This window comes from Pagrus pagrus, assembly GCF_965226575.1.
Source record: "Pagrus pagrus genome assembly, chromosome: 19".
Classification (NCBI taxonomy): Eukaryota; Metazoa; Chordata; class Actinopteri; order Spariformes; family Sparidae; genus Pagrus; species Pagrus pagrus.
In genome coordinates this window covers 10,190,006-10,259,104 of record NC_140203.1, presented here as the reverse complement: position 1 = coordinate 10,259,104, position 69,099 = coordinate 10,190,006, and the positions used below count along the sequence as shown (strand labels likewise).

Genomic DNA, 69,099 nt, shown 5'->3' with positions numbered 1-69,099 from the left:
ACAAACCAGGTATTGTGCTGCTCAGGTTTCTGTCTGTTTCTCTGTGTCACTTCCCCATTACCACAGGAGGCCCCATAAAAGATATCCTGTCACGACACCAAAAGGTCTTTGTTTGCATTTGGCCTGCATGTGAAGGATACTCTTTAGTCAGCCACTGGAGAACATTACACTTCCCATTTGAAACTCAATGCCTCTCTCCGACTCAGAAATAAGAAAGAGAAAGAGACGCTCGACTTAAAGTTCACGTGAAATTTGAACATTTCCAACAGGTGCTGGACGTGAAAGATGAAAGACGGGGTGAACTTGTGTTTGCAGACGGTCTGTTTACTGCTTGTCGGAAACACTACAAAGAGCGAGAGGGGCTGAATGTACACCGGCTCCCTCAGGACTCACTTTCTTCTCCGCAGGTCGTCCCTCTTAAAACCTCAACATTCAAAGGTAACCCCCTCGTGTAACTGTATGCCTCTGAGAGCCAGGCACCAGGAATTAATTGTGTGTGTGTGTGTGTGTGTGTGTGTGTGTGTGTGTGTGTGTGTGTGTGTGTGTGTGTGTGTGTGTGTCAAAGGGAGAGGTGGGTGTCAGATTCAGTGCCTTTTCCCTTCTGGGTTGCCATGGCAGTCATGTAGAGGAGTTGTTGTAGTCAGGAATGCAAAGATAACGCAAGGCAGAGCTGCACCTCACACACTCACACACACACACACACCACACACCAAGTCAAACAATACACAAACCCACCCTGTATACTTTCTATCACCTACACAGTCTGCGATGACGATATTTTCTCCGCTGCCGCCGTCGTTGCATACCTGTACCTGCCCTCACAGGTTCACCCCGTGATTATGACACACACACACATTACACGGAGAATTTTGATTTCGACATCAGTAGGACACATCGTTTGTTTACAGAGATTGAGGGAATTTTCTTACGTGAGCTCGCCTTAATTTACCCAAATTACTGTATAGTATCAGATATTGTATGTCTGTATTGTACTTATAATGCTAAACTGATAATGAGGTAGAGCAGTGCATCATCTCTAATAAAAACAGTCTTTAAATCATCATCCATCTTAGCCAACATAGTTAGCTTCAGAGTTAACTGGCATTAGTGTTGTTGCTATGGTTACCTGCCATTCAATAGAGCATATTTCAATAGGAGGGGGCCTGTTTATTTTCTGCAGAGGTCACCGCAGAGAATGTAATGTGATGGTTGAAGCACTTCAAGTCTTTGAAACGACATGAAAGATGAACAACTGCAGTAGAAAATAACTGGTCTGTTGATGTGAAGTCAAAGGTTGAGGAGGGAAGTCAAGTGTGACTCCAAAGCAGCAACAAACCACGAAGAACATTGAAGCATATGTTCGGAAATTTGCTTATTCGCTTCCCCTTCGAGTTAGATGAGAAGATTGATCGGCTACCGTCATGTCAGCGTGTTAAGCAGGAAGCTAGAGCCAGGATGTGATTAGCTGAGCTTGGCTGATAGCTTCCTGTTTGCTAGGAAGTGGTTAGCCTATACCAACCCAATTGCCAGAAGAAATGTAAGCCCAGTTTCTGTAAAACTAAGTTAAAACTGAACCTTCCTTTACAGTAGCAACTCTCTGTTTGTTTAGGTTGAATTTTCTATTTCTCTCTTGTCACAACGCTGTGCTTATGCTCTGGTTAGGTTTAGGCACAAAAAAACACTTGGTTAGGTTTAGGAAAACATAGTTTGTGGTCCGACTTCCCGTGGAAACACTGCTGGAAATGTCCACAGCCATCATTAAATAACACTCAGTTTAGGTGCGACTGAAAAGGGTGGAAATGTCCCCAGATGTCCTTAAAAATATCCAGTGGTCTGACTGGAGCTGTGGTCACCCGTTTGGCAGTCTTGTTGGATGTAATGCCACCACTGTTCCCTCTACATCCTCGGCAGGTGGCTAATAGGCATATAATGTGCTCATGCAGAAATGAGATGAGATGTGTTTACTAGCATTCTTTAGAGGTTGTTGTAGGCATATTTTTGAGCCGTGGGCAGAACTAGGCTTTGCTAGTTGTTCTCCTCTGCTATCAGCCTTCATGCTAACCTAGATAATCACCCCTGGCTTCAGCTCTATGTTTAAAACAGACAGATAAGGTAAATATGTGTATTATCTCAAAAGTCAAGGTCTTCCTTGTTTGAATCACTGGCTTTGTAGAAACCTGATTATACATTCAGTAGTTTGGTTTAAATCATTTTAGTTCTGACTGACCTTCCTCTGCATAACAATGGAGGAACAGGGCTCATGGGTTTGGTAGCGTTTACAGAAAAAACAAAGTTTAAATTAATAATAAGATTGACTGCCAAAACATAAACCTCTTGTATTTTTTTTAATATTGAGGTATTCAGTTGATATTCCTCGAATCTGCACCATCTCAAAGTGTTTGCACTTGGCCAGGATTCCCTTGTGAAAGAGGTTTTGATTCATTCAGTTTCGTTCAAACTTTAAATTGTTGATTTACAGCCAAAACACTCTTTTTTGTACTTCTATATAGGCTGCCTCTCATATGGATTCAAAACAGTGCGATCCTGTGAGTCCAACCTGCTGACCGACCAGAACAGAGCTTCCTGCAGCCACACTAAAGCACTTAATGTTTTTTTTTTAGAGGATAATAACTAAAAGTGTCCAGTCAGAAGGTAAAATCTCATCACAGTCTGCAGGCGAAAGCTGATAGATTTTTGCTATCAGGCACACATGTCTGTCAGGCAGTGATACAGAGTCCTACCAGCTGGTCAGCTCGTGATTGGCTCTTCATCTGGCACACACACAAACTGCTAATACTAATACCTATTGCACACCACTGACCTGTTTGTCCTGGGATTGGGCTGCGGCTCTGCTCGAACACTTAAACACAAACATGAATGTTGGCTTGTTAGTTTTCACAGATGCACACACACACACACACACACACACACATACAGAGCCATCTGCCAGATGCATTAGCTGTGTGCAGATGCCCAGGTCAGGCCGGGCCTCAGCTATCATAGCAGGGCACAGGGAGTGTGTGAGTTCATGAGTTCATGGGGGGGGCTCAGATGATTTTAACAAGTTAGCCAAAGACTTTCTTTCTCAGATGAGAGTCTCCCTCTCTTTCTGCTGCTGTATGTGTAAAATTCAGTATGTGGTTAGTTTTAAAAAACCTGCAGAAGAAAAGCGTGAGACATGTTTGACCTTGTAGCAGAGCTGCTCTTCAGAATTATGCCGTCTCGTCCATCCTTCTATTAGTTTATTATCTGTAACCCTTAATCCCGTGCAGGGTCACAGGCAGCTGGACCCGATCCCAGCTGACACTGGGCAAGTGGGCGAGGTACGCCATGGACAGGTAGCCGGTTTTATGCCTCTCAGTAACATGGAATAAGGCTGACAAGATTTGTTTTGATGCCTCACTGGTGCAGTAGAGGGAAAATCAGAAGGAAAATATAAAAGTAGACATTATACACCGTAAAATCTGACAAAGTGACTTAAAAAGTAGATGATTAAATTCAAGTTTGGTAAGTTTGAGGTTTTCAAGTTTTTTTCAAAGTAAAGTCAACTTTTAAAATTCAGTGGTGGTTTAATGATAGTGAACACAGATATATTCCAAGGTAATACTTAATAACGATTAAAGGTTGACAGAGCACAGAAATTTCTCTCTAATCTTTGTGTAGCCACAAACAGCATATTTCATTCATTTGTTTCATCCGCTTTTTCTTGTCAGAGGTGCTGGAGGCTTTCCCAGAATGCATCAGCAGAAGACAAGGCCAAACCAAACAGTGGTGAAACGAGGCCCAAGAAATAAACACGAGGAAAAACAAACATTCTGTCTTTTAATGAAAATGAAACCATGTTGACTGATTTGTGCTTGAAATCTGCATCCCCACGAAGACAAAAATACAGCGGGTGGTGCCCGTGCACGTCAAAATGCAAATGACACTTAATAACTTGAAGACTACTGTTCAAATTCTTAGAAAACACACTGGTTTGTCCCATTTTTGTGTTTTGTCTCAAATAACCAAAAGGTACAAACCATCAAATACTTCCCTCTTGTACCGAGTAAAGTGACAGGAATGCAAACAGACTTTTTGGCTGTGTTCCTTATTTTTTTCTTTATGCATACAAGTGACTCAAACACTGTATCATGGTTAGACTTGTTGCTACCCCTTTTCTGTCTCCCTCAGCGAAGGCCAAGTCATCAAACCCTTCATTAGTAGTGAGGATCCGACCACCTGCAGCCTCTGAAAATTCTTTATAAGTTGAGTCAGCTTGATTTCGACATCTTTCTTTCTAAATCGTGACAAATAATTGACAGAAACAGCAAGCTGACCTTAATCATTATGCCAGTGAAAATATTGTGATGCAATATACTGAAAACAGAATACAGAAGGAAACCAGAAAGAAACAAAGAGGAACCAGAAGTCACAAGGTTGTCGGGCCATTTACTGTCCCATGAGCTGGAAATGGACTAACATTAACGACAGTGTGAAGAAACAACAGTGTTGATGGTATATCTATGATGGGAATGTACTGTGTTTCAGAGATGTCTACTAAACTTAGCATGCTAATACCACTTTGTAACTCAAGAGGTGATAATCCAAGGAGTCCAAGCCCAAGCTCAGCAAGTGGCGAGTTCGCTAGTCTATTAATAAAACAAAATAAACTCACAAAATGTCATGAAAGAAACCATTTTCCCAACTTTTTTCCTTACTAAAAACAAAAATACAGCTGTACGTCGTCTGAATTCAAGTTTCTCTATTTTATCAAAACAGTCTTGGTTTGTCTTTCCACAATTCACTAAAAATTATCTGGCTCCAGACAAAATCTTCGCTTGCTGATTGCCTCTCCTGTCCCAGCCTACCTTTGTCTTCTCATTACCAGAGTCATGGTCGCTATCAGAGCCGCTGTAAATCGCCTCCATACTGTATCCCCTGTTGTCAAACTAGCCTCTGTCAGTCTCAGAGGCTGTGCTCAGTTACAGTCTGGTGTCTCGCTGTGTTCACTGAGAGGCAGCTGAGCCTGGTTAAGGCAGACTCCAGCTGGCTAATAAAGCACTAGCTCCATGGCCAACTAAGATAATTAACAAACAGCAGCTAGCTACAGGCAAAGATAGCTACAGCAAAGAGTGTCAGCAGTTAGTGGTCATGGTGCCCTCTGTATATTTGGAGCCATATCTTACAAATTCCACCTTTAAAATGAGAAACAACTCCAGTAAAAGAAAAACAACCCATAATTATTAAATAAAACCATTTTCCATATGGGCAGTTCCATACAATACACAACTGCAATACTCCAAAGTATTCACTGTTAGCAGCAGGTATGTGTGAGGAATGTGCCACTGGACTTCAAGTCATTTTGAAATATCACAAATATGGCAGCAAGGTGTGACCCTGCAGTCTCCTCCCGTCTGCCTCACAGGCTCTCCAGAAGATTGATCACCCTCGCTGCTGTGATAACAGTTAGCTGACGTTTCCTCCCACTCAACGTGACTGACTTTGACTAACTGGATGTGCACTCTTCTATCTCTCTCTCACACACACACTGATCCATTAAGCGGCCTATTATTTAAAGCCTGGGTAATGATACCAAGGCTTAAATCTTTGTGTGACTCATCTAAAACAGTGATTCTCAATCTGGGACGGAGCCACTGACCCTTTGACCGAGGCACCGGACTCAGAACTGGAGCTGGTCCACTGCAAAGGGTACAATTTTCACACAGATTAGGATTAAAACAAGCACAATTTTTCTGTTTCCTTTCTTTATAAAATGCTAACTCAGGATCTTAAAAGAATTATGCACGAGCTAGCTGTTGTTGAAAAGGCCTGATAGTGTGAATAATGCAGTTGGCGTGCAGTTGCGAGCTTTGCGACCACTCTGTTGTCACTTTCAGGTCCTCGACAAAGACACTGTGGCGCAGCGCTCTAATTAGCTCGTTTGTGGATAATAACAACCCTCTTCAGCATGTTACTTATCCACTTACTGCCACGTGTACAGCGAAACATCACAGAGTGAACAACTTTCTAATTGTGCTCCGGCTGTGAAACTGAACTCCTGATCTGCAGGGGAAGCTGAAATCATGCAGCATTGTCTCGTTCTGATTGACTTGTTTCTTTCTGCAGGGTGTTTTCAGTCTGAAGAACAAAAGACTAAATGAATGAACCCCTGATTACTCGGGAGACAAACGAAATGTACAGTTGTTGATTCATGGGAGGTCTTTCTAACTCTCACTCGCTAACACTCGGAGGACTGCAACACAAAGCCTCCTCTCAGTGAAGTGCCCGAGGCTCTGTGTGGAACAGAGCTGCATGGTGATGAGTAGCGTGTGAATCACACTTGGTTCCCAGACGCACGTTCGCTCCAGACTTCACCTCCCCCTCCCGCTTGCGTCGACTCCCTACCCTCTGATGACCTCCTGGAGGTCAGCACGTCTTTATATCATGTCAGACACTGAAGACTTGAGCGCCGTTCGTGAAAAGAGTTATAGTTGCCAACCATCTTGATCTTCACGTGTGCGGTACATGCAGTGGATTCCTTTGGTGCTATCTTGTGAGTGAATGCTCATTTTTGGGTTTGTTTGTGCACACTGGTGCATTTTTAGCAATTTATTAAAGCCTCCCTCTCAGTGTATTTTTTACTGCTTATTATCCGCCCCCATGGAAGCTGGTTCCTGGCAAAATCCTTCTTTCATTGCCAGAATGAATGTTGGCAATGTAAGTTTCTGTAAACCACAGATTTGTTGAAACTTTACATTTCTTAATAGTAACTAGGAGGAAGTCTTAAATGTTTATGAAACAGTCTCGTGATTCCTCTGATGATCATAAATGACCTGTAACAGCAAATGAGACCATCAGCGAAAATACTGCCTCTTCAATATAGTTATTATTAATGCCTGTGCTCGGGTCCGATCACATATATCACATATAAAATCACATATCACAAATAATAACAAATACATTACCTCATCGAGATCCATCCTGCGGCCTCTCTGTCACTCACATCCAAAACAAATGCGCACACTGCTGGAAAATATTCAAGAGTTCACACATTCTGCAGTTTTCATGTGATTGTTATTTCCTTACAGGTGCAGAAGCAGTTTGTGCACCTGTGCCATCAGGGAGGCGGGGGAGGGGACACATCTGTGTGAAAATGATCATCCTGATGATTCTCACGAAGATAAAATCCACTTCCATCTGTGTGGTTTCATTTTCCCTTTTGTTCATTTGTTTGTGAAGATGGAAGGATGTTAACAACACACTGAGCAGACTCCAATCAAATTAGGAAAACGGTGAAGAGATTAAAGCGTAGAAGCAAATTCAGTTTTTTTTAGCCTGTGAAATAAATTTTGCATAAAACTGATTCAAAGAGAGCTAATATAACTTGTTGTGCTCGCTCCTTGGCTCTTCCCTGGTGGATTAGATGGTTGCCAAATTTAGCAGAAGTCCAATTCCAGCAGATACATGCACGTACATGAACATACTCCTCTGACAGAAAAGATTAAATATTAAACTGAATGATTCTTTAATGCAGCGCATCGGTGCGGCAAACTCTCCCAACTTTAAGAACAGAGATGCAGACGAGAAAAAACGAACTGGGCGTTTAACACAAAGAAAGATTAAAACTGAAGGGCAATGAGAAAATAAGAGAACAGTAAGTGGGAGTAGAGGCAGAATGCTGTGTAATTATAACAGCAGATGTGGAAAAAAAGACACGTCTTGTAAAGTCAGAGACTGGGTGTGATTCAGCTTCAGTCTTAATCTTTGCTTGTTAAATCTGCGGTGCACAGACTTGAGTGGGATAGAGAAGTAGAACAAGAGAGGAGGGTGTGCTGTGAAGTGGGACGGAGAATCAGTAAACAAGACAGTGATATTTTCAGCATGTAAAAATAGCCAGTCATGTTTTCAGAAATAACTTTCGTCTGTCTGGGGAGCAGAGATGAAAAAGGCAGATTTGGACGGCTTTACTTCTCAGTTTTATTTCGAGGCTGCTGTGTTTATATCAGCAGCTTTGTGTCTGTATCAGAGGGCAGCGAGTTGGGTGGTGGTTGTTCTAAGTTTGGCAGGGTTTTCTTTTCGCCCTGTAATGACCTGTTTTGCTAAAATAACTTGCTGCGTGAATTCAACGCTTGGTCACAAATACATCCTATCTGCGCGGATGAACCACTGTCATATAATCCTAAAATGATTATCAAAATTATTACCGTTAACACTCAAATACCACTTCAGCTGTTCAATCAAACATGCACAACTGTGGCTCCTCTACACTCTCCCTCTGAGATCAGTTTGAGGGAACGTGCACCATTTCATATCTTGTCAGCCTCTCAAATGCAACTCGATCACTAAAACCTTGACATACCGCACAGGTTAGCTAAAGCCAGGTCGAGTTGCAGGGAACCTGTCAGTCAAGTGTTTCCTCATTCATTTACATTTGTGTGATGAACCAGAACCAGAGACAGCATGCACGTGGCTTTGTTTACAAGACTCCTTCTTGAGAACAAAAAGATGTGGGTGTTGAAACAAGGAAACCAGGTAGAGGTGAGTGTATGGGAAACATTTAGCAAGAGAAAACATTGTTCTGTCATCACTGGTCAGTTATTATTAATAAAAGTTAAAGTTAAACGCTGTGCTTATGCCCCGGAAAGGTTAAGGCACCAAAGCACTTACTTAGGGTTTGGAAAATGTCATGGTTTGGCTTAAAACACCTGTTTTTGTTGCCACGAACACGGCTGGAAATTGTCCCGAGCTCTCCTTAAAAATATCTCGTAGTTTCACACTGCAGACTCAAACTGCGTCTCCCATTTGGCAGCCTTGTTGGCTGGAGAAAAGAAAGTCATAATCATCTTCATGTAGGAAATCAACCTGGGTGGTTTTATGGTAGTATCTTTGAGGTAGAAGTTTGAAAAACTTACATTTACTAAACAATAATACATATACTCAGAAAAACACATAAAAGTAAAGCAGGACCTTTGCAACATTAGCTGAAAGGAAATGGTCTGCGGCATCCAAGCCCTAAAATCTGCCTCTTTGCAAAACCACACTGCTTTCTTAAAATACTTCCTTGAGAGAGAACAACAGCCTCAGTAGCATAAATATTAACTGAGTTCAAAGGATATCATTATGTGAGGGTTATTACAGTGCAGGAGCATGTTGCAATAATATATTTTTGGGATCAAATCCAAACAAGTTTGCAGAGTAAACCAGAGCAGACTGTTAATGAAGCGTCTGAGGAAAAGAATCTGCACACTAGTTGTTGTGTTTCCTTCTGGCAACCGTGTCACGAATCACGATTGGTAAACCTGTTTTACATTTCCAAGTTTCACACAGAGAGAAGCGTCGACGAGCGTTCCCTCTCTCAGCAGGTTGTCTCATCTGCATTCAAATCAGCCGTCGCATCTTCTTGCATCTCGCTTATGAGCAGCTGCGGCAGTAATACGAAGATTGCTGTAATGATCGTCATTATAATGACGATTATCACGGTTGTTTTAATCACCATCGTCAACATTGTACGTGCACTGTTCTAAAAATGTATTTTTTGAATTAAACACACGTACAAAAACTGTACATTTACATCTCAGATTCATCTCTTCCTCTTCTCTATAATCAAACAATGAGTCAGAGATCTCAAATATAATCAGCGTTTTTCATTTAATAACCCGGGGAAGCTCTAAAACCACACGAACAACCACTTCAGTCACTACAGGCCGACAACATCCAGGAAGTAATCATCCCGTCAAATATTTACATTTACCAAAGGAGCAGCTTCGCTCTATTTCAAATGTTAATAAGAAGTGAATGATTAGCTTTGTGCAACTTCACTCGAGCAAAGCTAAATGTGGGTGTCAGTGTTGTGTTTGTTGAGAACAATTAACAAAATGAGGAATAAGACGAGGAAGATCTTTGGAAACGTAATGTAAAATACAATTGGTTTAACAAAAGAGATTAAACTTACAGTAAATGTTATCAGTGAAAGAGATCATATTCAATTCTGTGAGGGGATATTCCTCCGTAGTTTAATTAAATGGACACGATGAGGTATTACTGTTTGTGTGTGTGTGTGAGAGAGAGTGTGTGTGCATTAATCACAATTACTTTTTAATGGCATGAAACAGGGCTGTGGACACAGGTCTCAGAGGAGTTGGACGATTGATGCATTAACCTCGGCTGCACCCGAACACCTGCCCCACCAATTTAGACAGAGAGAGGATGGGAGACAGGATCTTTTTAATTCTGTCTGGTGGCACCGCACACATATCTGCTCCGTTATCACCTATCCTGAGGAAAAAACAAAAAACAAACCAGATACAGCAAGGAAGATATTTATATTTTATATCTTTTTATTTCATAAAAGCGCCTCCTATTATTGCATAAATTGATCAGAACACATTAAGTTCAGAAATTGCCTCCATACAGCCAATGAAATTGTGTAACTTTAAACCCTTTTACATAACGCAGTAATATAACCATCGTTAGTCACACTGACAGCCAGACAGCAGACCACAAGAGCCACAACTCAAATAAGCTTCCCTGCTAAAATCTCCATCTTACGTAACTTATAAACATGAACACGTGTCTTGTCCGTCACCTTGTTGAATGAGTTACCAAACAAACATTCACCAGTGACAAGTCTACGGCTAACATCAGTTTGCAGGATAGTTAGCTAATTAGATGAATAGGATATAAAATTACCTGCAAATATCACTTTAGTTGTTAATATATCGCCGTGGTCTTCAGTCTTCATTTTCACTGCGAACAACATTTTTCTTCCTGTGACTTGTAGGTTTGTTCATGGACCCCTGCTGGGGCTCAGCCTGCCAGCTGCTGTCAATTAAACAACAACACACCCCTCCAACAAAAACATTATTTATGAAGACTATTGGTGACCGCTGACAGCTCTGACAGCAAAAATGTAATTTTTCTTCAGTGGACAGATATTTTAAAGCCATTTTTAACAGTTGAATTTGGGGGTATCATGTCTCAAACACCAAGTAGCAAACCCCAAAAGCCTTGTCCACGATTCTATTGTGATTATTATCCTTGTATCTCTTTGATATTTTGATCTTTGACATAAATACATAATGGCAGAGGGGAGACAAGATGCACCTAGCATGTGCAAACAAACCATTTAAAGCACAAAAATGAAGGACCAAAATTGGGAAGGTAAGATGCTCTGCTTCTTAAAACCCTCCCGGTGGGTTATGACATGCGAACAAAACCACATCGCTGCTGGAATGCGACGCAGCTTTGCCCGGTGCAATTTTGTAAAGCGCATCCACACATATTCAAACCAGATTTGACTTAATCATGCTTTTGGGATCTTCAAAACCAGCTCCCAGACAGCAAAGGCTGCCTCTCGACAAGCCAAATTACACTGCCGCCGTCTTAAAATGCAAATTGTTTGCGGAACACATTCTTGGATAAATCCCCCACGGAGAAGAAAGAGGAGAGAACAAAGATCAAGGTCAGTTAAGTCAGTGAGGGGAACATATGATTGTAAAAGAAAATTTAAAATGATGACTCAAATCAATGCCGTGTCGCACAACTTAAGGGTCTGATTGAAACAACAATTCTTCCTGAAAGTTGTAAGACAGAAACTACAAAGCATCAATAAATGAACATATGAAACAGCCACTAAGAAGAAGCAGATCTTAGAGACGGACAAAGAAAGGGATATTGATGTGGAAACCCCATGCAGACCTTATGTTTGCCACTATCATCTATAATGTAACAGGGGCACATCTGGCACTCAGCGCCATTATACTGCTGATGGTTGACCACACACATGCACGGATAATCTCGTACACTTGGACACAAGTTGTTTGTTATTTCCTTCAGCACATGAGAGGCATTCTTTTTCACCTCTGCCATGTTGTGTTTCAGCTCAACTGGAACGCAGGAGGTGGTTTGTGGTTTTATGCAGCAGCAGTTAGTCATTTCGGACATGTGGAAGATGCATTATGTGGAGGAACGTTTCGTCTAACAACCGTAGGACAAGCTTGAGAAATATGACAAACAGGTAATCCGAGGTTGAAACGAAAAAAGAAGTGATGATAAATCCTTCAGACTTGCGTTCCATTTCAATAATTCAGACGAGCGTAATTTTTGGCCCGTGGGATTCGAAGAGATGACGGGGGAAACCGCTCGCTTACAACCCGTCCACCCAGGAGATCGCATTACCAGCCGGTGCATTAGGATGATGAGAGCACCTGCTCTCCCTCTCATGGTTATTATCAGACACAGAAAGCAGGCCAGAGTTTATGGTGCCAAATTAAAATGTGGTGATTAATAATTTTGTCTGTCGAGGGAGAGAGATGAGGAGAGAGATTAAGCCCTAATGGGAGGAAACTCCGATTGGAATGGGGAATTAAAAAAATTACATTTTATATACTGTGAATAATGACAACAACCACAACTACCACCAGTGCCATTATAGCTTCTAATAATAACAGCTATGATTAATATGAGTAGCAAATCCATGGTATAAAGACAATGGTACACAGTATTTTGTTCTGTTTTATGTATTTTTTCACCTGGAAGGTATTAACTGAAAGAGTTTTTTCTATTTAAAGGAGTAGTTTGTCATTTTCAGACATCTTGTTGTGGATTTCTTGAGTTTTTGATGGGAGTTAAACAAGAAGATCAATATCACACAGGGCCAGGTCGAAGCAGGGGTGAAAAGGTGCCGATTATAGAGAGGAACATGAGGCAATCATTTTCTAAATTGGGTCATACCGCTACACAGTCTCTCCTGCTAGACATTCTTGGTGTTGTACTTGGTAGTAGAACAGGAAACTTGTGTAATGAATTATACAAGAGAGCTTGAGAAAGACACCGAGCAGCTGATTAATCACAGTGTTGTAATGACGGATTGTCCAGTCCGGAAAGTGACAGACCCTTCTCGCACAGAGAGTACACAATACTGCTGCAATGGAGACCCTTCTTTACGCAAGCTTTGTTTTTTATCAGTGTGTGGATTTTGGGATTGCATGCCGCTGTTCAGCAAGCAGGAGATGCGCAGCCTGCAACACCACAGCATCGGTTTCTAATGGGATATTTTACTTCAATTATTTACATTCACCTTTCAATGAGGGCGGATCTCGTTCTCTGCTTGGTGTGAGAGGAGACCGGACCCTCGTTGTCTCTCCAATTTGAAGACATTTTTCAGTTGCTGCTCCTCGTCATTGAGTCAGCTGCCAACTGGTCTTTAAAGGTCTAGTGCCTAAGATTTAGTAGCATTGCAGACAGGTTGCAGATTGCAACCAACTGAATATACCTCATCTCACCCTTCCCTATGATCCGTTGTAGATATAAAAGGTTCAAAACCCAACGATCCTTAGTTTCAGGTGATTATACACTAATGGAAATGAAAAATTATATATATTATAGTCCTTTTCATCTCAAAGATCCTCCCTAAATCCCCCTGAATCCAACACACCGCACCTTTAAATCTCTCGTTTCTGGGTCACGCACATTGACGGCGTCGAAACGACACCCGCCTTTCCCATCCCTCCACCTCGCCAGTTCACTCATTTACCACAGAAATCCATTCAGCTCTGTTACTACCTCAGAACATTATCACCTTAAACCGGCTGTGTGACAGGGGCGAGAAATATGTTGGACGTAGTTTCTGAAGCTACAGTCAGTCTCTTCTAACTTCTCTAACTCGCGACAAGAAAGTAAATAATTGTAATTCTCAAAAAATCTAACTTTTCCTTTAAACGCCACACTATAACTGCGCAAAATATGATCTACCTTCTGTCGCTGTTCATCTCCTCAGTTGGCGACAAGTAAATCATATTCCTCTATGGCTGCGCTGGTTTTCTGGGTGCATACACACGCGCTGGGCCATGCCAAACTAGGATTTAATGAGTTACAGTAACCATTCAACCAAGCCTAATGAGCGCTGTAAAGTGCTGCAGAGTACAGTAACAAAGACACACCGCCTCTCCTCTGAAGCATGCAAATCATCAAACGGTGCTCATACACATACACAATATGCGATGTGATGAAACACATATGTAAAACATTTTATTTGGCTGCTGTCATGTCAGATCAATCATAACCCAAATGTCATGCTGCTTGCGTACAGAGAATAAAAAGAAACGGACCAGAAACATCCCATCTAACCGCAAGAGGAAGTGCTGTCCTTGCTCCCACACAATCTTACTGATCCTCGATTCATAAAGAACATACCATTCTCCATCAATAACCGCCGCAAGAAACCCCAGAGCGCTTTTGGCTTCACATATCAAACAGCTTCCAGACTAACAACAGGGCGAGGGGAAGCCACAACAATAGCAGGAATATTAAAAGCAGAGGTTGCTTCAGACTGCTGCGCCCAGCAGAACGGAGGCGTTATTATCACCGAGAGCGGGAGACGGATCGCTTTGGTCGTGAAGCCTAATAGTGGAGAAACTTAAAAAGGATTTATCGAGTATAACGCAGCTACCTCATCTGAAAGAAACAAAACATTTTTAGCTCCTCTAAGCTGTTTTCAAAGCCTCTATGATTTATAAGGATTTCCTTCCTTCTGTTTGGGAATTCCAAACCGGCTTCCCAGGAAGCTTCAAATCTCAACAAAGCTCCTGTTGTATCTTCGTTCGGCTCCTAAATAGAAAACTACATTCATTGCTTATTTATCCCAAACACAGTTGAACGGAGTTTGCAGTACAAACAGTCGGCCAACTGGCGAGATCGAGGGAGAATTTGAAGACTTGTCCCACTTTTTGTAAGAGAGAAGAAGAGGAAAAGGAGACCCTGAGAATGGTGGTGGGTGGTCTGCAAAAAAAATCTTCATCTCTCTCTTTCTGTATCTTGCTTTTTCTCTCATATTGAGTCTCTTGACCTCAGCCGAGTAGAGCACAAGAAGAGGAAGAAAAGAAGGGCTTTGCTGTCTTAATAAGCACCTGTCTGGGGAGAGACCAGAAATTCCTGTCTGGTTTCTGTGTGTGTGTGTGTGTGTGTGTGTATGTTGTGTGTGTTTGTGTGTCTCGTAAGCCCCATCGCAACGAAGATCACCCATCTCTTGTCAATTGTTGACAGGAAAGCCACAGGTGCTAGTTTTTCCTGCTCCGTTACTCCTTTTCGTTCTCGGTTTGGAGTTTCGGCCGTGGTCCATTCAGAGGCAAATGTCTGGCTACAGTTGAGTCTTTGTGTTCCCTCTCAAACGTCTTCAATGCTTCTGTTTCCTCTCCTCAGACTCAGTTGGGGAGTTATTCAAAAATTAGACACGGGAACAAATGACAGTTTAAGTTGGAGGCGGTGTATTTTGGCCTGACTACAGGAAGGAAAGAATGTTTTTGGGTTGCTGTGTGGAAGATGCCAAAAACATGATGAAGTCATGAGTGAGACAATATAGATAAACAGGCCGAGCAGAAGATGACGGACACGAAACAGAACGATCACAGGATCTTTAGGGAATGTAGCACAAGAGAGTCCGAAATGGAGGAAGCTGCTGTATCAAGCTTAGTAGTTGCACCAGACACTTTATATAAGTGTGCCACAAAAAAGGAGTCAATAGCAGACAGACAATTGTGTCTGACCAGTGCTGTTAGGCTAGCTAGCATGTAAGTGATTAGCTCACTAACTAGCCCTGAGAGGAACTGACAACTTCCAGGGCAAAGCTTTTGAGCTCAAACATCCAAATCAATTCACTCTCTGCTTTTTGGTGCTTTTTGTCTTTCACTTTCTGGCCTGCGTGCTGATGTGCCTGCAGGCCTCGTGTCCACCTGGGTCAGATATTAATAGAAGCACTTTAAATCAATCTGTTTGCTTTGGTTTTGAGTTAATATAGACAAATAGGTCAGATTTGTATTTATGGAGCTGGATTTGCGCTCTGGCGCTCCAGACGTAATCAATAAAAAGAGCCAACTGTGCCAGACATGCCCAATAAATCTCACAAATGTGATGGAAGACATTTCTAATGGCGATTTAATGAATGCAATATTGATATTTTCACACTATAACAAATTAGTTCTATTTAGTAACAGGTCTCTACGAGTTGGACCTGTTTTGCGGCTTCTCTTACTTAATTTAGAAAGTTTATAGACGGCAGAGCAAAGAGAAGAAGGAAGAGAGCAGGGAAGAGTCGTGAGGAGGAGGGAAGAAGACAAGAAAATCCCGAATGACGAGACAATAGACTAGATCTTCCTGTTGTGCGAACCTAAGCAGCGAGGATGTCCCCTCCAAATGGAGCATTTAATCACACAAACGCACACAAACACACACAATGACTCAACAAGATGGAGAAAAACTTCCCTCCCCGATTAGGCCTGAGAGCGTAGCTGAACATTGTTCTGTGTTTCACTTCACATCATCCGAAATAAGACGGAGCGAGCGGAGCAATAAAGCGGATCGCCGTGGGACAATCCTGATTGCTTTTCTAACACGGTGGAAGTGCTGAATCAGAAAATGGGCTCTGTGCAATTACACCGTCCTCCAGCAATAACAGATGATCCAAAGACAAAGAGTCTGACTCTGCTGTTTGGAAGAGGGGGAAAAACTCTCTTCCTAATTGCCTTAACAACTCATGGATGAGGAAACATATTGACATTTCCATTATTTCTTAGCCAGGCTTAGAAATAAATTCATTTGTCTGTGACCCTGTAAACGGCAGGACAGATCTTGGCTTAGGGTCCCAAATTTACAATCTCCAATAAGGTCAGCCAGGCTTGTAAAACAGCAACAGAAAAGTGTTAATTGATGTCTATAAATTTCAACATTTGATTCTAAACGAACACTCAAGGATTTTGCTGCCTGTTACGCTTTTGGAAAGCAACAGCCGTCCAATAACCCTTTATTCCTGCATAATTAGCTGCTGTAAACAGTGTTGGCAGGAGCGCTGGCATGTATCTGAGACAGTAGTTATTATTTCTTACCTTCTATAAGTTGTATTCTCCAAGTCTCATCCTCATACAGCAATTGATGAAGTGTGGAGTAACAGTTTGCAGACCTTACAGTGCAGCCAAATACAGCATCTAATGCATATGCAGCTGAGTGTGTTTTTATTGCTCAGACATTCGGTCTCAGAGCCGCTTTATAAGCTGTCATAAACATTTTGCTGTATTACAAAGCGATAAAGCTGATTAATGCTCAGAAACCTTGGCTGCGAACTACGTAACAGATGCAGAATGGTAAGTTTGTTAAGCACCGTCCCCCCGTGTTGCTACTTCACACCTCCCAAACTTTATGTTCTCACAGCAGTTCTTATAACGTCTAAAGTGATATGGAACAAGGGTCCTTCAAAAAAGCAGGCCTCCCATTCCTAATCAGCAACTATCCAATTTTGTCACCTGAAATAGCAGCTGTCAGTAGCGGACAGTATCAGCTGTAGCTGGCTAATTAAGCCAACGTCAATCATGTAAAGACCCGGATACATACGACATGAAGCCGAAAGGCAAAAAGTTAGCGTCCTCACCTGGCCCGATGTTAGCCACTTATAGGAAACAAGCTAGTTAGCCTGATATGCTAACCTTCCTGTACATGTTTCCTCTTGTATTTTTGTTTTTGGGCGAGGTGAAACAAATAAACCACCTTCTAAATGGCTTTTATTACAGACACATGCACAAACATTGAAAGGAAGCTAGACAGGCATGTCATGCTGGTTGCTAAACAAATGCTAACCCCCGAAAAGAGTTTCAACTTGATGGCTACATGTATGATATGAAGCTAAAAGACTGAGGCTGCTGCATGTACTGGACAAAAAGTCAGCATTGAGGTCTTGTTTTTATTGTAAACTGTAACCCCATGAAAGAAAAACCCCCTGACCCAACACAAGGTCACAAGCTAGTTAGCTGGACATGCTAATGTAGTAGTCTTCTTGTGTTTTTGGACAAGGGTAAAGAAGAAACCACCTTCCAAATGGCTTTTTATTGCAGGCCAGTCATGCTGGTTGCTAACAAATGTAAATCCTGAAGAGTCTTGACTAAATGGCTACATACCGTATGAGATATAAAGCTGAAGGACTAAGGCTGCTGGATCTCCAACACAAAAAGTTATCCTCACCATGTAAAGAACGCCTATGTAACCTGTAACCCCACTAAAGAAAAGCCCCAAGCCCAACGATAGTTACTTACAGGTCACAAGCTAGGTAGCTGGACATGCTAAAGTTAGAGCTTGTTCCCTTTTGTATTTTTGTTTTTGGACTGGGTAAACAAAGCACCTACATCCAAATTGCTTCTGACTTTGTGTGTGATGCTCTATTAAGATAGGATTGTCCAATTATCACTATCAGATGTGAGAAAAATAGAAACAGAACTGTGTGTGTGAGAGAACAGGATGAATATTTTTGTGTTTTTAAGCAGACGAACACTGCACCACAGTGATCAGTGGATTGAGATGACCATGAATATCAAATGAATTCATGCAGCGTTTTTTATTCATCTTCCAGAGTCAAGCAGCAAAGGAAACTACTCACAAATCATTTTGATATTTGATTAAATAACTGCAACATTAAAGGAGAGCTCATAAAGGGTTTATATCTAGAAATAATTCATCAGTATTCTGTACCAAAGATCAATTTTTACTTGCAAATCCAAAGTTGTTAACAATCAGTGTTTAAAAATAGATAAAACCTTTCATTCTTTATGAATGGTGTAATTCCCACCAGTATTTACACTATACAAGGTTTGTTCAGTGGCCGTATTTACAGCGGCGAGTAAAACTACAATTATAAAATGGGAGCGAGGCCAAAGCAATATGCTCTGTCAAAAGGAATCGTACCAAAACACAAACAAATACAGGTGTGTTGTGCAGAAGCACTCACTTAAGCAGAATAAAGAAAAATGACTTAAATACATCGACAAACATGGGAATACAAATTGTACTCAACGGCCACTGACAGGTTTTGCTCTATGGGACTGTTCATGAGAATTATATTCTATAATAGAAACGGTTATACTGACGGGAGGAGAGCTCAGAGATTACTTTTTTTTAACTTTGGGATTAAAAAGTAGATTTATCTTCACTCCCATTTATCAACCTGACTCCAGCAGCAGATGACCTCCCTTGCTGGGTTTTTACGTACGTAATGTTGACAGTCGACTGGATTTACTTTGCGGACATAAAGTTACAGAGAGGAGACGGGGAAAAGAAGACAGAGTCTAGTCTCTGGTGAGTGCTGAGTTGAGTCAGAGGTTGACCTGAATCCAAACACACAGAAAGACACACAAGTGGTGCTCGCTAGCTTATGGCTAATGTACACAAAATAAACACTGGCACAAGTGACACAAATAAACACAAATCTAACAACCACAATTGCTGATGAAAATCCATCTGAAGACTCGGGCACAAAAGTTCACGGACAAGGTGATGTTCGAGGAAGCCGACTTCCACCCTCTAGCGACAGGCGATCAAATGAAAAGCACTGTTACCTTGAGTAAACTTGTGGATTTCACTGGGTTTGAACACTGTTGGAAACATTAGGGATAATGTATGTACATAACTCAAGTTGTTTTGGACATTTGAATTCAGAAATGTCACATAATACAGCTTTAAATCTGTGGTTCCCTGGATAAGCAGCCCACACATGAGACCATAAACTATAAGACCTTTGAACTAATATGGCAGAGCAGCATTTTACTAATGAGTAAATTATTAAAGGGAACATTGATATCTTGGTCGTCTATTGCTTGATCCATGGACTCCGCTGTGGACTAACGTCTCTTTCCAATCCTCAGTTCATAAGAGAACAAAACACCTGCTACACACACACACACACACACACACTCTCACTGCGTGGAAACTATCTCCAGCGAGGGAAAGTGGAAAGTCTAATGACAGCTTTGTCCTGAACTGTTTCTTCCAACGGTGATGATTAGAGCTGCATTCCTGGCTGACGCTGTCACCATCAAAGAAGAGAGAGGGAACAAAACCACCGATCCTCGAGGTTACGTCCCTGTTTCCTTTTATTCTCGTCTGAACAGGGAAGGAACTCGAAAAATGCGATGGCACTCAAAATTCTCTCTCGGGGGCGCAGATGGAACGTTTCCCTGTAAATGTCACATAAATGTCACAGAGGGGATATGAGCACACATCTCCAGCTATGTTTTCTTGAACTTGAAGACTGATTCGTGTTTCACATGGCCTCATATCAGCAACATATGCAGTAATACATGTTCCTGTGGCATGGCGTGTATTGTTGTGTGTCTATGTTAAACACACATCTACCCTGGTGTATCTGGCATGTAATGTTCTGGTATATAATTAATAATTTCTAAGTTAAAGACCAAGGGAATCAATGTGCCATTACTACTCAAGATTAAAAATGCACAAGATGTTTTTTGTGTGTTTGTGTGGGAGAGAGAAAGAATCTATAAACTATCGATTGCAAATGAATGTCAGATGTGTGTTTTATACAGCGTGTGAATTGAAAAAAGACATTTTGGGAAATACTCAGGCCTATCTGCCTTATTTCAGTGAGTTAGATAAGAAAATAAATACCACACTGTCTATTAAATATGAAGCTACAGCCAGGATTTGGCGCGCTAAGCCTAGCACAGGGCTAGAAACAGGGGCTAGCCTCGGCATCAACAACGGTGATAGCGTGATGGCAAATAATGCGGTCCACGATGCTTTGGAAAACTGCCAGGAAGCGACAGCTAGGGTAGCTTTAATTTTTTAGCGCAATATAAGTGCATATTTCAGGATTGTTTCATAGAGTCCTTATTTTCGAGTTATCTAGGAGCATGACATGTCAGTCAGAGTCTGTGTTTTCAACCAATTTGTGGAGCTAATGTCAGGAGAGGCCTGCTTTTGTGAGTTACCTCCGTCTGAAATCAAGGGCACACCGTTTAAAAGATAAATGAGAGTTTGGAGGGCTAAATCTCCCACCATTATCTCTGGAAACTGCATGTGCTGTGCAAATAAACAGAAAGCTCGACTAGTTTTCCCACAACACCAGGCCGAGGAGAATGTGTGCGCAAGAATATGTGTGTTTGCACAAAAGTAATTCCCCTTCTTGTCAACACCCAAATGAAGTGCACCTCAAAGTTGGAGGATTTTCAAAGTGGGCCAAATATTTCTGCAGCCCCGACCAGCATTCTGCATCGGTGACAAGTTTAATGACTAATCCAGTGGTCATCCCGCTCCTGAAACACTCTCTCTCTCTCTCTCTCTCTCTCTCTCTCTCTCTCTCTCTCTCTCACACACACACACACACACACACACACACACACACACACACACACACACACACACACACACACACACACACACACACACACCCCTCAATACCACAAACAGAGCATAGCCAATTAAGTAAGATGAGCAGCAAAGCTTGGGGTTACTGGAAGCACACAAAAGGCTTTTGTCGAGCTGCCCAAACTGACACATACTGGTTGAATGTATGGGAAAAGATTAACCATGCATACATTACTATGTGACCAGCAACCATTATGAGCGAGTGTGATTCACACAGATTGTGCCTCCTTTCTATATTTTTCGCACTGCATTACTGTAAAGTCTCCCAGACCAATTATTTTAAGAACTGAAGCCTCAAACCCCCTCGAGGACGGAGGTTTGTGCTCACATGGCTGAGTTTGACAAACTTTTCACTGTTTCTTTCCTTTATTAGAAAGAAGTACAGAGAAATAATTGAAGATAAAACCACATATTTGAAATAGATTTTTTCACTTTAGTGCACAATACCCAGAGAGGAGAGAACAGACGGGAGAGATTAAGTAGCGCGGGTGGAAGTATAGGGAGAGAGGGCTGGACAAAGACTGACCCTCACACTGCAAAAAAAAGAGAAAAAAAGAGAAAATCATTGTTCGAGCAGAAAAGAATCATTATTAAATGAGACAAAGGAGAGGAAAAGAAAAGCAAAACAGAAAGAAAAGAGAGACAGGACAGAGGAGTGGGCATGTCTTGACTCATCCAGGCAGACAATAGTTGAATGATACAGTGTCTAACCTGCTAATAATTCATCATATTGTGCATTTGTTGGTAAAGAAAACCAGAAAAAACTGTGAAGCGAAGATAGCATTGTGTAAAGTGTAGCCATTGTCATAGCGTAGTAAATAATTAACAGAAAATAACAGTTGTGTTGCCTTTACTATTAATCATAAGCTCCTCACACCTTCAGGTTAAGATTTGGTTGTATTTTATTTAGTATCCACCCTCTTTGTTCTTTATTGTCTCTTATCCTCGATACCTCCCAGCTCATATACATGTATGCAAGCATGCATGCAAACACAAACAGATGCCGACACGCATACAAATGAAGACATGTTTTGATCCGGTATCATGCTCCAACCTGCACAGGGCTGTATGAAATTGAATAATTCAGCAGCGAGGAGAGTTGCTATCCTCCATCTTTTCGAACACACACACACACACACACACACACAAACACACACTTAAAGTAAAGTATGTACTCAGTGCCTTCACGCAGTCTTCAAGGGCAACTATATCTCCATTTGATGAAGACTTCAAGAGGTTTAAAATCAAAAGACTGAACTATATGAGAGCTGCAAGATGGTTTCTGCTGACCTCCCAGGAAAAAAACAAATCTCTATTTTTTGTATGAGCATGAACTGATTGACTAACAGGAACAGTTCACACACATGGCTGTACGCTGAATGAAGACACAGCCAACAACTGGTTAGCTTAGCTTAGCATAAAGGTTGGAACCTCCGTCCAAAAGGTAACAAGATACATCTGCCAACACCTGGAGAGGTTATGTCTTGTTCTGTGGGCAGTTACGTAGAAAGAAGAAAGAAATTGATCGTAGGTTTTCATGCACAGTTGAAACAGAAGACATAGAAATAAAGCAGTATTGATCTTGTATTGCATCGTAACTCTACAGTCCTAGTATTATAAGTATGATAAGGAAATATATAAAATCAGACTGTTGTAACTGTTCGACCTAAATTAACATTTTCAGAGTATATTTTCACCTTTCATGTTCCAAAATGAGACTTTTAGAATAAAAATACCAGATTTCATTCTTAAATTTAATGCTGTCCCTTCATTTTCTCTTTCTTTCAGAACCCACAACCCAACAAACTAATGTAGTCAGTTAATGATGATTGGGTTGATTGCTATGATTGGGTAATTCCATCGCTACCCTAGCACTGGGTTACTACTATGGGTAGTAAGGTAAGTTAGCTGGACATGCTACGGATCACAGCTTGTGTTAGCGCAACAGACTATCAAAAGACACCACCTTCCAGACTGCAGATGCCGATAATCCCCCTTGCACAGTCCTGCTCACACCTCTTCAACTGCTGGAGAAATTCAAAGCTTGACAGGCCTGCCATGTCAAAATGAGGCTATAAAGCTAAGACTGGACAATTCAGGGGAGTGTCAGGTTTACATGCAGGCAGGTTCAACAGCAAAAAGTGGGGAACACAGGGAGCACAGGAGGACTTGGGGAAAGGCAAAGGAACACATTAGACACATGACAAACACAAGATGACAAACCATCAAAGAGAGAGTGAAGGACCCAGGCTTTAATACAAACCGAACTAACGAGGGGATGAGGTGCAGCTGGAGAGACACTGGGAACAGGGCAGTGCTGACGAGGCTGTGGGAGACAGGTGTGCACAGGAACACAGGTTAGCAGGAAGTGGAAAGTCACAATAAGACACAAGAGGATGTAACTACAAAATCAAACAAGAAATAACTAACCAAAACCCCAAAACCATGACCGTGGGAGGGTTTATCGAATGGTCAGTTTCATTCAGAGTTGCACCCGAAACTGCTCACAAACACATCGAAAGACACACCGCACACCGACTTCCCTTCTCCGGTGCTCAAAAAACATACCGTCACATGCTGACCTTTCATCTCCCTTCCTCAAGGAAGGATCGCTGCCAGCAGGACATCCTGACCGGTGTCATGCAGACCCTCTGGGAAGAGGAACCCACAGCTCTGGAATGCAACATAAAAACAGCAAGAGTTTCCCTCTATTTAAAAATACCCAACGGCCAGGCTGCTGCATTAGATTACAGCAGGCTACTTACTTATTTCAGCCAATTACTGTTTCATCTTTTTTTTTTTTGCAAAGTCACCCATTGACATGCAGAACTCTAATTAGGTCACTGAGTTTTGTATTGTAGCAGCACTTCCTGCCGCTTCCTTTCGATTAATCCTGGAGTTATTCAAATGTGTGCCAGTTTGCAAACGGCGACGTTGCAGTTCAGCCGAGTGTCTTCCAGCTGGAGGCGAAGAATATGGTCCTTTGTTTCCATCAAGTTTGTTTTGGTTTTTTTTTGATGAGAAAACATTTTGTGGGAAATGTGATGAATGTCGGTCACAATGGGGAATCTGCAGAGTGTGTTTCTTTTTCTGCAGATAGTAAAACAATAAGCTCATTTAGGGAACGGCGCACAAAAGAAAACTGTGCAAGCACTTCTCTAGTCATGTTTCATAATCACGCACACTGTCCCAAGCTAGTCATGCGGTGTGTATGAGTCTGTGTACATGCATGAGTGTGTCAGTATGTCCTCTTTACTGATATATTCTACAGTTGCTCATTGTCTGGGGCCACTCTTGCTTATCAGCCCCGACTTCCTGCTTTTGAAGCTCCCAGGGGAACTGAAACGAGATCAGTGAGTGATCTGCTTCCTGTGTGTGTGTGTGATGCCAGCAGGTGACAGTTACTTCTCTTCCAGGACCAGTCAGATCATGCCCACAGGAACCTATAGTCTGTCTAAACCCTATTGTTTTCTGCACACGCACACACTTCCCTGTTTGTTCAAGTGTTTGCTCATCGTCTGCTCTTTACCAGAATGTGATGATGACGACAAAAAATGCAAATAAATGAAACGGCAAACTCAACAGCGGGTAGGATGTAACTCACAGGCACTTTTTGGTTTTATGAGCTGTGGCTGAAATGAGTCACATGGGCACCGACTCAGGGTTTTTGCTCATGGGTTAAATGCATGATGAATTAAAGTTAGATGTCTTGCACTTCAGAGACAAAAAAGAGTTATCGTCGCTGATACATTAATGCCAATGGGAAATAGCTGTACGTCAACATGAGTTATGACTCAAGTGGACATATGTGATTATCTTATTTGTCACATTAAAAGAGTTATTGTTCTGGATCATTTGATCATAGGTGATCAGGAATTACAGGGGAACTCCACCAACTTCGCATATTAATCACCAACGCTCCAGAGATGTAGTCAGAGAAATACGCCTCGGGGTTGAAGTCGACAAGTTTGAAAATGAAAAAAAATCTGGGGATGAGGAATTAGAAAGAAAGGAGCTTACAAGACCTCCGGAGCCAGCTCCTCGCCTCTGCTTGGGGCCGGCAGCATTAGCCGCTACTGGCATTACCATAACACATCCAAATCTTTTCAATCGAGTGAATCGAATGGAGTTGCACTCTCGGTATAATGTCAGTACCTGGTTTTGACAAGAAGAAGAATGCAAGGAATGAAAAAAGGCAGTATCTCTGACTCTGCTGCATCATTTCAGATCTATTCTGATATTGAACTGTCCATGAAGAGAGTCTGACCGTGTCCCAGGTGGCACGCTGAGTTGGTGGAGCGCTCTTTTAATGCATACATCTGCCAAATAACTGCAGCCAGAGCAAAGACTGAAAAACAGCAAAATGATGCTAAGATGGACAGTTTTAAGTGCGCATTTTAAAGTGGCGACAGATTTCCTCAAAGCCACAAATAACACAAACGCAGGACAGAACATGAGTTCATTCAATCATTTAGTCTATAACAGAAATGGCCAGTTAACCTTAACGGTGACTGCGTGCCAGATGGCAGACGAAATAGTAGTGATAGCGAGGTTGATGGGGAACAACTGCAAACACAGATGGTTTAATTTTTCGATATCCATTACATTGTGCAATCAACATTCACTTCATAATGATGCGTTACGGCAGAACACTTGTCTATTGCCAGTTCATTTAGCATTGTTTCCATGTTGTGAGTTTTGGGATGAAGTCAGGTGACCTTCGTCGTCACGGTAGGAATAGTAAACGCAAAGTTTTATTGTTGTGACACTTTCTGCTGTATTTCAAGACGTTAGCGTGTCATTCAACGCTGTCTGCCTTTTTACGCCTCTCTCTTTGGACAAGCAGTAAAGGATGAAGTCAGGTGACAGTCATCGTCATTGTCACAATAAAAACTGTAACACACGTAGTTAATGTTGTGTTGTTCATTTGTTCATACTAAGGTTCATTTACTCGTTATTTTACAACAGCGGGATTGTAAAACAAAACTGAGATTACGTCCATTCATTAGAGAGCGTCTCTCTCTAATTGCAACACTGATTTGCTAATATGTTATTTTGAGTTTGTCAGACAAACTTTGGTCTCAGTGGGACCTCCTGAATAAATACACAGTAAGTAAATGATCCCTCTCTTTTGTTTAATCATGGCGTTGTCTGGCTTTTCGGTATGAGAAGAATGCACACGTGAGAGCGGCTTCAGCTTAAAGAATATTCTCCTTGCCTCCCTCCATGCCAGCTGCTTTGAAGCGCAGCGTGAGATTAACTGCGAACACTCGCTTTGACGAAGGCATGACATGACACGTACACTAGCGCACTGGCACCGAATGGAGGAAAAAAAACACACTCTCATGCCCTCAGACAGACACACATCCAGACAAACACACACTGACAGAAAAATGCCCACTGTGCCTCCCTCAGCGAAGCCCAGGAGGCAACACCTGGGAAGGCCTACGTCAAACAAGTATGACAGCCACAGCTGTCTTACACACACACACACACACACACACACACACTCGTACATCCTGCCATCTGTCTCCTCGTATCAGCGGTTTGATTAATAACTGCGGTGGTTTTGTTAGCTGTCTCTTTTTGTCCTGTGGCGGTGTGTTGATACAGTATATGTCTGTGAGTGTCGGTCCGCCTGTTAACACAGTAACACAGGGAATTCAATTGACTCACGTAGCTGCGCTGCACTCGGACGCTGCCGTGAGAAATCAAGGGAGAACAAATGCTTCTGATGGCATTAGGCAATATGTAGATGAGTGAAGGAGATAAATGGGGCACCTGGAGCTACAGCGCTTTGACACGAGTGAGACACCTTCAGAATAAGTGCAAAAATGTATGTTTTATTTCAGTGAGGAGGGGGCAATAATGAAGGACGAGCATTTTGAAAACCCAATTTAAAAATGTTAATTTCCCAATCCTGGAATTTAATTGTTCTCCTTCCCCTCGTCTCCTTTGTACCTCGGCTTTCACTTGAGACGTACAAGAGAAAGTAATACCCTATGCGAGATGAATATGAAACGCGCAATAAATCATTCATGGCCTCTTTATGTACAAGATGGTAGCTCTCTCTCCCTCCTCGTCGGGTCAGGGAACCTTGTAAGGAAAGCCTTTACCTGTTGTTTCCATATAAGGACGCAGAGCGAGAGCGAGGAAGACAGGTGAGGCATACAATGAGAGGAAGAGAAAGGAGATTTGAAGAGGAGATAGGAGGGAAAGCACAGGGATAAAGGGAAAGTGCGAGAGAAAGAAAGCTGAGGTGGAGTGCTGACTTAGACAGCCTGGATGAATGTGTTTCTGATAAATGGATTAAGAAAATACAGCCTAGGAGAAGAGCATTACTTGTTCTTATGTACCAGGGCTGACTATAGAAAAGCCGGATGCATCATTTCTACGACATTTTTGTGAATTAACGCCATCCAACATGTAGCTGAGCTAGCTGCCGATTAAAGGGGTAAAACTTTAAATGTAGAGAAACATTAGTGTTTGATCGTTTGCAAAACAAGCACATGTTGCACACATGACAGCTCTGTGTCAGGTGTGTGGACCAGCACCATTATGAGTCTGAAATGTAACACTCCTGTTATGGAGAAATAAAGCACATGGCTGGAATCAGAGCAAAGTATTTTGTGGTTTGACTTGTTTTAAGGCCATTTCTATTTGATTCAGTGAATTTAACAGCGAAAAAATATGTTGTTATTAGTCATGTCAATATTAGCGTCTGACAGTGAAGTTTCTCAGTCACGTTAGCTTTCTAGCTTTCCCCCGTCTGTATGCTAACGGTTAATTAGCTTCTCTCCATTGATGTTTATAGTTTTTGTGCGCTTTTAAAGATTTATTTGATGGCATTTATCCATCTTTTAGCTATGCAAATAAAGAAAATTGGTGTTGAAATATTGTGGAAGGCTGAATATAAAGAAAGGCTACGGAGCAGCTTCTTTCCTCAGGCTGAGAGACTCCTCAGTTCACTCTCAGCACTCTGCCAATAAAAAAAATGTTTTAACTTTTGGTATCCAACCATATAGAGACATCAGTGAATTGAGACTGTTCCCTAGTGAGTTAAAAACTTCTTGTAGTAGGTGTAATGCTATACATCTATATCGGATTACAAATACCACGAACAAAGGATTTATCCCCGTCACTCGCCTGTATATCAGATTATAGATATAGAGATCCAACAGAATGGAGTAATTAACTGATCAAGTGAGTCTCAGATACACATCAGCACATCATGACTTCACACACACACACACACACACACACACACACACTCTGTGGAGTGACCTCCCCAAAGGGCAGGGCATACTTTGCAGTCACGAGCAGATAAAGGTCTCTCAGTGATTAAACTCAATCAGGGTTGCTAGGCAACAGCAGCCACACTTGGGCAGATCCAGGAAATTTTTTTCACGATCCGTGCGGCTACCGACCAAGGCCGCTGCAGCCGCTGAGGTCTTTTCAATGAACCTCACTTCCTGGTATTCATCCGCTTCCTTCCAGTCAGCCAATGAGAAACGGTCGGCGTATCAGATTCTTGGTGCTTTGGTCAGCTCAGCTTTTCTTTTAAGTGATATCTGTGACAGCCTTGACCTACTCCAGGTTTCTCTCCATTGTTTGAAGGTCGAGATGAGTGGGCTGAATGTGGGGCGACGTGAGGAAGAGGACAAGAAGCAGAACCGTTTGGACAGATGTGGAAAGACATTATACTTGAGCGTATACGTTCACCATGTCCCTCTGGGTGGAAAAAACAGCTTTTATATTTTATATGGCCTGAACTTTGAGTTTTCTTATCCTTTGACTCATTGTTACACACATGAGCAGTTATATGAAGCCTCTCCACCGCGTATTGCTCCATCCCAGTAATGTGATCCCTGTCACTAAGTGCTGTCTGTCCTATGAATGTTCCCGTTATATAGAGCGTGGAGCCTTGAGAGCATAACTGCTCCCTGGGGAAACTCGGGAATAGATCGTGTGATGGGTGTTTGGAAGAGCTGATTCAGCACTCTGCACTGACCTGAGCCCCCCACCCCCACCCCAACACACACACACACACACACACATACACACACCATATTGCCAACCCCTCTGCCTTTCTTTCTTATCACCCCATCACTTTCCCCTCCATCGTTTCTAATAGTGTTCCCTTTATTAAGAGTATCCGCCTGGGAACATGAAAGGAGAGACGGACTCTGAGGTGGTGTTAGTTTGAGGGAGGGAGGGGCTGCTTCAGGCAGAGACGAGACATCAAGACAAAGAGAAAGCTACAGACACAATCAATGAATCCTTTCTTAGATTTATACCAGTACAAAAGTTCCCTTTCTTTTTTCTTTCTTTCCGTCCTCTCTGAATCTGATCCTCACGATCTTGTCAGCACCTTTCAAAGAAAAGACTTTTTGTTTACATTTCTGTGTATTCACGTGTGTGTGCAGGTGTCAACAGACCCACAGCACACAATCTGTTCTTCCTGTGAGCTGCACGGACATGCAGACAAACAGGTACTTTGCACCATCGTTGCCTGTGTCTCTGCGGCAGACAGGACTCGTGCAGCAGTTTTGTTTTGAGTGTTTACACACCGGCTGAAAAGCCTGTTCATCAATGCCGTAGTGATTTGGCAAAAATGAACACAAGAAAATGGCAAAAATCAGAATGTAGCATAATTAGATCACACAAATTCAGTGTACTCAATATGCTTTTCTTACATTACTTCCCTTCATGTTTATAACTTATTTTACTTTTTGAGTGTTTATAACACTCATTGGATTAATGTGCTATTAATGTACATATCTAAATTGCATATCGACATCATTTGCACTGAAATGTCATATTTTTTCAAGTCAAATATTTCTTTATGAATAAAAATGAATGTCCATTACTAATATTACCAACGCTGGTTACGCAGCCACCCACCACCGGGGCTCCAGTGGTATCTGAAATACTAAAACTTGTCCCGCTGTGCAACAATGCGGCCCCTCAATGTGTTTACTTGTTGCCTGAATCAATTCATTGTTTCTTTTGGTCTTTTCATAGAAACTCCTGACAAGGTGAGAAAACAAAATTAACACTTAATAGAGAATATTCTTGGACATGAAACAATCTGCAAATGTACATGAACACTGATGTGTACTGGGTGCACTGGAGAACAGTTGTTCCCTGTATCCCTTCGGTGTGTGAAGGGAGATAGATGGTCCTATATTGTGATCTAAGAATAAATGGCTACAGTTTTATTGGGGGTCCACTGTCGTCGGCAACGCAAACAAAAACTCAGCGGCTCTGCTGTTTATTTATACCTTTTTTACAAGAATATTTTACAAAGCACTTAATTCTGATGAATAACCAGTTGATGTCCATTCATGTAAAGAAATGTATAATGGTGCTTTGTGGCGTGGCTATAAAGCGTATACTACATTTAATTAGCATTTTATACCAGAAAGAGCTTCTCAGATCTTTACAGAGCAGAATTAATGGAGCGGGCTGAAAGTGTGAAGCCTCTCAGTGTTTCACTTTACTGCCTGGACTAAATAGAAAAACACACTGAGGGGGCCGATTTGTTCTGACATTACACGTGCATGGACTTATGCATGCATGCACATGAACATGCCAGACACCTGCAGGGTATAAATCAGACGCCCGGGTCTTACAGGGCACAGAGCTGCCCCTCCCTGGCAGCTGGGGGTGAGAAAGAAAGAGGAGGAGGAGGAGGAGGGTTCTTCTTCTCTGCTTTTGCTTCTATAGCTCCTCTGATGTCCGGGGAGTCTGGTTTCACCCAAAACGCAGCTCATATATGTTGACAAAGGAGGCTTTGGGGATGCTGCGACGAACTGTGTGTGTGTGCTCACGCATGTCTGTGCATAAATAGACGGTGGAGCGTTTTCTTTCGTCAGTCCTCTTGTCTGGCAACAGGAGCCTGGCTGATAAGATCTATTTTGGAGCCACGGCTCCACACTTGTGTTTTTCTTTTCTGTTTTAACCGTGACTCTAATGATAGCCGGATTATCCAGCAGCGTGACTGTTGCTGCCCTGTTTTCAAACTCGGCAAAAGCTGCATCCAGCATCTGTGTTTAGATGCAGTGTGCTGATTTGAGACACAACGGTAAAAAAAACAACAGTAATCCTCCATCATTAAACCCCCCTGCACACACACACACACACACACACACGCGTGTCCCCTCAGTGAGAAAGTGTGTGTCCTTGCATGGTCTTTTCTAACATGTCTGGACATGTCTCGGAGGAATGTGTGTTATGTACTGCGGCGGACACACGGGAGGTTTTCGGCCCTTCATGCACCTATCAACACGAAGTCCGAGAGATTGCCCCAAGCCTCTCCACCACCACCACCACCACCACCACCCTCACCAGCCACCAGTACTACCCTCAGCGTGGGAAAACCACACTGGAATGTCTTTAAGAGACACAGCAGCTCACGTAAACAAGCTTCCTCCTCTACAGGTATGTGCTGCTGGAGGAGATAATGGGGGGATGGATGTATCCGCACGCAGAAGGCTTTTGTTTCTTTTGGAGACAACAAAGTGTGTCTATGTGTTTGCGAGCATCTGTGTGTTTTGAGCCATTCCTCATCAGTGAGCAGTGAGTACACACAGTGAGAGGCGGTAATCAGTACCAATTATCCTCAAGCACGAAGGGAGTCAAGAGGAGCATTCCTCCTCAGCACGACAACAGCTCAAGTCAGGCCTGATTAATCTAAATGTCTGTCTGAAGCAGCACGGGGAAATTAGTGAAAAAAGGAGTGAATTCGGTTATTTTTTAAAGGCATATGTTTGAATGATGTTGATGTGAGAGCGATGATTCAATCACCTCGGAAAAAATAATGGAACAAGTTGTTTATTAGAGAAGTATTGCAATTAAAGTCCAATCATAAGCACGTTCTTGTCACTCAGGATTAAGGAGGCATAATTAATTCAGAGTGTCCTTGACAGAAAGCTTTGCAACGTGCTTATTGTGCTTAGGACATGGCCTTGATTGTAACACAAGACAGCCCGTATCTTTTCACAAAGTGCCAAACATCGCCAGGGTTCCCACCGCGGATGCTTACACGCACCGACACACAAGGACTTTCTTTTTCCTCGCCAGTTAAAAGCCGAAAGAGAGCAGGCAGAGCCTCTGGCAGTCTCTCAGTGGATTTAGCTGTTTTAATTGACCCGCTGTCTCACACCGTGTTGATGGTGATTTTAAGAGAAGGAGGAGAGATTGATCACAGGACAGTGGACCAGATGAGTAGAACAGATTTTCTCTAAACTGAGAGAAAGAGGTAAAAGCACCTGAGGAAAACTCAGCGGTCTAACAGCCAAGCTAGGCCGAGTCTGATGTTCTTAGCCTCACTGTTTTCATAATTAAGTGTTCAAGCTATCCAGAGAGATGTTTTCAAATGGCTTCTTTTGTCAAACCAGCTCTCCAAAACCCAAAGAGACCCGTCACTTATCGTCATAAATCACAAAGAAAAGCAGCAAATCGTCACATTTAAGAAGCTGAAAACAGCAAATCTCTGACATTTCTTGGAACTTTTAATCGATTAGCAAAATAGTTGGAGATTGGTTTTCTTTCGATCAATTAATCAACTTATTGTTGCAGATTTTATAACAGTAAATTGACCAAAAAGTGCCAATTGGTTTGGCTTTTTCTGTGTGGCAACTTTAGGAAGGATCACACAGAAATATGGCATCTACATCTAAACTACACCCACAGAGACGTTTAATTCTCCGAACATAATTTTGAGCCGAGAGCTGAGTGTCAGTCTTTTGTGATCACTGATAAAAACAGCCGATTTCATGATTTAATTGTTGTCATTTACATATTTTTCTGCTTGTGCTCTTTTGTTAGACAAGTATGAAATTGTGATTAAATCACATCTCATAAATATGTATCTGTTAGCCAGCAGTCATTCCAAAGCTGCTGCACCACAGTGATAAAACTGTTGTTTTATGATTTTATCATCGTCTAACGCGGCTTGTTGATATCAGCTGTGCTGTGCAGTTGCTTTTATTAATGTTAAAAAACGAAGGTTAAAAGTGAGTGACGGTCCTAACTTGGTTTTCGTCCGAATTTTGCAAATGCTATAAACAAGTTTTCCCTGTAAACGCTGACTGATTTATACACTGTTTTTGGGGAAAGCTCTATTTTTGGGTGAGCGAAGCAACGGCTTAATGAGGCTAAAGGGATGGAAGTGAGAGAAAAAGATGTGTTTTTGAAATTTAATTGGCTTAAAGTTGACATACTTGTATAATTCTTTTGATGTCTTTTAGAAAGTTTCAGGAAAACAATTTTAAATACTAAAATTGTCTCTCTCGAAGAAGTTTCAAGAGGAATGTGCAGTCCAAAAACTGATCGTCATGCACACTTTGCTTCTCCAAACTACGTTCCAGGCTAGTTCTTATAATCTGTGTCAAGACTTTGTCATCTTCAGACTACAGAATAGGTCATTTACATCACTAAGTATGAAAAGTCAAGTGTTATTTTGGATCATTTCCGTTCTATCATGGGAACAACATGGCCTACAAACCCAGGGTGCAATGCTGTGAGTCATCTTCTCTCACTGATGGTCGACACGTCAAAGGTCAGCTTGAGAGGTCAACACCGCCTTGACCTCCGTAGCACCCCGATGAGCGTGTTTTATGTTTGCTTTCGTTCTCACTCTTACACGTGTCCTCTGCTCAAACCTCCAGTGTTTTTGTTACCCTGTGATCCACAAGCCCCTCATTTGCAACGAGTAGAGGTGAACGCACACACAAACACACTCTGGAGGGTATAAATCATGTCCTATTTTGGTGATGCCAGATTTGGGTGAAGCAGTTTTTTTTCCTTCCCTTTCCACTCATCTCTCTCTGACTAACATAAACAATCATAGTTTCTATTAAGGTATTGCCTCAGCCATCTCTGTAACCAGCTCTGTGCCGTGGTTTCACCAGACGCAGACGACGCCCACATTTGGCTCTCCCGAAATGATACGGTGCAGCCTGGTAGCGCAGAGAAAACGTGCGCACGTGTGTTTATGAGAGAGAGGAGGTTAGTGAGTGAGGTTTGTAAAGAGGGCGTATGTCACCCTCCACCCTTTCCCCCCTCTGTGTCTGAGTACATGATGCACTAAAAAGTGTTTTCATTTGTTTAATTAACTGGAGGCGATCCAACAGAAAAACTGAGCCGGTACATGTGTAATCCTTAGTGATATCCTGGTGGGACACACAGAAGCATTTGACACTCCTCATTTCCTGCTTGTATGCGGAAACAGCGGCTGCGTCCGGAGAAAAATGGGCGAGGAAATGAAAAAGGAAATCTTGAGCAATCACAAATCCATTATGACTACTTAAAATATATCTTACATCAGTGCTGGAAGGAGCACTCAGACTCAACAATAATGTCTGAAAAGTAAAAGTACTCATTATGTAAACAAATGGCCCCTTGACAGATATATTGTTAGATTTTTAACACACTGATCGATGTGTAAGAGGCTTTTTTACTGAAGTAGCGAGCTGAGGTGGAGCCACTTTTAACCACTTTATATGAAGCATAAATTTGTATTAACTTTTTGGACTTTGGACTGAATCTTTGGAGCTTCCAGGTCTGAAAAGTGAATCCATTGAGGAGGTGTCTTAAACCTGCCGTCTGTATGATGGCCAGCAGACTCTACTGGTGTCAAAAACAAGTCTGATTGTATGTAAGCTTATGAAAAAAACAGTTTCCTAATGAGTTTTTTGGTCTCAGTCGCTTGTTTCAACACAGCATGATGTTCATTTTATAAATTATGGTCCCATTCAGAGTAAAATGATGATCAAGCAGGATATGGTTTAGGGAGTGACAGCTGTTTTTTGCATTGGATGGTAGCCAGGCTGTTAGCATGTTGCTAACGCTGTCTGTGCAAAAGTGGCACCGACAGTAATACCAGAGGGAAACACCAGGAGGGAGGGAAAGTGTAAAAGTTGTCTGTTCCCACTTTAAGCCCAAATACCTTTAACTTTAAGTACATTATTTTGTATTTGTAAGTAGAAGTTAGGCTTTTTCAGATCCTGTCCATCAAAAGAAACTGTAATATTCCCCCTTGAGCCTTCTAAGAAACGTCTCTGCTGCGCCAGTCCTGATACCTTTATCCTCATTGGTATTCATTCTGTGCAACTTTCTTTAGTATAATAATTATCATCAAACCTCTCCTGTGTAATCAAAGCGGGGACACTCGGGCAGAGTCACTGGTGTTTAGGCTAAGCCATCATTTGGTACGCACGTAATCAGAGACTAAAATAATCTGTTTATAACATGACTACTAATTTACCACAGAATGACGCCAGCCACACGACTGCCTGCATCGGCGTGTGGTCAGGCTGACACACACACACACGTGGTTGAGGATGCTGTAGATAGCATTCAGTGCATTTGTGAGTCTCCGGTTTGTGTGTGTGTGTGTGTGTGTGTGTGTTAGGAGCACTGTGGAAATGTCTCGAGGGTGAGAGGTTTTTCCAGCCAGACCCAGAGGCAGCCAATGTCCCACATACATCCAGTTTCCTGGGGCGGAAAACAACAAGCTGACTCACTGACTGACCTTCTACGTACATCTGATGTGCCCAACACCACATCGCCCCGTGCGTCACAGTCCGGAATTGTTGTTCGTTGTTTTATTTCAAGCACTTTCTGGTAAAAAAACAAGTATTACCACCTGTATCTGCACAGCAATGAAACAGGGCATGGTACACTTCTGGCTTTTGTCACTTGATACATATTGCTATAAAGTAAACGTCCAACCTTGCAACCTTAAATTTATGTAGGTTAACCTTTGAAAAGTCCTGTTATTCGACACTGTGTGATGGTATCATGTACTGCGTTATTACATTATATTGTTTATCATCTTGTTCGAGATCCTTATCCAAAGCAAACACTCACACACATTTTTTTTTTATGGCTGCACCATTGCATCAAAAGGAAATATGCTACATGTGCTGTACATCATTTTATACACATTTACAGTAAAATAAAATAAACAAATGTACGGGTTCAAATGAAGTTTAGCTTTATATTAATAAGTTCAGCGAATTATTAAAGTCTTGCTTTAAAGCCACTATGTGAAATACTTGCTCTGTTTTGGTCTCCACCACCTCCTTAGGAAATACTTGTCTTGTTAACTGCTAAAATGCTGCAGTATGTTCACTAGATTCTCACTAATGTTGTCAACTGTTTGGTGCCAGCAGACAGTGGATCTTTCGACGGTGTTTCACTGAAAGTGAAGCTAATGAGAGCGGTGCTGTTGAACCAAAATAGTAAAGTTAAGGGTCCACAGTCGGGAGATACTTATTTTGGGATTTTTGTGGATCATGTGATTCATTTTTAAGATAAAAATTTTGATTAAAGCACCAAAACAAACTGATCTGGTTCACTGTAGTGCCTCTCACCAAAAGGATGATGGATTAATTACGATAACAGAGACAAAATAAAGAAAAATCTCAATGAACTGCCAATCCAGTCTGACAGTTAGTTGATCTCCAATGCAGCACTATTGTGTCTGCACGTGCGATTTGTTGGTGATGACAAAACCATTCCGGTTTATCCTGCTTGTTTAAAACCACACACACCTCTTCCTCAGGAAGGTATGTGTGCTATTTCCATGTATATTTACAGGCACTGTCTACATTACACACTGGATTTTCTCACACACATATATACATAATGCATAGTCAGGCCTTCTGTTCATACATTCTGCCCGGAGTGGCTGTTCTTCTTCTTTGTCAATACTGCCAGAGATAAGCTTCAGTCGAGGCAATGGCTGTGATAAGACTGAAAGACAGCACTGTCGTATTGTCACATTGTTATAATCTAGAGCGCTCATCGAAAATAATTATGAAGGAAGTTTGCAATGCAAATGAGCAATGCAGAGATTCATCATAAAAACACTAATACACTGAATAATTTCTAATATTAACATTTTATTTTGGAAAAATCCAGTGCTGGCGTGTGCTTAGTGTGGGTGAAAGAATTAACTCCAGCTTGATGTGGCCGGAGACGGGGGAGGAGGGACGGGATAACTTGAAGGAACTGATCCTGAACCCCTTTTGACCTTTCTAGTCATTATGAAGCCAGCGCTCCTGTTTTCATATAAACACAGAGCTAAGGATAAAGACAAGTGAGTCTTTGTGTAACCGACTTCTTTGTGTCTGCTGAGGAAGCTCGATCATGAGACTCATGGGAGCGAGAGGGAGCTCAGGAGTTTGTCACACTGCTCGGACGAATAAAGCATCATCAGACTGTGTTGGAGCTGATGTTTTTGTTGCTGCTGCTGCTGTTTTATTATAGTTCTTGGAAGTTGATACCGACAGGCATTGCTCAAGTGTTTGTGTAAAGAAAGTTCAGTGGAAACAAACACAACTAGGTAAAGGTCCAATATAATCGCCGCACCCATGTTCTTTAAACAGCCGCAACCTTATACGTCTGGGTTCACGTCCCTATCGCTTGACATATAAAGCCAACCACAAAAATGCCAGAGCTTGTTCCAAGGAACTTTGGGGTTAGTTTCTGTTTTAAGCGGTGTTGCTGGGGATTAACGTTTCAAGGTGACGTGTCACAGCGTCTGAGTCACCGGGTCTGGGATAGATGCGGATGTAAACAAATCTCTCTGACATTCACCTTGATATGGCTTTCAGATCAGACAGGCAGGGTCAGAGCAAATTTGTAATAGTACTGACATATCTTACTTTAAAGTATCACTATATTTCTTGAAATTCTGTGTGTGACAATTTGTGTTTGGTTCTCTTATTATTGTTGCTTGTTATTTAAAGATGCAATATCTGAGAATTAGCCATTAACTTTGTCGTTAGTGAGGGGTTAGTTAATTTGTCCTCAGTGGGGAACTATGCTTTTTGTCTGATCCACATGTTTTCAAGCACTGTAAATGCTTTTACTGAAAGTCTTGCTCTCATGCACAACTCATCTGTCGTTGACAATGGGGTTCAACTTTGAAGAATAATTGTTTGCAGAAACATACGCAGGCATTTTGGGACGACCAACGTTTCAACCTATAATTAAAGGCCATTTAAGTGAATGATTCACTGGAGTCCGAGAAGACATGGAGGAGAAATCGGCCACAGTTGTGACGCAATCTCAGAATGAAATATCAGATGGGTGCTCGGTTATGAATAAAAAAGACTTAGCTGGACATATTTTCATTTGTCTTGAGCACATAACATCTGTGAGCTATCAATGAAACTCTCATCTCAAACAAGCTTTCATTGCTCAAATAACTGTGAAACCACGACTCTGACCATGACCTTCTTATGAGTTTTCTGTCTGTGTCGATGGGAAAAAAATCCCGTCTGCACAAGTTTATATTACTTGGAAAGTAATTTACTGCAGAGTACAGAGAGAGTCACACACGTACACACAAATAATGGATCCGCTCAGTGGTTCAGTTTGATTAATGGGCTGGCACACAGCTCCCTACCGAGGAATTCACTCTGTTGCTACACTTATACACAACATGCGGGCCAGTTATGCTGTTTACAGCAGAGAGCTAAATGAGCCATTTTCCTCTGTTATAAAAATATCCTGTGTTTTCTGTCCGTGGTCCAGTTTTTTGTCATAGGTTACATTTTAAGAAGAATTTCACATGAACTTTGGCACTTGAACAACCCTCGAACGATGGTATAATGAGATATGATGCATGGCACATTCACGATTACACAATCTGTCTGGTGTGGCTTGTGTCCTCTGACAGCTATAGTCTGTTAAATGATGATACAAAGATTTATTTTACACGATTACATGCTCCTCTGTGTTACATGCATACTCAAAAATCAAACATAGTTATAGTAGTTATCACCTGACTACTTTTATGACCAACAGCTTTTCTGTTTTGATCGACTCTTTCAGCTATCATTAGCATCTTTGCTTCGAGATGTAGCAGGCATCTTTTTCTCAAACTCAAAACCTGCAGTAATCTACCTTTTGGACAGCCCCAAACGGCAGACGGACAAAGTTATCGCTACCTGGTGAACATAAATAAGCAATCAGCAGCTAAAGAGCCAGATATTTCCCTTGGTAGCTGGTGGAGACCAAAAACAGAGCTAAAAGAAGAGGGAATATTGGACTTAAATTCAACAGGCAGGAAAAAAACTGCTACTAATGAATTCTTACAGTGGTCTGTGTCTGCTGGATGTTTCAAAGGCATCTGTTTGCTAACACATTTGCAATAACAACTATATAAAGTGACATGTTACTAATGTGTTGCCCTGCTTTCTTTTTTTGGGGGGGGCTTCAAAATGGTTGAGTTGTGTGAAAAACTTATTTTGTTTAATCAAGAAAATAACCTGTATAAAAACAAAGGATGGATGCAGGTGATGTTGCCCTGATTACCTTGTGTTTTCCTATCCATGGTCGGTCACATGGTCTTAATCTTTTCCCAGAATTAAAATGGATAGAAGGCTGGAAATTTCCCTGCCCTTTGTGTCTTTGGACTGTGTGAGTTAACGTGATTACCGAGTGTAAACACAGTTGGGGTGAAAATGCAAACAAGCGAACTCCACACGATCAAAACGAACAAACAAATAAATAAATAACGAGCTCATCCAGCTATATCGCCATCTATTTGTGCATATTAGATTAACGATTCAAAGAAAACAAGTGTGGATACGCAGAAGCCATGTCAGCAATTCATGATGAAAGTGAGATGATTTACTATTTTACTGTTTAAAAGTGGAAGAATGTTGACCAGAAAATCTAATTTTCCAAACACGCAAGCCAAACAATTTGTGGTTTATTCCTCAGCTGCCAGCACTTCTTCTTCACTCATGTGCAAAGTCTTTTTATTTTCAGTTCGTTGAATAGTTTTACCTGACCTTCAATTGTTTGACGTGAGCTATTCGGAGACCAGCAAACTCCCCGCGTACGTTTTTTATTAGAACCACCAGCCTCATTTGGCTTCACCCCTGCCTGACTTCCCCTGAGAGGCGGCAGCACCGTGGGGTTTGAACTAGGGGGTAACATACTGGTGACAGGCTCGGCGGCCACAGACATAATTGAATAAAGATTCCAGTTGTTCTGAAACCCCCAGTTTCCGCCTCTGGGTCTTTGAGTTGGGCCCCAGAAATCTGAGGAATGAAAGGCCGTCCCTTTGCTGTCGGCGCTGCGGACACAGTTTAATCCTGCACTGCTGGGAGAATACTGATGAGAAGTGCTCGGACGACGGAGGGGGTGGAGTGTGTGAGTGCGTGTGAGTGTGTGTTGAAAGCATTGACAAGCACTGAGCTCCTGACGAGCCTTGAACCTGAAAGACCCGTGGTCCTATAATATATTTATGGGAGGTGTCACACAGTATAGCTGGGCGATATCTATAAATGCAGGCCCTAGAAATAATGTACAGCCTCCAGTGACGTCATGATGTAAGAGTCAGAGGCTCCAACAAGCTGATACACATCTCAGCGCTCTGCGACCAACACAAACACAGGAGTGGTCTCGGGTGGAGTTTCACTGTGGTGTTGGCTTTAAATACGTGGTTACATCAGCAGCTTGCCATGCTGGGTATTGTGTGTTAGATAGTTATCACTCCGTCTGCATCATTTCTGTGGATTCACAGCACCTCCAGAAGGGGCTCTGATTGTAACCAGTGGTGGAAAGTAGCTAAGTACATTAGATTAATTACTGTACTAAGGACAATTTTGAGGTACTTTACTTGAGTGTTTCCATTTCCACTATGTATTTTCTCGTTAAAATACTCAGTGATGAGATGTAACTAATTACATATACTCAAGTACTGTACTTAAGTACAATTTTGAGGTACTTGTAGGCTACTTTACTTGAGTATTTCCATTTTCTGCTATTTTATACTTCCATTCCACTACATTGATTTCATAACTTTAGTTACAAGTTACTTTTCAGATTACATGCTGCATTAGAGCAGGTAACTTACTTTATTGACAATCAGATAAAAAAAACTGATTCCAATAATCAGAAAAAACGACCCATAGTATGGAGTATATGCACACATGTACTGTAAATAAATGTATAGTTCACTTCTACCTGTACTTTTGAAAAGTACATTTGATATCAGATACTTTAACAGTTTTACTCAAGTACTATTTATATGGGTAACTTTATCTTTCACCAAAGTAATATTTTAACATGATATCTTTTACTTAAGTATGACTTTTGGGTACTTTATATGACACTGAAAATACTACAGATTTTAACAATAACAAAAAAATATAATCAACAATTAAATTATGATGTGATATCACAGATAAAGAGAAAACTTCATTGATCATGTGGGGGAAATTTACAAGCTACCCGGCAGCTAAAGTGTATAAAGTAGTTAAAGGGATGCTTACACATTCATAATTATAATCCAATAATATAATATACATTATTCTGAAAAGTACCACTTTGCGTAATGAGTGCTTTTACTTTTTATCCTTTAGTATATAACGTTCTTCCACATCTGATTGTCACAAATGACACCATTGCTCATGAAGTATAAGAAAACCCAACCAGTCACTCACTGATTTGTCTTTTTATCAAGAGACAATAAAATGTATCACTGAGTATTAGAACATTGCTGATGATAGATGGTTATGTATGTGAGCGATGGCAGACTGCTGCCATCTAGTGGCTATGTTTTACAATACAGCTTATTAAAGCTCTTCAAATACCTTTATATACTGTCTCACCGACTCACAGATCATTTATTATTAAATTAAGATCGTTTATAAGTGTTATAAGCATAAGAGCAGCTAATTTAAATGATTGAAAACATACTGAGATGTTAGGTGTTGCCTCCAAAGTATTGATTGAGTCTGATTATTCACTATATTACCTCACTATTGATATCATGGCCAACATATTGTGAGTTGTATCGTATGCGAGTTACTCTGTGATTCCCATCCCAAGTCAGAATGGGCCCTATCAGTGTTATATCACTATATTATTATTATTATTATTATTATTATTATTATTATCTTTATTATTATTATTATTGATGTGCTGACATGTAAACAGTATTTTACAGCATCATATTTTATATAGCTTACTGGTTGCATGTTTTTGAGTGTAAACAGTGGATGGTCTTATAATAGATCCATGGTGTAAACTAGGGACTTTCCTTCACTTCCTGACCACTTGACCGTTTTTAACTTTCACTTTCATCAAATTTCGTGTCGCAGCAAGAATTTCAGCTGGTGAGTAAACTCGACTAAAACCAGATAAATACAGGAGTAATGCAGGTCGAAGTCCTCGGTATTATTAATGGATCAGTAGAGTTTATAACAGGACTGCAGGGAGTCACAGATTACATCATTAACTAAATAATTAACTTATTACAATCAGCCACCGCCCTCCCGTCAGTAACCTGCTGATCAGATCCACAGTTTGTTTTTAACACAGCACCTGCAGTTTGGAGAGTTCCTGACATGTTTCAGTTTATGATTTATAATTTCTTGATCCATTGAGACGACTGTGACGAATGTTGTAACATTTAGGCCGAAGTGAGGAGGAATGGAGGTTATGCTAATAAGGTTAGCATAAAGCTAACTGGGCATGTTTTCTTACGAGTAATGTGTCTATCTAACTATCAGGCCTACAGACTGTGTTTTTATTGTTTTGTTACTTTTTTGTTTTGTTTTTCGCATATTTTATGGGGTTGCAAAATATTTTACACAGGTTATTGTAATATTGTATTACATATTTTAATGACTTTTTACATCATCTACAGAATGTAGAACTATTATTATTATTATTATTATTATTATTATTATTATTAGGCTTTTGTGTGTGTATTGTGTGTTTAGAGAGGAATTTGACTTTCCAGTGGCTCTCAAAACTTAGATATACAATAAGTGGAGGTCTACAAGAAGATGCATTGATGAAGACATTAACATGACGCAGCATCAGAAGGTTAAACATGTAAACAAACACTAAAATGTATGACAGTCTCTCTTTAGGTTTTTAAACACATCATTTGGTTTTTGGTCCATCTGCAATGCCTCCAACAAGGACATAATGGGGGCCAGCACATCTGTTAAACATGGTAAGATGTTTTTAGTCAGCGTAACACACTCTCTTTATGGAAATCTCATGTCTGATGACTCATTTTGGGGTCGTTCATTTACCGCTGTGATGTTTCATCATTAATTGCTTTTTAAATGGCAGTCGGGGGGGTGGGGTTACTTCTTCACTTCAACCTGAAGAAGTTGTTTTCTGTTTTCTGTTTCCCTACAGGGCCATTTGAGAAGCCCAGCAGCAGCAGCAGCAGCAGCGGCAGCGGCGGTAGCAGCAGCCCACCGCCCAACAGTAAGTTAAACTACCTGAAGCAGATACAATTTATACAAGGCAATATATTCTTCTTAATGAATAAAAGGACTTAATTGTAATTGTTAACAGTTAATTTGTCAGGGGAAAAGAAGATTGAGATCCCTAAGTGTTTGAAATTGTGGACAACAGGAATACTAAAGGAAGATGTCTACCCACTCAGTTACTGTTTGTTTCATGCCTGCGGATATTAAACCAAACACTGAACACACCACCATAACTGTTGATCATATTTCGTAGCAGTGTGTCACACAAACCACTTGTTTTGCCTCCCTGCTTTCAGCTGGCACAAAATATCTGCTGAATAAATCAAAAAGAATCACAATCTTGTGTTGCCGTACGTGTCATGCCGTCTGTCCACGATGGCGGACGTGCTCATGCATGTGCCAGCCACCTCCCCTTCATGTAAAAGAAATAATTAAATCTGTGTTTTTACCTCAGGAGAACCTCAGTTAGAGATGAAGTTGCAACACGATCCGTCACAGATCCTCAGTTCTCACTGCAGGAAGCCAAACGTTATTTTTATTGCATTAATGGTGCTTTTTTGTTTTTAATTTCTTTGTACTTCATCCGGTAAATGTGGAGCAGGAGGTCCGGTGTGATTGAGACTAGAGATCAGGCAATGAGAAGAGCAGGTTACTGACAAGTTGCTCCTCCTCTGCTCCTTGTTTTGGTTTCTACTTTTATTGAGTAAAGACATCTCAGGTCAGAGGAGGTGTGGAGGAGTAGATAATAATTGTATCAGTCTATAAAGGTTGTGAAAATTTTAATGCTGGTTGTGGAAACCAACTGTCACTGGAATGAGCAGGTTTATGACAGATTACATGTGGATGAAAGAAGTAATGAATATCTCCTTTCAGATGGGACGCTTCGCCGCAGCAAAAGCTGTCAATTACTGCCACCTGACAGTAAGTTAAACTGAACTGGACGAAACTGGGTTTTCTTGCCTATATTAAAGGGAAATTCCAGTATGTTTAAACCTGGGCCTTATATTGACATGTTTTGGTACTTACCAAGAGCTTTGGTCCAGAGAGACTCAAGGATGAACTGATTAGAATGTGGTGGTCAGAGGATGAGGTCGTTCTGACCTCACAAAACACATTTTTGGTCATAACTCATGAAATCATACAATAATTACAATCAAATTTGACACACACATTTCTAACAGGATAAAATGATGAAGTTATGCAATTTGTTATCCAAAAGGTCAGAAGTTAAATGCAATGTGACATCATAGTATTCTCCAAAAAACCCTAACCCACAGCTCTGGAACAGCAACTGGTGCACAGAATACAGCCACAATGATGTACTGTAATTGTAGTTTGCATTTAAATTTACAACCATGCTGTTACAAGGAAGTTTTATGTTAAAAATGGATGACAGAATCTCTCAGGTCCATCTAAAAGATTGATCCAGTTTATTGTATTCCTTATAGATTAAGTCTACACTAAGTATGTTTTCTAATCCAGTGTTGTCTTTTTAGTGTTCAGGCCACCGGTGGACTGGTGGAACAAAAACCGGGTCAAGATCCAGGCTTTCTTCTCGCAATCCTGTGAACAGAACCCACGGGCACAGTATAACTGCTGTACTATTCAATGAGGGCATTACTGGAACAAAATAACTGAGCACCTGTGACAGTGGAATTTGTAGTTAAAAAAAATAGCCACACGTGTTTCAGTAAGTTTGTCACAGAGAAAAAGTCATTCTCTCTCACCCCTACACTACTGGACCAGTACACTCAGCACTCTTGGCTCCCTCCCTGGTCATCAGACCTGGCTGTGGAGGACACACTATCCATAACTCCAAGTAACTGTGAAGGGAAAAGCTAAAGTATACAATCATAAATCCATAACTGTACCATAATTTCCCATTAACATGCAAAAAGTGAAGGTCAAACAATTGCTTTTTAAATGGCAGTCGGGGGGTGGGGTTACTTCTTCACTTCAACCTGAAGAAGTTGTTTTCTGTTTTCTGTTTCCCTACAGGGCCATTTGAGAAGCCCAGCAGAAGCAGCAGCAGAAGCAGAAGCAGCAGCAGCGGCAGCGGCGGTAGCAGCAGCCCACCGCCCAACAGTAAGTTAAACTACCTGAAGCAGATACAATTTATACAAGGCAATATATTCTTCTTAATGAATAAAAGGACTTAATTGTAATTGTTAACAGTTAATTTGTCAGGGGAAAAGAAGATTGAGATCCCTAAGTGTTTGAAATTGTGGACAACAGTTCTCACTGCAGGAAGCCAAACGTTATTTTTATTGCATTAATGGTGCTTTTTTGTTTTTAATTTCTTTGTACTTCATCCGGTAAATGTGGAGCAGGAGGTCCGGTGTGATTGAGACTAGAGATCAGGCAATGAGAAGAGCAGGTTACTGACGAGTTGCTCCTCCTCTGCTCCTTGTTTTGGTTTCTACTTTTATTGAGTAAAGACATCTCAGGTCAGAGGAGGTGTGGAGGAGTAGATAATAATTGTATCAGTCTATAAAGGTTGTGAAAATTTTAATGCTGGTTGTGGAAACCAACTGTCACTGGAATGAGCAGGTTTATGACAGATTACATGTGGATGAAAGAAGTAATGAATATGTCCTTTCAGATGGGAAGCTTCGCCGCAGCAAAAGCTGTCAATTACTGCCACCTGACAGTAAGTTAAACTGAACTGGACGAAACTGGGTTTTCTTGCCTATATTAAAGGGAAATTCCAGTATGTTTAAACCTGGGCCTTATATTGACATGTTTTGGTACTTACCAAGAGCTTTGGTCCAGAGAGACTCAAGGATGAACTGATTAGAATGTGGTGGTCAGAGGATGAGGTCGTTCTGACCTCACAAAACACATTTTTGGTCATAACTCATGAAATCATACAATAATTACAATCAAATTTGACACACACATTTCTAACAGGATAAAATGATGAAGTTATGCAATTTGTTATCCAAAAGTTCAGAAGTTAAATGCAATGTGACATCATAGTATTCTGCAAAAAACCCTAACACACAGCTCTGGAACAGCAACTGGTGCACAGAATAGAATAGATTAAGTCAACACTAAGTATGTTTTCTAATCCAGTGTTGTCTTTTTAGTGTTCAGGCCACCGGTGGACTGGTGGAACAAAAACCGGGTCAAGATCCAGGCTTTCTTCTCGCAATCCTGTGAACAGAACCCACGGGCACAGTATAACTGCTGTACTATTCAATGAGGGCATTACTGGAACAAAATAACTGAGCACCTGTGACAGTGGAATTTGTAGTTGAAAAAAATAGCCACACGTGTTTCAGTAAGTTTGTCACAGAGAAAAAGTCATTCTCTCTCACCCCTACACTACTGGACCAGTACACTCAGCACTCTTGGCTCCCTCCCTGGTCATCAGACCTGGCTGTGGAGGACACACTATCTATAACTCCAAGTAACTGTGAAGGGAAAAGCTAAAGTAAACAATCATAAATCCATAACTGTACCATAATATTTTTTTATATCAATACATTTCCTAAAATGTTAAATTAACAAATTGTTAAAAGTATTTGCATGTTTTTAACAGAGATTGTCATTATCTCACCAGCAGAGCTGAATTGCTCAAATAGCTTGTTTTTTATGTGACGAGTTGTGCTCGTACAGGTTTGTCCTGCCATTCACTCACAGGGCTGTATTCCACCTGAACTACATCACACACTCAAAATAAATAACTACCAGTTTACACCACAGGGACAGAAGCAGAAGCAGCGACTGTGTGCAAGATCTGAGCTCACAAACTATTGACTCATATAAATGTAAGTCATGACATGTCCAAACTTTTTTTGCGCACACAGTCAGTTAAGGTTTCTGCTCTGACTTTAGGAAACAGTAGGAATTACATGATAACAAAAATTACACTCCAGCAGCTTTGAATAAAACCATCAGCCTATCTTGCAGTCGGGCTGTCTGATATTTTACCTGATAGTTTTGGATGTAATCTTGTAAATAACACCCAGTTACACAACAAAAAACTAGGCAGGCTCTGAATCTTCATCCTAAAACTTCCCGTGGTCACTTTTCTATCAAATATCTTGGCATTATCATCTGGAATGAAAATGTTCATGTAATGGATTCTTCTGTGTCGTTGTCTTTATACAGAACAAGACTGAAAAAAGCTTTGTAATATAACGCTAATGATCACTCTGATTAACTGACGTTAACAGTGTTAAAATGACAATTTCTCTGCATTTAAACTGACTCTATTACAATCAGTGACATTTTTGTGACATTTTTCAATACTTGTATTGAAAACCTTTTATGAAATGAAATGTTTTGCACACGTTACACATCATTCATTGTAATGAAGAATCAAATCAAGGCAATAAACATGTTTGCATATTCATGAGAGAGATGTCGGTGTCTTCTGGGTCACTGTGCTGCTGAAGATTTTGAAATGATGCAGAATTTCTAACTCCTTTTGCTCTCTAATGCTCCGTAATGTATCAGGATCTTTGCAGACTGATAGAGAGATGTGTAACCAGTGATTGTTACCAAAATATTTCATTGAATTTTTGTCACTAATTCATCGATCAGTAATGAGAAATACCTTTTTTAATTTTTTTTATTTTATTACAAATAAAAATTACATTTACACTATTTTATTTCTCTTTTTAAAGGACATATTAGGGATTTGTATCAACTTAATTTAAAGACATATTCAGCCTTTTTGTCTTTTTGACTTTGAGTCATGGCAGTAAAGTGAATTCAAAGCCATAAACTGAATGAAAAAAAAAAATCTCCATATTAATTGTGACTTGCTACTACTATGACATTATTTGTGAAATACGACATTTCTTGGAAAAATGTAGAGATATATATAAACTATGTCTTCAAAAAAATGTTTTCTGTAATACAGAATTAAAAGTTACCTTTATCAACAGATGACTATTTATCATTTTGTCAGTCTCCTGTATGCAGATCAACCGATCCCTCAGTGACTTAACTTTTTAAATAAGAGAATACGAAACATGATGTTACTGAGTAGTAAAGTATTGATAATGGATGGGTATGTTTCAGTAAGATAGAAGATGTTATGCAATGAAGTCTTCATGAAGGCATCCCATTGAATCTGTAAGGGTGCTGATGATAATATCGTGTATCGCAATATGTGGGCAGGACAGTATCAGGATATCAGATCAGTGGTACTCGGTATCAGCTGATACACAAAGGTTAGGTATAGAACTGGGCATTGCGAAGGAAGAAGTGGTATTGGAATATCCCATTTGGCCTTGTTTATGAGTTCATCTGGTGCTAATTAGTGAATACTTCTAATTGTTGTTTTTGTCCACTTGTCTTTACAGTTATGGTTACACACTCTCTCCACCTTCCTACACTAATATTTTAAGGGTAATTCATTTTCCATTAAAGAGACAGAACACACAGTAAACAAAGTTAAAGATAGATTTCATTTTGATTTCTATAGATACTGCGATAATATCGTAATCGTGAATTTGTTTGGCCTCTGATATCATGGCAGAACTAGTTCAAACTAACAAAATCAGTCACTATAGCTTCGTCTCGCACATGTGAAGAGATTTGTCCAGCTTTGCGTGAGTGAAAAGTAGTAATACCACAGTGTAAATGTACTCCATTACAAGAAAACTTCCTGCTTTGACTTCAAGTAAAAGTAAAGAAGTATCAGCAACAAAATGCACCATATTATTATAACTAATGCATCAAAATGGTCGTAGTGAAGCTACTTCTAACTGCTTTAAATATAGTTAGGTGGTTTAATCTATAGAAATGGCTCATAATCTAACAATTTTTGTTTGTAAAATCCTAATCTGTAAAGTAACTGGAACACAGTATTTACCTCTGAAACATGGAGAGTTTTGAAGTCAGTTAAATTGATTGATTGCTTGATTAAATTAACTCTGTTACAGTGCAGTCCAGTGCAGGATTTTGTGAAAAAACACTGTCAAAGTTCTCTCATCACTTAAACTGTTGCTCAAGTTTGCCCTCTTTGTGTGACTGGCAAACACACACTGTAACACACATATGAAGCAGAGTGAGTGAAGCAAACTTTAAAGCACAAACCAGCTCACTGAGCTACAGCCGATTGTATCAGCTCAGCTCAGACCAAAGGCAGGCACCAAAGTATAAAATGAGAAAACATGAATATGTAGCTGCGTAGTCACATTTGGTCACTTCCTGACCATGTGACCATTTTTTAACTTTCACTTCCATCAATGTTTGTCTTGAAGTTTGTGTCACAGGTTGTGTTGCAGCAAGAAATTCAGCTGGTGAGTAAACTCGACTAAAACCAGATAAAGACAGGAGTAATGCAGGTCGAAGTCATCGGTATTATTAATGGATCAGTAGAGTTTATAACAGGACTGCAGGTCACAGATTACATTATTAACTAATTAATTAACTTATTACTATCAGCCACCGCCCTCCCATCAGTAACCTGTTCAGAGCAGATCCAAAGTTTGTTTTTAACACAGCACCTGCAGTTTGGAGAGTTCCTGACATGTTTCAGTTTATAATTTATAATTTCCTGATTTATTGAGACGACTGTGACAAATGTTGCAACATTTAGGCCGAAGTGAACTGTGGAGACGCAATTTCATATATCAAGAGGTTATGCTAATAAGGCTAGCATAATGCTAACTGGTCATGTTTTCTTGCGAGTAATGTGCAGCAATATCAGGCCTACAGACTGTTTTATTTATTTATTTATTCATTTATTTATTTTGTGTATTTTATGGGGTTGCAAAATATTTTACACAGGTTATTCTAATATTGTTTTGCATATTTTAATGACCTTTCTTACATCACTTACAGCATATAGCACTATTATTATTATTATTATTATTATTATTAGGCTATTGTGTGTGTATTGTGTGTTTAGAGAGGAATTTGACTTTCCAGTGGCTCTCCAAACTTACATATACAGTAAGTGTAGGTCTACAGGAAGATGCATTGATGAAGACATTAACATGACGCAGCATCAGAAGGTTAAATATGTAAACAAACACTAAAATGTATGATATTCTCTCTTTAGGTTTTTAAAAACATCATTTGGTTTATGGTCCATCTCCGATACCTCTAACAGGGACATAATGGGGGGCCGCTCATCTGTTCCGCATGGTAAGACATTTTAAGTCAGCGTAACACACTCTCTCTTTATGGAAATCTCATGTCTGATGACTCATTTTGGGGTCGTTCATTTACCGCTGTGATGTTTCATCATTAATGGCTTTTTAAATGGGGGGTGGGGTTACTTCTTCACTTCAACCTGAAAAAGACCATCTGTCATTAAATCATGTTAGTCAAGTTCCACATGAAATAAAGTAGTTAGTATTTTTTTTTTTTTTAAAGCGCTGTGTTCACTTTAATCTGAAGAAGGCCATCTTCAACCATGTTGGTCGAGTTCCACATATGAGTAGTTAGTATTTTTTTCGTGTGCTTCGTTTTCTCTTTTCGTTAGGCCAGTGAACATTAATATTTAAATTCGCACTGCTTAAACACTGTTAGCTTGATTATTTACAGAAAGCAGGAGTAACAGTAGTTTTGGAGCATGATATACTGTATGTATATGTGATCACACTTATTGGCATTAACACAACAGACACTTAATGCTCTCTGTCAGCTCAGTGTTAGCTCAGTTCTCTGATGATTTCATAACCAGAGGTCGTTGCACTGTGCATTGTTGATTCATTTAACATATCTGATTTTGAAAGCCTTACTCCTGCTGTAGCTTCAGCCATTATGAATAAAATGTCAGCAGTTTAAGGTGCAATATGTAAGAATTAGACACCTGCTAAATTCATACTCGCCATGCAGCTAGTGATTCGGATTGTGAGCTCGGGGACCAGGGTAGTGTTAATGTCTACACCATTAGCACAGGAGCTTTGGACCCTGACGGGACGGAGCTAGCTGGTTAGCATGCTAACCTCTGCAATTAGCGCCCCAGTAGCTCAGTAGTGGTGAAGTTTAACATGGCCGCAAGGCTGGCAAGCCAGTGACCACTGTTTGAGACAGCGTCCAACATTTGTGTGTGAAACCACTGGATATTTTTTAGGAGATGTTGTATCTCCTGCTGTGTTTGTGGGGACCACATCAAGTATTTTAAGCCAAACTATGATCTTTTCCGAACACTAACCAAGTGATTGTAGTGCTTTAAACTAACCAGATAGTTGTCACAACTTAAAAATAGAAAATTCTACTTGAAGAAATGTAGTTTCATCATATCCGTGGTTTGCAGAAAAGTGCATTGCCAACATTTAATCTGGGGATTGGGTTTTTTTCAACAGAGTCATTTGGAGGCACCGGCAGACCTGAGGCTAGCTGACGAGCTGCCTCCAAAACGAATGTGAATTACTGTGTAAAATAATGAAGAAATAAAATAAGTGTTGCCAGGCAGACATTTAAAAGACCAACAAGATGTTTGCAACTTCTGATTATAGCACTGATTTTTTTTTTCTTCATAAAAAAAAAAAATGAATGAATATCAATGTTTTCTGTTTCCCTACAGGGCCATTGAAGAAGCCCAGCAGAAGCAGCAGCATCGGCAGCCCACTGCCCAACAGTAAGTTAAAATAGCAGAAGCCAATAAAATGTATACAAGGCAATATATTCTTCTTAATGAATAAAAGGACTTAATTGTAATTGTTAACAGTTAATTTGTCAGGGGGAAAGGAGATTGAGATCCCTAAGTGTTTGAAATTGTGAACAACAGGAATACTAAAGGAAGATGTCTACCCACTCAGTTACTGTTTGTTTCATGCCTGCGGATATTAAACCAAACACTGAACACACCACCATAACTGTTGATCATATTTCAGAGCAGTGTGTCACACAAACCACTTGTTTTGCCTCCCTGCTTTCAGCTGGCACAAAATGTCTGCTGAATAAATCAAAGAAAGAAAGAAAGAATCACAACTTTGTCATGAAGGCAATGAGTTGCTCCTCTTCGTCTCCTTGTTTTGGTTTATACATTTATTGAGTAAAGACATCACAGGTCAGAGGAGGTGTGGAGGAGTAGATAATAATTGTATCAGTCTATAAAGGCTGTCAAAATGTTAATGCTGGTTGTGGAAACCAACTGTGTCTGTAATGGTGTATTGTCTGTATCCCTGCAGAGTCAGATGGGATGCTTCCGCGCAGAAACAGCCTCCCTATGCTGCCACCTGACAGTAAGTTAAACTGATCTAGACTAAACTGAGTTTAGGGGAATTCCAATATTTTTAAACCTTGGCCTCATATTTACATGTTTTGGTGTGTAAATGATTCAGACTTAAGAATCAGTCCAGCAGATCACCTTAGCTGGCAGCAGGGACATGACTGAGATCGTAAGCTTTTGGGGCAAGTCCCTTAACAGTTACATCCACTAAAAGTGTTTTCGTTTTTGCCACTGGCAGGTTGAAGTTATGGACATTATGGAAACAATTCCTATGGATAGAGACTTTTTTTTCAAAACCCTAACCCACAGCTCTGGAACAGCAACTGGTGCACAGAATACAACCTCGATGCTGTAATTGTAGTTTGCACTTAAATATCGACAACCGTGCTGTTACAAGGAAGTTTTAAGTTAAAAATGGATGACAGAATCTCTCAAATCCATTTAAAAGATTGATCCAGTTTATTGTATTTCATGTAGGTTAATTCTACACTAAGTGTGTTTTCTTTTTAGTGTTAAGGCCACAATCGGACCAGGTCAGGAAAAAGGCAGGCTCCTCGCCATCCAGCAAACAGAAACCACGAGCACAGGATCCCGACTGTACTATTCAATGAGGGTATTACTGGAACAAAATAACTGAGCACCTGTGACAGTGGAATTTGTAGTTGAAGAAAATATTCACACGTGTTTCAGTAAGTTTGTCACAGAGAAAAAGTCATTCTCTCCCACCCCTACACTACTGGACCAGTACACTCAGCACTCTTGGCTCCCTCCCTGGTGATCAGACCTGAGGTTTTGCCATGCATGAAATGTTGTTCTACAGCTAAAAGTCTTGCATACAAGAGTTTACATAAGAAAAGTGTAAAAGTATTATTAGTAAAAAGTACCTTAAGTTTTAAGTAAGACTAATTGTTGGCCTTTCACATTGTTATATGTGCACATTTTAACAACTTTATATGCTGTTTGATGGGCCTGTAGCTGTCATTGAGGTCACCAAGGTCAAGTCCTTTGTATTTTTTCTGTATTTTAATTTTTTTTATATATAAATACATTTCCTAAAATGTTAAATTAACAAATTGTTAAAAGTATTTGCATGTTTTTAACAGAGATTGTCATTATCTCACCAGCAGAGCTGAATTGCTCAAATAGCTTGTTTTTTATGTGACGAGTTGTGCTCGTACAAGTTTGTCCTGCCATTCACTCACGAGGCTGTATTCCACCTGAACTACATCACACACTCAAAATAAATAACTACCAGTTTACACCACAGGGACAGAAGCAGAAGCAGCGACTGTGTGCAAGATCTGAGCTCACAAACTATTAACTCAAATAAATTTAAGTCATGACATGTCCAAACTTTTTTTTTCGCGCACAGTCAATTAAGGTTTCTGCTCTGACTTTAGGAAACAGTAGGAATTGCATGATAACAAAAATTACTCCCGCAGATTTGAATGAAACCATCAGCCTATCTTGCAGTCAGGCTGTCTGCTATTGTACCTTATAGTTTGAGATGTCATTTTGTTAATAACACACAATTACATAACAAAAAAACTAGGCAGGCTCTGAATCTTCATCCTAAAACATCCCGTGGTCACTTTTCTATCAAATATCTTGGCATTATCATCTGGAATGAAAATGTTCATGTAATGGATTCTTCTGTGTTGTTGTCTTTATACAAAACAGGACTGAAACAAGCTTTGTAATATAACGCTAATGATCACTCTGATTAACTGACGTTGCACACGTTTCCCTCGTGTTTTGTATTCATTGACAGTATGTGAAACAAAAAAATTATAAACCATTCATTGTAATGAAGAATCAAAGCAAGGCAATAAACATGTTTGCGTATTTGTATATGCTTATTTGTGTTTTTGTAACTCTTGAAAAATATAGAGATTTATATATATACTATGTCTTCAAAAAAATGTTTGGTCAAAAGAGTGTAAACAAGCATTTTTCACTGGTCCACACCTCAATCAAGCCCAGAGTTTGATGATTAAGTTCGTATGAACTTTATCAACAGATGACTATTTATGTTTCTGTCAGTCTCCTGTATGCAGACCAACCGATCCCTCAGTGACTTAACTTTTTTACATGAAACATGATGTCACTGAGTAGTAGAGTATTCCTAATGGATGAGTATGTTTCAGTAGGATAGAAGATGTTGTGCAATGAAGTCTTCATGAAGGCATCCCATTTAATCTGTAATGGTTAATTCATTTATTCCACACATGTAACCAGTTGTGTGAGGTCAAACTGAACAACTTAATGCTTTATTTAGGTGTGTTTTTCAGTAATTTAGTCAAGCTTCGTGTAAGCTCAAAGACTCATTGTTGGATGTCTCATTGTTTTATCAGCGGGAGGCAGAGCTTCTATTAGATCTGATTCAGTTGCAATTGAGGCAAAAAGGTTAAAGGTAAAACAGATGGTGCATATTTTGAGTCCACAGCTAAGCCCAAAGCTATACAGTTCACACTGTGCTTATACTAGTCCTTGTTCTAGAATAACGTGTGACTACTCTGTTTACTTGAGCCCAATTTCACAGTGGCACCTTTTAGCCCTGTGTTTAATCGATCATCAGGGGATAACCCGACAAACTCAGGCCTGACCCTGATCTGGAGTAGGGCCAGCCAGCCCTAGGCTAAAGTCGGGGGGCTTTTCACACTGCATGTAACTCCTGGCTAAGAAAGCATTCACACCGGCATATTCCAAAGTGGGCTAACTCCGACTTTAGCTGGGGTTATTCTCAGAAAATCAATGTCACACATGTAACCCAGAGTTAGTAGAAGTGCAGTGTGAATCGTGTAGCCCTGGGCCTAGGTTAACTCCAGGTTAAATATCTGTGTGTGAAAAGGGGCTTAGTTAACCCAGGGTCAACTGTTAGCCCTGGGCTAATAATATGCAGCGTACATAACCCTTTTGGATTGTGCCAGGAATGTGCAAGTGTGAACTATGTGATGGACGTAAGAATAATTTAAGCCCCGGGCTACATGCAGTGTGAAAAGCCTTTAAGAGTCAGAGACAAAGAAAAAAACTAATGAAAAGCCACCACCAGGTGTCATGCTCGTCCTGGCCAGAAGAAAGCTGTACAAGAGACATGACACAGTTCACACATACGTCATACTTTAACAAAGTCTTCAGATCATAATCCCAGTATACAGTACAAGAACATTAAGTCCAGGTTTCAAGTGATCCATCTATTATTTCTGATTCCGTTTTTAATGCACAAAAACTATTGTTTCATGTCAAATTACGTACTGTGCAACCAACCTTGCAACTTCTGTCAATCCATCATATTTGTGTTGGACTTTTTATATGATTTGAACTTGATTTTTAAAGTTATTATGAAACTAGTGATGATTATACCGACCAGAGAAATCCACAGGAGTTCATAAAGGATAAACCAGCCACACCCACCTATTTTGAATGTGTTTAAAATGTGCTTTCAGGTGTTATTGCATAAACATGAATAGTACTCTGGTTGAGGCCTGTTATATGATTCTTAATTGGGGAAGGACAAAGAGGAAATAGGAGATTAAAGGATTTGGAATTGGGATTATTATTGATTTTGTTTACTGTCAATCAAGTTTGATTTAATCACCCTCCCTTTAGTGATTTATGGGATGAACATACTTGTCACAAGGCTCTGATTTAGTGTATTGTTCTCAGTTGCCTTGTGTCTTGTCTGTTTGATTGATTGGCTTCCATAGAGTTAATATAATGATTATAAGATGAAACAGATACCTTGTTTTCCTCTGTGTATATTTAAATTGCATCAAAAACGAGCTCCGATCTCTCCTTAGAGCCATATCATCATGAAGGACAGACCAAACATTAATACAAGAGAAAAATACTATGTCATAAATGTATACAGTAAACAACAACAACAAAAACTGAGAGATTACCTCATTTTTGAGTGCAGTTTGGATAGGTGGCAATAGCTTGTGTCCACCCTCAAAATGAAAGCACAAATGATATTAATGACATAATATAGACCTAATAAAAGAGCAACAATATAATAACATGGTATTTACACATTAATATAATATTATACTATATAATAATAGAATATCAATTCTATCCTATATTATTGATGTAAAATATCACAATACGTGTCAGTTCTACCTGTGTGCTCCACCTATTAAAGTGGGCTACTTATGCAAAACAGATCCTCAGCCTACTGGGTGTATTTATATTTTATTTATGTATAATTATGACATTCTAAGACTATTTTTCCTCAATATATGACTTTTTACTCAGAATATTATGACTATTTCTTGATATATTACAATTATTTATAATTTATATCTCAATATATTCAGAGTTATTTATCTGAATGTGAAGACATTTTTCTTGATATAGCTATTAAGACTTCTTTCCTTAAATATTATGACTTTTTTCTGATTATATTCTGATTTATTTTCCTCTGAATATTATATCTTTTTTTTTCTGAAAATTAAAACTGTATCATTCCTGTATACTTTAACTGTTTTTAATTCTTCAAATCTCCCTCTTTGCCCTCCAATCTTACATGATATGTGTGTGTTCAGGGTTTTGTTTACATTTTCCAAATCCTGTAAGCATCACCTCAGAAAGGCCACACTCCGACACGTGATTGGCTCGCCGCGCTCCCGCTCCTCCAATCAGGAAGCCGCTCTGGCTCCGCCTGCCACATCACTAGCATGGCGGAACACGGAGCAGGAATTCCGCCTATGCGTTAATGACAGCGTCGCTGATGGGGCAACACCGACCATGACCATCCTCTGGCAATACAGATCTGCCCCCTGAAGTCAACTAACCAGCTGTGGGCAACTTGGCGCCAGTTACTCCGCGGACACACAGCTGCTGGGCCACCGGCTGGTGTCAGACCCGACAGGCGGCAGATGAAGCCGAGCTGTGCGCCTTGATGCTCTGAGTTGGACCGGTGCCTTTTTTCCCCTCACTTTGAACTCCTCGCCGGGGTTAACCAGGCGAGCTTACTCTCGCTGAAGAGTTTCAGAGATAGTATCATGGATTTGCTCGAGGTGCTGCATTTGGACGAGCTGTCCCACGGGCTGGCAAACTTGTCCATGTTTCCATACTTTGACATGGCGCATTATATCGTGTCCGTCATGGCTCTGAGGGAGCAGCCAGGTGAGTGGCTCCAAGTTCAAAGTGTCCTCGACGGTGCACAGCTTTCACCAAGCTGTGTACAGCCGTGCTGCTTTGTTTTGCAAAAAAAAAAACTGACCTGGTGAAACTTCCAACTTATATAATAAGCCTACATAGCTTTATGTATATCCTGGTATTATATACAGCTCTCCACTGGAATGGCACGCAGCCACAAGGGACGTTTTGTTGAGGGGGCACCGTGTAGAAAAATAAAACTCAGGATTTTAATATTTACAATGTTAATGAGGTCAATATACAAGCTCAGAAGTATTTATTTGTTTCCCATAAGTAAATAAACAAGCTGTTCTCAGAGGAAATTGTCTGAAGCTAGAAATGTGGCGGGGTCCGCCAAATATAAACAGTATGAAATCGTGTTGTCCTTTAAGGTCAGTTTGTTTATTCAGTCATGAAACAAAGAGTTTATTTAGTATCAGGCTTAAAGTCAATGGAGATCTTTAACTTCTGATTAAAATTTCTTGTGCAAGGATGTTGCACAACGTTTACCAAACCAGTCTTGACTTGTGCCGATTATCACAATATCGAATATCGAACATCTGTGTGATTTTTCTTCTCACCTGGCTGGCCCTCTAGAGTTCAGAGGGAAGGGAACCAGTGAAGGACTAGCAGCACTTAATATATTATATTAATACACTTACTATAGATCGTTAGTTAAAGTCAAAGTTAAAAGTTCAGTCGGCATTTGCAAAGGAATAAGTGTTATTGGAATATCCCATTTGGCCTTGTTTATGAGTTCATGTGGTTGCCTTTTTTACCAGTAATGAGAAGTTAATAGTAGCCTAATTGTTGTTTTTGTCCACTTCTCTTTACAGTTATGGCTACACACTCTCTCCACCTCCCTACACTAATATTTTAAGGGTAATTAATGTTCCATTAAAGAGACAGAACACACAGTAAACAAAGTTAAAGATAGATTTCATTTTGATTTCTATAGATACTGCGATAATATCGTAATCGTGAATGTGTTTGGCCTCTGATATCATGACAGAACTAGTTCAAACTAACAAAATCAGTCACTATAGCTTCGTCTTGCACATGTGAAGAGATTTGTCCAGCTTTGCTTGAGTGAAAAGTAGTAAATGTACTCCATTACAAGAAAACTGCTTTGACTTCAAGTAAAAGTAAAGAAGTATCAGCAACAAAATGCACCATATTATTATAACTAATGCATCAAAATGGTTGTAGTGAAGCTACTTCTAACTACTTTATATACTGTTAGGTGGTTTAATCTATGGAAATTGCTCATAGTCTAACAACCGTTGTTTGTAAAATCCTAATCTGCAAAGTAACTGGAACACAGTGTTTACCTCTGAAACAAAGAGACTCTTGAAGTCAGTTGAATTGATTGATTGCTTGATTAAATTAACTCTGTTACAGTGCTGTCCACTCTTTTTTTAGATGGGATTTTGTGGAAAAACACTGTCAAACACAGTCATCTCATCACTTAAACTCTTACTCAAGTTTGCCCTCTTTGTGTGACTGGCAAACACACACTGTAACACACATATGAAGCACAAACCGGCTCACCGAGTTACAGCCGATTGTATCAGCTTAGACCAAAGGCAGGCACCGAGCCAACTATGTTATGTCACTGAGATGGTGTCTACAGAGACAGGTGGACTTTAACTGCACAGAGACATGACTCTCCACGCACACACACATACAAGAGCACACACACAGTCCATTGTAGTCCCGCTGCTTTAACTACAGTCTATTTTTGAACTTGCCTCGCAAAGCATCTGACCTTTTAACCCTTCATCCTCTGCTCCCATCCATCTTCCTGGAGCTGAAAGACAGAGACACAGAATATGCCCAAACTATATGCCAGAGTTCAGTAAACACAACACGAAATCCTTATTTTTTCCCTTTAATTTTGCCTGTAAAACCAGACAGAAAGTTAAAACACTCAGGGGGCGCTAGCTGCACCTCTTCTTCCCCAAGAAGGAAAGGCATGCCAACCCTCCCTTTCTTCTTCTCTGTCCTGTGTCAGATCTTCCTTTCCTGCTCCGTCGTGCAGTCCAGTCTGAGAGTTTAGTGTCATTAGGAAAGTGTCATTTTCAAGACAACAAAATCATTATTCCAAAGCTTCAAACAGGAAAACATAAAGCTCATTTGATTAGGCATTAAACACAAAAGCAAGTTCATTTCACTGTCACTACAGTTTTCTTGTAAGCAGATAGTTTAGTTCACACAGCAGGGCAGGGAAAAGGCCGAGGAGCAGTGGTTACATGTCAATCACTGGTTCAAGCCCAAAATAACCAGGGATAAGCCACTTTTGACATATTGAGTGCTGTCCAACAGAGAGAAGGACAGAGGGGAAGAAAAAGCTTTAAGAACAACTATGAAAGTAAAATATTGGACAAAGGAAAGTAAGACGTTGGCTAATGAGAGGTTAAAGGTGCAACGTGTAAGAAATGTATTTGAAAACATTCAAAAATGAACTAATATTATCAACAGAGTCTGAAGAAATAACAGTGTTAACGATGTGAAGTTAGCATGCTAACCAGCTAGCCACGCTGCTCCGAAGCTCAAACACTTCCCTGGTTCTCCGAGCTCCCAGTCTGACCGCTAGATGCACGGCTAATCGAGCTAATCAGCAAACAGCAGCTGCAGTTAGCAGCATCTAACAGTGACTCCAGTGATATTACGGCCAACTTTTTGAGTATAAATTCGACAGGTGGCCAATTCTTACATACTGCACCTTTAAGCCAGGACAAAGTGTCAGAGAGAGTCAATGAACTTGAAGGGTAAGGGAGAGTTAGAGATTGTAGATTAAGAGAACAGAGTCCAGGAGTAAAGAAAAGCCTGGGAGTCAGTCCAAAGAGCGAGGAGGGAGGTCCTACTTGTCACATTATCCCCTTCCTGTGTGTTCCACCAGTAAATATACAAATCTAAGGTCATTTACAAGTGGCCTTTGCTCTCGTTTTAAAATGACTCCACGGGCAAACTGATCTCACATTGCAACAACTATGTCAGCAGGCTCTAAAGGGGGAGAGATTTCCAAAAAAGGAGTTGTCTTTAGTTTTGTTTTTATTCCTGGGAGAAACTGAGGAGACAAGAGACGAGCCATGACATGAACCCGCGCACTACCTTCCCACCGGAGGTAGATACAGAGGGGAAGAGAAAAAAAAGAGGAACTGAAAGTACAATGGAGTCCATATGACAGCTGTGGTGTACTCTGCTTGTATTGCCTCAAATTTGACTTGTAAATGTGTCTCCTTCGAATGCAAACCAGGAGACAGGTTCCTGAGTTGGTGAAGGTGTGTTTGTAGCTCCAGCATGTCAGAGCAGTCCAGGCAGTGTGTCATGTTTCAGAGTGTGAATTTGTTGTACATATGGTATATATGCAGATTTAAATCATGCTTTGAAAAAAGTATAAAGCGAAAGGTAACGCCTCTTCAGTCAAACGCTGTTTCAAAGTTGGTGCCGGGCCGTCAGGCCTGTCAGACTGCGGCAGTTTGTTTTGCTCTGAAGCTAAAAGTGATGACATAGCAGTGTTGTTTACTCCTTAAGCAATGTGCTGCACTTGAACTGTGCCACAACTGCCGTTAGACCAAAAGCACCAACACTGAGCATTTATGTCAGGACTCCTGTAGACTGAGGCTCTCACAGGAGGAAACCGCTCTATCTTCACTGACAATCGGTGCATTTTTGTTTTTTCAGACTTCCTCCTCTTCTAACTGCGCCAACTAGTATTGAAACACAAACCCTGATTGCACCAGACTTCATGTGCACACAAAAGGTTGTGTCACTCACTGCCTTCAAATTCATGTGGACACAGAACAAAACAGAAACACACATAACGAGACGTTTAGTAGTAAGTTGTCCTCAACTGGCGTTATCTTCTGGTCCGTGTGTGCGTTTGAGGATCCCCGCCTGGTAATCTCACATAGGCAGACCTACCTACACGACGTGCCATCGGTAAATGATAGCAAAACTCAGTAAAGACTCACAATGAGCTCTAATACGTGCACATTGACGAGGTTAAAAACATAAATAAAATGTTCTTTTTCTTCCGGGTGGATGGGGAATATAATAAATTGATTATTCTTCAGGGGTGCTGAGATTAAATATACAGTAGGTGTACATGAGCACCCCTAAAAGAGCCTTAAATAGCCTATGATGGGTCACTGTTTTCACTTGCAAAAGTCAAATCACACACAAAATAAGTTACTACCGTTTGTTACAGTTAGCTCTGATATATAGCAGAGGTTTTTTTAAACACCCAGGCAGATGTGAGACAAACAGGGTTTGCTTGTGGTTTGTCTTTTTGCACGTTTCACAAGTTGCAGTGTGTTGAGCTCTCCAGGCCACCATCAGCGGGTGCATGTACAGTAGGTGCTCTACAACAACAGGAAGTGAGTTATTTCAGTTTGTCCTGCTGACAGTCAGAAGTCAGAGCAGCAGTGGCTGTGACACAAAGCTTATTGAAGCTATTAAGGTACTTTGAAACTCTTAGTGCCTGATTCCAGCACTTGGCATCAAACTTCTTACTTCTGATACGTAACTCTGAACACAGAGACATGATACACAACATTTACGAGTCAGTGTGTCTTACACTTTTCAAAGATATCTTTGTCTCTGACAGTGAAATCATAGAAATAAAGACGTTCTTTGTAACACCAGAACTTGCCTGAGGATCATCACGCTTTTAAGTTTTCTTCAGCAGCAAAGTAATTCAGTGATAGTTGTCTGTACATCCATGAGTACACTGCAAACAGGATTTTGTATTCTGTATATATATACAGATATTTTGCCCTGTATTGAAAACCAGTGGACATTTAGTCCATCTCTCTGCCCATCCACCAGTCTGCTTTGCTATATTTAACTCAAAAATGGTAAAAATGGGTCAATATAACTGTAACATCTCATAACTGGGATACTCATGCTTTTAAACACACTGAACAGCTCAATTTTCAGCAATTCTTGTAATAGATAATACATAATAAGTTTGTTCTTTTTCTTTTAATGGGTGGTAAATTCAGTTGCTTCTCTGTCATTTCTTTATTCTTGTAGAAGTTAAAGCAAAGTGATAAAAATGAGCCACATGGGCTGAATCCATGGGGAGTCTGCAGAGGAGGCAGATAGAGCCATAAATCCTCCCGGTGTACCGATCTCTCTCCAGGAGTCTATAATCTGTCTGTAATCCTCAGATTACCAGTATGGTCCTGAGTGCAGCCGTAGTGACTCGGGGCAGGTGGCTCAGGCGTTACCTGTCGAGGTTAAGTGAAACACGTATATCAGGGTGTAGGTTGGCAGCGTTAACTTCGGTAGCCAGAGCGGTCAGTCTCAGATAGTGTTAGGATATGTGAGATCTCTCTGTGTTTATTTTGTCAACATAACACTTGAGCTAGATAATCTTTCAGAATGGAGATTTACAGTAAGAGAACGTCACATATAACATTTTAAAACAGAGCAGTTCACATGCGTTTTGAGTTGCCTGTAACTCGTGTGGTGAGTAAATGGTTTCAGTGGAAAAAGGGAATCATGCGTTCTTTTTAAACAGGGTGGAAACACACAGGGAGCATTGAGCCGCTGATGGTTATCAACAGTCAACTGATATCGTTTGTGACTGTAAATGTCGTGCCTCTCCTCTGCACTTTGAACTTTAGGCCCAGACGCAAATAATGTAACAGTGCTTGACGAACCTCTCCCTCTTTGTTCTCTGTATTTGTAACTCTAACAAGTTAATAATTATACTGTACCAGGGGTTGGGAGAGGCATGCATCAGCTAGGGAAAAGGCTAAAGTGTCAAACTCCACTGTCTTTTTATAGCCTGATATAGGCGACTATAGAGCCGGGACCCCTTTTCTATCATCGGATATTTCATATTATAGTCAAGGCAGTACACAACAACTTAATAAACTAAGCAATAACCAAAACAATGAGCATGATGACTTTTACTGTCCTATAAAAAAGGACCCAAAAGCAGACGCAAGGCAGGCAAATGGTAGAACAAAAACTGAACTTTAATGACAAGCTGATCAAAAAACAAGAAAGGAAGAACCAAGGAAATACAAAACATTCAAAAACTAAACCAAGTACAACCAAATAAAGCACAGGGAACTCAGGCAGAAATGCAAATGAAACACGAGGAACAAACACAGAGCAAACTCCAGGAACAAACGAGACAAACTGACAAATAGTGAAGGGAACGTCAAGGACTTAAATACACAAGGGAGGGGAGACTAGTAAGAGACAGGTGAAACTAATGGGGCAATCGAAAAAGGAAGTAAAATATGACACGCATGGAAGAATCTACCAAAATAAAACAGGAAATCACTTTATCAAAAACCCAAACCATGACAATAACTGTGGGAAGTTTGTGTAAAACAAGAGTTGTGATGAATCTTGAACATTATTTCCTGCGAATACTGAATCAGAAATGAGTTTTCCTGATATTGTTAATAACTTTTTAAACAATTCTCTGTATTATCTACTTTTTCTTTGAATTTTTAACAATCATACACACTAAATAAACTTTGGCGACTGGACTAGAGCTTCAGAGATTAATTGAAGCTGAAAAGCAAATTAGTTTCCAACTATTTTGGTAATCATTTGGTCGTGTAAGTCACTTTTCGAGCTAAAATGTCAAACATTTGCAGGTTCCAGCTTCTTAAATGTTGGGATTTGCTGTTTTTCTTTGCCATTTATTTTTGTAAATGACGAGCCTTTGCGATTCGGACGGTTTGTGGATAAAAGAAGCAATCTGAAGTCATTACGTTCGGCTCTGGGAAATTATAATGAGCATGTTTTCACAATAATGAAAATAATTGTTAGTTGCAGCCTTTGTCTGGACTCCCAGGTTGGGAACCAGTGGTGCAGACTTTACAAATGTCCTTTTAGTCTAGACAAATGTTACTCATATCCACAAAGCCTGTCTTTAAGGAGGGATTTATGTAATGACAGTAATCATCCCTTATTTTGATGCTTATTATGGTAAGCACTCAATAATAACAGTGATTTCAGGGTGTTCCAAGGCTTTAACAGACCATGTGGGAATGCTAATACCTTATGTATGTAATAAAGAGGACTCAAGCTCATAAATACACTTCTCTCCTTGTGCAGGCGCTCTCGAGGTGTCCAGAGTCAGCCCCTTGGCCTGCTGGTTCAGCTCCATGCTCTTCTGTTTCGGCGGCGCTGTGCTGTCTGGGATCATGCTGGCCGAGCCACCTGTCGCACCTTTATCCAACGGCACCAGCGTCCTGCTCGCTTCCATCATCTGGTAAATATTGGGGGGTCTGAAGAATATAATGTGTAGGTGGAGAAGAGAGTGAGAGAGGAAGTGAAGCACACAAAGGTCCCTTATACAGAATAATGAGGTTGTCTTGTGAGTATCCATGCTCGATTACCTCTAAAGGAAGCATGAAATGTGGAAGGCTTTAAATGAAACAGAGAGGTGATTGTAAAGTTCTCAAGGTCTCAATATGCAGCCTTTGGTACCCTCTGCTGGTGGCACATATAATTACACGCCTCTCACAAAAACATCCACAGCGCCCTCTGCTGGTGAAGTGAAGTTACTTGAGCCTGTACGTCTCTACAGGTACCTGGTGTTTTACTGCCCCACGGACCTGGTGTACTGCTGCGCCGCCCTGCTGCCTCTCAGACTGGTGCTGTCAGGAATGAAGGAGGTGACCAGGACGTGGAAGGTGCTCGGAGGGGTCACCCAGGCCCACGGCAAATACAAGGACAGTCTGCTGGTGATGATAGCCATCGGGTGGGCTAAAGGTCAGGAGCTGGTGGTGCATGCTGAGGGAGGTTTATGATAACATAGTCTTATAAGAGCTTATACAATTATTCTGTGTTTTAATTAAAATCAAACAAGTGCTCCATATGAATCCGTATCAACCATATGTCTCTTTTTTTACCCCCACCAGGTGCTGGAGGTGGTCTGATAAGTAATTTTGAGCAGCTTGTTCGGGGCGTATGGAAACCTGAGACTAATGAGCTCCTCAAAATGTCTTAGTAAGTCTTCTACATCAGTGATTTTTGTCTATATTTGTGCAACATTTTTGATACACTAGAGTGTATTGTTAGGCATTGAATGTAATGTGAAATTGAAAGGAATAGTTTTGGGAAATACGCTTATTTGCATGACTACAAGTTGCAGCGTTACGGTTGGTTATGTGCCGGACTATTTCTCTGTCGGCCTTGAGAAACCAGGCACTGCCATCAGGGAGGAGATCCTTTTTCACATCAAGGACCCCTAAACTGACACAAATTAGACCACTGATCACAATTTGGTAATTGAAGGTTTTGTCCTAGGGATCCTCATCTGTTGAGAATATGACTTCATAGATGTTTTATTACAGAGAGTATGAGAAACTAATGACCAAAATAGTCATTATGTCATTTGGATGGAATAAAAATGAAGATAAATTACTCACATTTTTGCTGGGGACCACCTGGTACCCCCTCAAGGACCATCGGTTTGGAGTACCATGTTTTTTGAATAGATTTATAAACTCTTGTATTCCTACTTCAATAAATATTTTAATTGGGGGAGATGGAAACAAGGTTGGAATCGCAATAAAAACCAGCAGAGTTTTTTTTTTACTTTAGTTTTTGGTTTATTGGTGACTATTTTCCAGTTGTAGCACTATTCCCTTGTTGTAGCTCCTACTGAAAGTTTATTCTGTACGACAGGTTGCTCGCTATTTACTATCACTGTATGTTTTTTCTCAGTCTCTTCTTCTTTTATTTTTACCGTATGTTTTCATTACTTTCTTCTTAGTTGTTTCTTGTGCCCTATAGCTGTCTCACCCTGTTTTTGACAAAGTCTTTTTTGTGTGTGTAATGTTTTTTTATTTTTTTGGATGGATGCAGCATGGAGAGAAGCCCAAACCACATTTTCCTGTCAAGACAATAAAGTGTATCTTCACAGTCACTCCCTGGAGTCTCCACTGGTTGCTCACAAGAAATTTGGCATTTATAGCATTTAACCCTCCAGAACGAACCATAGCTTGTCGTTTTTTCCCCACAAAAAATGTCCATGCCTTCAACAAACTAGAGACCAATCTTGCGATGGGTTCACACCAGCCACCGTGCCCAGCAACATGCTCAGTGTCATTGTTACATTATTATATAAATACTCAGTACTCATGGGTCGAACGACACCAATCTTTGAACTCGGCCTTTGGTCACTGTATCTTACATGGTTGTGACGCAAAAGTTAAAAAAAATGTCATCACATTATCTCATAACTGCTCTTTTTTTGTTCAGCCCCACCAAGATCACCCTGATAGGAGCGGTGCTGTTTGCTCTGCAGCAGACCCACTACCTGCCCGTCCAGAAGCACCACCTGATGCTCATCTACACCATCTTTACCGTCGTCAACAAGGTCAGTGTGCTCTATCCTACCTGACACTGTGACCTTGAGAATATATAACCAAGGTATTAGTGATTCTGAAACAAACCAGAAGTCATGTTTTGGTTCATTAAATTGCTCACCTATGATCAAGAAACCTGATTAATAGCATTCTTTGCTTATCAGTTGGATCTTAACTGAGGTATAACAAATGTTTTGGCCATAGTTCCCTCCAAATCCGAGGTGTCCTGTCTTCTAAATGACCTTTCTCCCTCTGCTTTTTTGAAGTTTTAGCTGATGTGACTCACATTAGCTCGGTATTACCCGCAGGGCTGGGGCTTTTGCATCATTTTCATCAGCTTGCATCACCCTCTCTTCTCTTCTCTGGGAAACTTGTGCTCTTGACTGAGACACAGATAAATCTACCATGTCTTCTTTCAACTCTCATTCTGTTAGCTCGCTCTGACTCTGATCTGTCAAATTAACGCTCAGCCATTTCGTCAGATTTAAGAGTTGTGTTCAAACCTGCTGTTTATTATTTTTTCCTTCCTGATGATGCAGATGTTGTATTCTCGTCTCCTAATGAGAAGCAGATACTAAAATATTACCCAATTACTTTGTGTGTTTATTGTAGCTGCTTTAAGGATCACTGCTACTGTGATTTAACATACATTCCCAGTTTGGAAATGATAAGACTGTATTTTTAACGGACACATTTATCTTCTCTTCTTCAGTCGAGGATGATGCTAACGGGCTCCTCGGCCTCACCATTCGCTGCCTTCGAGTCGGCCATCTACAAGACCCTCTTCAGCGGCTCCTCCCCTTATGCCGTCCTCACCGACGAGGTGACGAAAGCGTGCATCGACAACGGCACAAGCAAAACGACGACCTCCACCGCCGCAACCAAAGGGTCCAGTGAGAACGGAGTATCAGGGAAGCACACCCCGGTTTCTCCTGACAAGGGACGGAGCGGATCGCTCAAAGCCAAAGAAGAGTCAGAGAACATGGAGACGACAAGCTGCAAGAAGACCGACTAGTCTGGCCCATAGCGCCTTTTCACCTCTGAGCAGGGTTGTGGAGTCATTTCTGATTCAGATTTGTCATGTCAGGACTTAAACTGCTGAAAATAGAATTGCAAGAAGAGCCGACTCCAACCGACCCTGCACCTTATAGTGGGATAATCACCCCTTCCTTAAAGTACTGTTATATTTATGCTGTCAGACGTGGCCATCAAACTATCCTCGGGCTGATAGCACACTTGCAGTACAACGTGTAGCTTAAATTTTAATATATATTTATAATGGGTACAAACTGTTAATTTTATCTCGGGGTTTTGGGAACAGCGCTGAATGTCTGTATCTTTTTCGCTCTGTATATATTCTGCTTCATGTAAATACTATATTTCCTATTCTGAAACGTTAGAATAATTTTTTAAAAGAGAGATTATATTCTAAAACATCAGATATTTTTCTTATTTATACTTATATAATATAATAATTGCACTCGTGAATGTATGACAATTCAAAATGAAAGACACCTTTTTATTGTGTTGTTCAGTTGACAGTGCTTTGAATTGCAGTTGAAAGCATGAGATTAAACAGGTTTAATTGCACGACAACAATGTGTTTTTGTGCATTTCTAGTCTCTTGCTCTATCAGACACATTTGTACACTCCCATCTGACTCATTTCAAAAGTCCCATATCGTAGAAAAAGTGAGATTTCCGTGTCGGTTCCGGCCTGAGCTCCGGTGATAGCTGAGGCATTATGTTTTTGGGTTGTCCGGTCGTACATCCCGTTCCTGTGAACGTGATGTCTCAAGAATGAAAACTTGGACTCAAGCATGAACTGATTATATTTTGGTGGTCAGAGATTAAGGTCACTGTGACCTCACACACAAATATTTTTGGCCATTACTCAACAATTCATATGACAATTACAACATCATTTTAGATAAATGTCACATAGGTTAGATTAATGAAGTGATTACATACTATTATATCCAAAAGGTCAAAGTTCAACTTCACTATGATAT

At 40.6% G+C, this 69,099-nt stretch overlaps 2 protein-coding genes across 4 annotated transcripts; both read left to right on the top strand.

Annotated features, from left to right (window-relative positions):
* The first annotated feature begins 42,300 nt into the window (after positions 1–42,300).
* On the top strand, positions 42,301–48,347 carry LOC311275176 (uncharacterized protein). Of its 2 annotated transcripts, none has more exons than XM_084383483.1 (8): positions 42,301–42,332; positions 43,095–43,180; positions 43,372–43,443; positions 44,322–44,369; positions 44,945–45,035; positions 45,447–45,533; positions 46,051–46,098; positions 46,538–48,347. In XM_084383483.1, the coding sequence occupies exons 2-8, from the start codon at positions 43,178–43,180 to the stop codon at positions 46,651–46,653; spliced, it is 465 nt and encodes a 154-aa protein (XP_084239609.1). In that variant the 5' UTR covers positions 42,301–42,332; positions 43,095–43,177; the 3' UTR covers positions 46,654–48,347. The 2 variants fall into 2 exon arrangements, with proteins under 2 accessions (XP_084239609.1, XP_084239610.1); XM_084383484.1 differs by having other exon boundaries at positions 42,308–42,332; positions 43,084–43,180.
* An 8,921-nt stretch (positions 48,348–57,268) lies between these two features.
* tmem38b (transmembrane protein 38B) lies at positions 57,269–68,681 on the top strand. 2 transcript variants are annotated; one of them, XM_084382679.1, is made up of 6 exons: positions 57,269–57,723; positions 64,828–64,984; positions 65,303–65,487; positions 65,637–65,724; positions 66,982–67,099; positions 67,801–68,681. In XM_084382679.1, exons 1-6 carry the CDS (start codon positions 57,600–57,602, stop codon positions 68,101–68,103), a joined length of 975 nt encoding a protein of 324 aa, XP_084238805.1. In that variant the 5' UTR covers positions 57,269–57,599; the 3' UTR covers positions 68,104–68,681. The 2 variants fall into 2 exon arrangements, with proteins under 2 accessions (XP_084238805.1, XP_084238806.1); XM_084382680.1 differs by lacking the exon at positions 57,269–57,723 and adding an exon at positions 60,923–61,019.
* Positions 68,682–69,099: the final 418 nt, after the last annotated feature.

Bases quoted from the DNA above. Each gene is read 5' to 3' on its own strand.
- LOC311275176 (XM_084383483.1), top strand. The intron at 45,036-45,446 runs GTATAACTGCTG...GTTTCCCTACAG, and splicing joins GAACAGAACCCACGGGCACA to GGCCATTTGAGAAGCCCAGC. The intron at 46,099-46,537 runs GTAAGTTAAACT...TTGTCTTTTTAG, and splicing joins TCAATTACTGCCACCTGACA to TGTTCAGGCCACCGGTGGAC.
- tmem38b (XM_084382679.1), top strand. From the start codon at position 57,600: ATGGATTTGCTCGAGGTGCTGCATTTGGACGAGCTGTCCCACGGGCTG. The intron at 65,488-65,636 runs GTCAGGAGCTGG...TACCCCCACCAG, and splicing joins AGCCATCGGGTGGGCTAAAG to GTGCTGGAGGTGGTCTGATA. The intron at 67,100-67,800 runs GTCAGTGTGCTC...TCTCTTCTTCAG, and splicing joins TCTTTACCGTCGTCAACAAG to TCGAGGATGATGCTAACGGG.